Source organism: Oryx dammah, unplaced genomic scaffold (genome assembly GCF_014754425.2).
Source record: "Oryx dammah isolate SB20612 unplaced genomic scaffold, SCBI_Odam_1.1 HiC_scaffold_5, whole genome shotgun sequence".
In the NCBI taxonomy this organism is placed as follows: domain Eukaryota; kingdom Metazoa; phylum Chordata; class Mammalia; order Artiodactyla; family Bovidae; genus Oryx; species Oryx dammah.
Window position 1 is genome coordinate 27,528,254 of NW_024070189.1, and position 72,089 is coordinate 27,600,342.

The following is a 72,089-nucleotide window of genomic DNA, read 5'->3' on the forward strand; positions in this document are numbered from 1 at the left end:
CGAAACAAAGCTGTTTATCCCTTCTAAATCTGCTTCTCTGAGATTATTTTTGTAAATAGTACAACTTGCCTTCTATTATTGAAACTTTCTAACCCCCTAAACTCCTCTTTGATTCACATGCTTCTCTTGCTCCTACCAATCCATAGTTGTTGTTTTTTACATCTGCAGTGCCTACCCCAGGCATATGAGTTCAAACTCAACAGGTGACTATACAATCCCCCACGTTGATTTCAGATTCAGTTTTATATAAGCCTCCTTCTGGAACCCCTGAAGTGCAACACAGGCATTCTCCCCCTCCAAAGACATGTACAGGAGAGTGAGTTATGGCAGAGAAGCTAGCATACTGTTTTCATATTTAGACCAAGAAAAACACACTGTAGACAAGATGAAAGATCTAATAAAAATGTGTTCTTATTCCTGATTCTAAAACTTTAACAGCTGGGCTTTCCCATGTGGAATAATGTTACATAAATAGCTCAGCCATGAAGCAGAGGGACTGAAGAAGTCCAAAGAAATGATAGATGATCTTAGACACTCTGAATCACACCCGGTGGAGTTACAAGGAAATAAGTGGTCTTTGGAAGGTACTGGTGAGCTAGCACTGGTACACCAGCAGACTTTACAGAACCTTAGTCATGTACCACTAATTCTACAGATGGTTTCTTTCTGCTTAAGCATATTAACACTGTCTTATTTCATAGGGACTTTTTCTTTCCATCCAAAAATGTTGTCTTTTAGTTCTAGACATCTAGAGAAACTGGCTCTCAGAAAATAAACTTGTTGAGATTTAAAACTGAAATGAACTGGATTCTTTTGCTTAATTTTTTTGAAAAGGGACACATATCCCTGTGAGTAGGAAATGGCAACCCACTCCAGTGTTCTTGCCTGGAGAATCCCATGGACAGAGAAGCCGGCCGGGCTACAGCCCATGGGGTCACAGAGTCAGACACGACTGAGTGACTGAGCATACATATCCCTGAGTATTTAATATTAATAAATAAATTTTTATTAAAAAATAAAATAATAAAGTGAAGTCACTCAGTCGTGTCCAACTCTTTGCGACCCCATGGACGGTAACCTATCAGGCTCCTCCATCCATGGGATTTTCCAGGCAAGAGTGCTGGAGTGGATTGCCATTTCCTTCTCCAGGGATCTTCCCGACCCAGGAATCGAACCCTGGTCTCCCGCATTGCAGGCAGATGCTTTACCATCTGAGCCACCAGGGAAGCCAGATTTAATATTCTCATTCACATAATCTAGGTATAGCTCATGTTACAAATCCTACTCCACTTCTTCCTTCCGCTGAGGTATATCATAGTTGCACTTGTAGCATAAATACCAAAAGGCATAATGAGAGATATGAGTGAGGTAATAGAACTTCAGTTTAAGAAAATGAACACAGTTCTTCACTTATATAGTGGGAAAATGGTGATAAGGGAGCCACCATCTGTATAATAGATACAGGACTCTGGGGAAAGTCTCATCTTTCTCAGATTGGAGTTTGATGATCTTTAAAAGCTTGACCAACTCTAAAAACTAATGACTAGCCTGTATTTATAGAACGGGTTGTTCTTCACTGGCTCCCACTTATATTTCTCAGCAGTTGGTTAAACAGAGACAGAGCTCTTAGAGAGTGAAGATTCATTTGATTTTTTCCAGGCATATTCTTGGAAACCCCACTGTGCTTGGAAGTTGTACTTTGTGAAATGTACACAGGAATTCACCTTGCCAGAAACTCTATGAGGGCTCACTTTGATCATTTTAAAGAGTTATGGGAGACAGAATGTGATTACAACAGTGGTTATTTCAGTAGAAAATATTCAGGAAGCATGTGCTTGTTACCTTTTTTTGTAGCCTAATCATGAGATTAACTTACTCTGAATATCAACAAGAATCAGCTCACCTATTAGCTACACCATGCAAAGGGAAATGTCCACATCAACTTGAAAGAAAAGGAGTAAAAAAATATAAAGAAAATAACTTTTAGGCCTTTAATTGCTAATCATTCCCCCCTACTCTGCCATCCAAATGTTTTTACTTGCAAAAATCCAAGGCAATATGCTAATAAGGTAGCCCCCCCTTACCCCTCATCATCCTAGAATAGTATGAGTCACTCTGGGAGATATTTCTAATTTCTGCTTTTGAAATTTCTGCCTTTTAAGAGAATCAGTTCAGTTCAGTTCAGTTCAGTCACTCAGTCATGTCCGACTCTGCGACCCCATGAATCGCAGCACGCCAGGCCTCCCTGTCCATCACCATCTCCCGGAGTTCACTCAGACTCACGTCCATCGAGTCCGTGATGCCATCTCATTCTCTGTTGTCCCCTTCTCCTCCTGCCCCCAATCTCTCCCAGCATCAGAGTCTTTTCCAATGAGTCAACTCTTCGCATGAGGTGGCCAAAGTACTGGAGCTTCAGCTTTAGCATCATTCCTTCCAAAGAAATCCCAGGGTTGATCTCCTTCAGAATGGACTGGTTGGATCTCCCTGCCGTCCAAGGGACTCTCAAGAGTCTTCTCCAACACCACAGTTCAAAAGCATCAATTCTTCGGCGCTCAGCCTTCTTCACAGTCCAACTCTCACATCCACGTCCTCTAAATGATAAGTCATCTGGTTGAGAGATGGTGCAATAAGGCCCTTCAATTTTTTTTCTCACTACAAAAGTTAAATCTGTGAATTACAGAAAACGTAAAAATACAAAACACAAAAAGAAAGAAAAAAGTTTCCAGTAATCCTAACAGTCTAAAAACAACTACCATTAACAATTCATATAAAGATAGTCATGTAAAGACATGCATGTAGAGGTAAAGCATACAATTTATTTTTACACACTAGGACAAAATACATGTTTTTGTACCCTCCTCATTTAACAATACATCATGGAAGATTCCTGAACAAGATAGCAGAGTAAAAGGATTTGGCCTAACCTCCTTTCATGAAAACACCAAAATCACAACTCCTGAACAACCATTGACAAAAAAGACTTGAACCTACCAAAAATGATAGTCTATACCCAAAGACAAAGAAAAAGCCAAAATGAGATGGGAAGAGGGGCGCTTTAGCAATATAAGCAAATTCCATACCCACTGAGTGGGTGACCCACACCTAGAAAATAATTGTATCACAGAGGTTCCCCAACATGAGTGAGAGCTCTGAGCCCCATGTCAGGTTTCCCAGCCTGAGGGTCTGGTATCTGGAGGAGGGATCCCCAAAGCATTTGACTTTGAAGGCAGTAGGGCTGAGTGAAAGAGCTCCATAAGACTGAGGGAAATAGCGACTCCACTCTTGGAGGGTGCACACAAGGATACATATGCACTGGGACCAAGTCCAAAGCAGAAATTCCACAGGAGCCTGGGCCAAACCTACCTACAAGGCTTGGGAGTGTTGCCTAGGGAAGCAGGGACAGGCTGTAGCTCGCCAGGGGTCTGTGAGGTGGGGGAACACTGGTGGCAGAGGCCTCAGAATATTGATTAGAGTAAGTGCTCCCAAAGGTCACAATTTTGGCATCAAGACCTGGTCCTACCCAACAGCTACAGGCTCCTGATGCTTCAGACCAAACAATCAGCAAAATAGGAATACAGCCCCATCCATCATCAGACAGACTGTCTGAAACTATACTGATTGTACAGCCACCTCTACACATACTATCTGATAGTCTTTCCCACCTGAAGGACAAGACCTAACCCCCATCAGTGAGCAGGCATCAGTCCCTCCCACCAGGAAGTCTGAACAAACTCCGGGACAAAACTCGCCCACCCAGGGGCAGGCACAGAAACAAGAGGAGATACCATCCTGCAGTCAGCAGAAAGGAGACCAGAAACAGAAAATGAGACAGAATAAGATGGCAGAAGAATACATTTGAGATGAAGGAACAAGATCAAAATCCCCAAGAACAACTAAATGAAGTAGAGGCAGGTACGCTACCTGAAAAAATAATTTAGAGTAATGATAGTGAAGATGACTCAAGGTCTTGGAAAAAGAATGGAGGCACAGATTTAAAAGACACAAGAGTTATTTAATAAAAAAAGATTTAACAGACAAACAGAGATGAACAATAGAATAACTAAAATGAAAAATACACTAGAAGGAATGGGAAAGCTCACTAGTAAAGGCATGTAGGAAATCATTCACACATGAATGATATCTAAACCAGCAATTGAGAAGCTAGGAAAGTACAAATGCAGGATATTGGAAATGCATTTGAAATTAAGAGGCCAACAACTTAACACAACCTTGTACACATAGAGACTGGTATATCAAAGCATAATGGGAATCACAAGCCAAAAAGCTACAATAGATACTCACACAAAACAGAAAAGGCAATCCAAACACAATAGATACACACACCAAAAAAAGGCAATCCAAACACGACACGAAAATTCGTCATCAATGCACAAGAGAAGAGAACAGAAGAGGGAGGGTAGAAACAAACATTTAAAAATCCACATAATTAACAAAATAGAAATTGCTTCCCTGGTGGCTCAGAGGTTACAGCGTCTGCCTCCAACACAGGAGACCCGGGTTTAATCCTTGGGTCAGGAAGATCCCCTGGAGAAGGAAATGGTAACCCACTCCAGTATTCTTGCCTGGAGAATCCCATGGATGGAGAAGCCTGGTAGGCTACAGTCCACGGGGTTGCAAAGAGTAGGACACGACTGAGCGACTTCACTCACTCATTCAGTTAACAAAATGGCATTCCAGTTGAGCTATTGCAAATCCTAAAAGATGAAGCTGTGAACGGGCTGCATGCAGTATGCCAGCAAATTGGAAAACAGCAGTGGCCACATGACTGGAAAAGGTCTGTTTTCATTCCAATCCCAAAGAAAGGCAACGACAAAGGCTCTTCAAATTACTGCACAATTTGCACTCATCTCACACACTAGCAAAGTAATGCTCAAAATTCTCCAAGCCAGACTTCAACAGTACATGAACCATGAACTTCCAGCTGTTCAAACTGGATTTAGAAAAGGCAGAGGAACCAGAGATCAAATTGCCCACATCCGATGGATCATAGAAGAAAGCAAGAGATTTCCAGAAAAACATGTACTTCTGCTTAATTGACTACACCAAAGCCTTTGATGGTGTGGATCACAATAAACTGTGGAAAATTCTTAAAGAGATGGGAATACCAGACCACCCTATCTGCCTCCTGAGAAATCTGTATGCAGGTCAAGAAGTAACAGTTAGAACTGGACATGGAACAACAGACTGGTTCCAAATTGGGAAAGGTTACATCAAGGCTGTACATTGTCATCCTGCTTATTTAACTTACATGCAGAATACATTATGAGAAATGCCTGGCTGGATGAAGCACAAGCTGGAATCAAGATTGCCGGGAGAAATATCAGTAACCTCAGATAAGCAGATGACACCACCCTTATGGCAAAAAGCAAAGAATAACTAAAGAGCCTCTTGAAAGTGAAAGAGAGTAACAAAATTGGCTTAAAATTCAAAATTCAGAAAACTAAGATCATGGCATCTGGTCACATCACTTCATGGCAAATAGATGGGTAAACAATGGAAACAGTGACAGACTTATATTTCTTGGGCTTCAAAATCACTGCAGATGGTGACTGCAGCCATGAAATTAAAAGATGCTTGCTCTTTGGAAGAAAAATTATGACCAACCTAGATGGCATCAAAAGCAGAGACATTACTTTGCCAACAGAGGTCCGTCTAGTCAAGGCCATGATTTTTCCAGTAGTCATGTACGGACGTGAGAGTTGAACTATAAAAAAAAGCTGAGCACTGAAGAATTGATGCTTTTTCACTGTGTTGTTGGAGAAGACTCTTGAGAATCCCTTGGACTGCAAGGAGATCCAACCAGTCCATCCGAAAGGAAATCAGTCCTGAATATTCATTGGAAGGACTGGTACTGAAGCTGCAACTCCAATACTTTGGCCACCTGATGTGAAGAACTGACTCATTTGAAAAGACCCTGATGATGGGAAAGATTGAAAGCGGGAGGAGAAGTTGATGACAGAGGATGAGATGGTTGGATGGCATCACCGACTCAATGGACATAAGAGTTTGAGTAAACTCAGGGAGTTGGTGATGGACAGGGAGGCCTGGTGTGCTGCAGTCTGTGGGATCGCAAAGAGTCGAACACAACTGAGTGACTGAACTGAACTGAACTGAACAAAATGGCAATAAGAACATACATTTTAATAATTACCATAAATGTAACTGAATTAAATGCTCAAACCAAAAGACATAGACAGGCTGAATAGATACACAACAAAACCTGTATATATGCCCTCTACAATAGACCCACTTCAGATCTGTGGACACACACAGACTAAAAATGAGCAGATGGAAAAAGACATCCCAGGCAAATAGAAATCAAAAGAAAGCTGGAGGAGAAATACTCATATCAGAAAACATAGACTTTAAAATAAAGACTGTTACAGAGAAAGAAGGATACTACATAATGATCAAGGGATCAACCCAAGAAAATATATGCCCCCAACATAGGAGAACCACATATATAAGGCAAATGCTACCAACCATAAAAGGAGAAATCTACAGCAACACAATAGTAGGGGACTTTAACATCCCACTTTCACCAGTGGACAGATCATACAGACAGAAAATCAATGAGGAAACACAGATCTTAAATGACACATTAGGCCAGATGAACATAATTGATATTTTTTAAACACTCTATCTGGAAGCAGCAGAATACACATTTTTTTTTCATCCTCCAGGATAGATCACATGCTGGGCCCCTAAGCAAACCTTGGTAAATTTAAGAAAATTAAAATCATAACTAGCATCTTTTCCAACCACAACACTATGATATTAGAAGTAAATTATAAGAAAAGAAAACTATAAAAAACACAAACGTGGAGGCTAAACAATATTTATTAGATAACCAGTTATCACTAGAGAAATCAAAGAGAAAAGCAAAATATACCTAGAGACAAACGACAATAAAAACATCATGACCCCAAACTTGTGGGATACAGCAAAAGCCATTCTAAGAGGGAAGTTTATAGCAATACAATCTTACCTGAGGAAACAAGAAAAATCTCAACTAAACATCCTAACTTACACTTAAAGCAACTAGAGAAAGAAGAACAAAACCAAAGTCAGTAGAAGGAAAACGATTATAAAGATCAGGGAAGACATAAAAGAAGTAGAAAAAAAACAATAGCAAAATATTACAAGCCAATATCACTGATGAACACTGATGAAACTACAAGCTAGTTCTTAGAAAAGATAAAATTGACAAAATTCTAGCCATACTCATCAACAAAAAAGAGGGAGAGCATTCAAATCAATAAAATTAGAAATGAAACATATATACACATATACACAATGGAGTATTACTCAGCCATCAAAAAGAATACATTTGAATCAGTTCTAATGAGGTGGATGAAACTGGAACTGATTATACAGAGTGAAGTAAGCCAGAAAGAAAAACACCAACACAGTATACTAACACATATATATGGAATTTAGAAAGATGTTAACGATAACCCTGTATGCAAGACAGCAAAAGAGACGCAGATGTACAGAACAGACTTTTTGACTCTGTGGGAGAGGGAGAGGGTGGGATGATTTGGGAGAATGGCATTGAAACATGTATAATATCATATAAGAAATGAATCACCAGTCTAGGTTCGATGCAGGATACAGGATGCTTGGGGCTGGTGCACTGGGACGACCCAGAGGGATGGTATAGGGAGGGAGGTGGGAGGGGGGTTCAGGAGTGGGAACTTACATACACCCGTGGCGGATTCATGTTGATGTATGGTAAAACCAATACAGTATTGTAAAGTAAAAAAAAAAAAAAAAGAAAGAAAGAAATGAAAAAAGTTACAACCAACACCACAGAAATACAAAGGGTTATAAGAGACTACTAAAAGCAACTATATGCCAATAAAATGAACAACCTAGAAGAAATAGAAAAATTCTTAGAAAGGTACAACCTTCTAAGACTGAACCAGGAAGAAACATAATAAGAAATATGAACAGACCAATCACATGTACTGAAATTGAAACAGTAATTTAAAAACTCCCCAAAAGTGAAAGTGTAGGACCAGATAGCTTCATAGTTCAATTCTATCAAACATTTAGAGAAAAGATAAAACCTATCTTTCTGAAACTCTTCCAAAATTTTGCAGAAGAACAAACACTCCCAAGTTTATTCCATGAGGCATCACTCTAATACCAAAATCAGACAAAAGATACCACACACACACACACACAAAAAAATACAGGCCAATATCACTGATGAACATGGACACAAAGTCTCCACAAAAAAACTGGCAAACCAAATATAGCAATATACTAAAAGGATTGTACCCCATGATCAAGTGGGATTTATCCCAAGGATCCAAGGATTCATCAATATTTGCAAATCAATCATTGTGATACACCACAATAATAAACTGAAGAATAAAAGCCATGTGATTATCTCAATAGATACAGCTTTTAATTTTATTAAAAGCTTTTAATAACATTCAACATCCTTTTATGAAAAACTCTTCAGAAAGTGGGCATAGGGAAACTTATCTCAATATAGTAAAGACCATATATGGCAAACTCACATCTAACATCATTCACAGCTAACATCATTCACATGGCAAACTCATAGCTAACATCATTCACAGCAGTGAAAAGCTGAAAGCATTTCATCTAGTATCAGGAATAGGACAAAGATATGATTGTATCGATTTGCCAAATATTTACAGTAAATTCATATACTAATTTGATAAAGATTTCATATTTATAACACTGTGATTTCAAGGTATATACCTCCATTTATGCAAGTCCATCTTAGAAACCCTCAATCAAATTCTATGCTTTCTTTTAACTAGGTGTAGTACCTTCCATGTTTATTTTTAGAATAAAATTTAATAATAAATAAAATTTATTATTTCTAATAATAATTAGAAATGGAAAAAAAAAGAGTGGACTCTTTCCACTCTTGCCACTTTGTTCAACATAATTTGGAAGTCCTAGCCATAGGAATCAGAGAAGAAATAAAATCCAAATTAGAAAAGAAGTAAGCTGTCTCTGCAGATGACATGATACTATACACAGAAAATCCTAAAAAAGCTACCAGAAAACTACTAGAGATCATTAATAAATTCGGTAAAGTTGCAGGATACAAAATTAATACATAGAAATCTCTTGCATTCCTATACACTAACAACAAAAGATCAGAAAGAGAAATTAAGGAAACAATTCCATTTACCATCACATCAAAAAGAGTAAGATAGCTAGGAATAAACATACCTGCTGCTGCTAAGTCACTTCATTCGTGTCCGACTCTGTGCGACCCCACAGATGGCAGCCCACCAGGCTCCCCCGTCCCTGGGATTCTCCAGGCAAGAACACTGGAGTGGGTTGCCATTGCCTTCTCCAATGCTTGAAAGTGAAAAGTGAAAGTGAAGTCGCTCAGTCGTGTCCGACTCTTAGCAACCTCATGGACTGCAGCCTACCTGGCTCCTCTGTCCATGGGATTTTCCAGGCAAGAGTACTGGAGTAGGGTGCCATTGCCTTCTCCGAAACATACCTAAGGAGACAAAATATATAAGGTAGTGGTTTAGTTGATAAGTTGTGTCTTACTCTTGCGACCCCATGTACTATAGCCCACCAGGCTCTCTGTCCATGGGAGTCTCCAGGCAAGAATCCTGGAGTGCATTGCCATTTCCTTCTCCAGGGGATCTTCCCGACCCAGAGACCAAACCTGTGTCTCCTGCATTGCAGGTGGATTCTTTACCACTGAGTCCTAGGCAAGCCAACAAATAAATGATACCATTCATTAGTGGAATCTAATTTTAAAAGACAACAGAAATGAACTTATTTACAAAACAGAAATAGATGTATAGATGTCAAAACAACTTATGGTTATCAAAGAGAAAATGTTGGGGGGAGGAATAAATCAGGAGTTTAGGATTAACATTCACACACTACATAAGATAGATAACAAACAAGGACCCACTGTATAGCACAGGGAGCTCTATTCAATTTTCTGTGATAGCGTATATAAGAAAGGAATCTGAAAAAGAATGAATACATGTATATGTATGGTTCAGTCACTCTGCTATACACCTGAAACTAACACAATTCTGTGGGTCAACTATACTTCAATAAAATTTTAAAAAGAAACTAAAAATAGAACTACTGTGTGATCCAGTAATTCCACTCCTGGGCATATATCCAAAGGAAATGATAATTCAAAAATATACATGCACCAATGTTCACTGCAGCACTATTTACAATAGCCAAGACAGGGAAGCAATCTAAATGTCCACTGATGGAGAAATGGATTTAAAAAATGTTATACTTCTATATGATGGAATATTACTCAGTCATAAAAGCAATGAAGTAATACCATTTGCAGCAACAGGGATGGACTTAGAGATGATGATACTAAGTGAAGTAAGTCAGAGAGAGACAAATATCATACAATGTCATTTACATGTGGAATCTAAAAAAATGATACAAATGAATTTATTTACAAAACAAAAATAGACTTACAGACTTGGAAAGCAAATTTATGGTTACCAAAAGGGAAAGGTTGGGGGAGAGATAAATTAGGAGTTTGGGATTAATATACACATACTACTGTATTTAAAAGAGATAAACAACAAGGATCTACTGTATAGCACAGGGAACTCTACTCAATATTCTGTAACACCCTATATGGGAAAAGAATCTAAAAAGGAATAAATATACATATATGAACAATTGAATTGCTTTACTGCACACCTGAAACTAATATAACATTGTAAATCAACTATGAAATACAATGAAAATTAAATTTAAAAATTTTTTAATTGTAATAATAATTAAATAAAAACTGAAAAAATAATACATCCTGAACATCTCTACACAAATTATAGATTTTTGCTATTATGCCATTTTAAATAATTGGAGAGTATTCTGCTATATGGTATAACAATTTATATATAATTTATATAGCCTATAGATTGTTACTGGATAATTATATTGTTTCTACTTTGGAAATAACATATTTATAAAGGGACAGCATGGCACAAATCACATCACTGTCCTCTAAGATTAATTTATATTGCACAGATACGTAAGTTAAGTGCATATTCTTTTTCACTTAGGTCTCCATGAACAGGTAGGTATCCTTTTCAAAATAAGAGACACAGGCTTCCTGGGTGGCTCAGTAATTAAGAATACAACTGTCAGTGCAGAAGACATGGGTTTGATCCCTGATCCAAGAATATCTCACATGCCATGGAGCAACGAAGCCTGGGCACAACTCTAGAGCCTGGGAGCCACAACTACTGAAACCCACATGCTGCAACTGCTGAAGCCCACCCACATGCCCTAGAGCCCATGCTCTGCAACAAGAGAAGCACCGAAATAAGAAGCCCAAGTACTGAAGCTAGAAAGTAGCTCCTGCTTGTCACAACTAGAGAAAAGCCCACACAGCAACAAAGACTCAGCATAGCTGAAAATAAATAATAAATAAAAATTTTAGAAAGAGTGAGAGGCACGTGTACACAAAAGAATTGACTGCTCACTTCTGATTATTTCAAAGGCACTTGGAAATATCACCCCACTTCACGTCTAACTGAAAGTCACACCCTTAAAAAGCTTAACATTCATATTTTATCCATTGGCAACAAAGTCAGGCACAATGCATTTTAAATCACTCCCTCCCCCAAGACCATGTCTTCAGTGAAGTACCTGTGTGCGTTAGACGTGGAAATCAGCCACTGAAGCACCGTGTTTGGATCCAGTTCCATCAAACTTTGCAGGACACCAGATAAAATAGAGATGTTTCTCCACATTGGGCAAAAGGAATTAGGCATCTGGGAAGTGAGAGAGACAGAATAATATCAGAACAGGAACCTGGGAAATGAGCCGAAGCTGGGGAGCGCTGTAGATCTTCAGGCTAAGCAAAGCACCCCCAGAAGCAACCGCCCTCTAGCCTACTGATGCCTCTGCTTCTACAGTTTTTCACTGACGCAAGGTGCAGTGGGTCTGTAGGTCCATTTTAATAATGGAACCTGTGAGGGATCCATTTACAGGAAATTTTGATAACATTCATTTATTTGTTTATTCTACAAAATGGAATATTTATGCACCCTTTAAATGTATATTGAAGTCAGTTTTTGGCATGAAAAGATGCATGTAATACATTAAGTGATGAAATCACGTTACAAAACACTTTATAGAATCCAGTCCCTTAATGTAAAAAAATCCTCCGGATGTATACGGGCACGCATACACACACACACTTATAGGAAAAGACTATAAAAATATATACCAACATGCAAAGAATGACTTTTCTAGGGGGTAAGAATAACAGTGGTTTTTCTTCCCTTTTATTTTTTAAATCTGCATTTTTATGGTAAACATAATGATAAAATAAACAGCAACAAATGTACAGTTGAATTTCATGCTCTACTTTTTTTCTTCATGCTTATGTTTTCAGACCATCAGACTCCTTTTTCAGCTTGCTTTATTGATTTTTTTCCCTCTCTTTGTTTCATTCCCATGAGAATATAAAAGGTCTTTGTCATTTTATCTCTAAATCTATTGCTCTAATCTTCCGTTTTTCCCACTTTATCCCACACTCGTTTTCTCAAACTAGATGTTTCATATGAATTTAATGTACTTCAGGATAGGCACTCCTTATTTGCCTCTCTAAATCCAGAATGTGAACAGTATTTAGTAAACTTTCATCTATCATGTAAATTCTAAATTCTTTGAAGAAGCACAAATGGACTGAATTTAGCCCCTAATGCCCCAACTTCAAGCATTTTCAACCATCAGGAAAAGTAAATCATTTAAATTTACAACTGACAAGAAACAGACTTGGTTATCTTGAACATATATGCATTAAGACTAGTCTGCCAAGGGTTTTGTGTAAAGGCAAAAGATAATAAACTTAAAATGTATATACTAGTCAATGAAGGTTTTACATATACAACACAGTGAGTGTGATCCAAGTTACAAAAATAAGTGCCTTACACTGAATGTAAAATTAATGCTAAGTAAATGAGTTTTTTTTTTTTTTTGAGCAATGAAACTTGATTCTTTTCTATCTTAAATGAAATAAAATATATCTCTCCTCAATAACATGGCACAAAGATGTCAACTTTATAAAATATCCTGATTCTCTGGTTAATGCAATAAGGGCAAACATCTCCATTCACATTACATCCCTAATACAATACTTAGGGAATTTAGTATTTATTACACCATTCAATCATGTATACTTTGAAGCTTTTGAAAAAATGAAACACTTGACAAGTCTTAGTAAGAAAATCTGAGCATGAATGATTTTCTAGCAGTTATGTGCAGCTTCAGACATTTAAAACTTTTTTTTCATAAATTCTGTTAATTACTGAAGCCAGGTTAATGAATGCCATTTGAAGAAACTTATTATATAGAAGTTGTGGCTAATGACTGAAGTCTTCTTTCTGACCCAATGATTTCTTCTACCTTGCTCTCTAGGAATTCTGAACATATCAAAAAAGTATCTAAATATTAACAATTAGATAAGGAATAGAAGTGTTAGTGAGACATAGCTGATTAGTTTTAGGGTTGTTGATGAACATAATTTACTGACTGAAATACTTTGGTCAATCTTTTTGAAAGATAACCTACTCACTAACCCCATTACTCACACACTCAATGTGAAAGTAGGAATCACTGAAAGTTGGTCAGAAACATAAAGTAAAAATCCCACCTCACACTACACAGAAATTCTCCACACCCTGCCATCAGAACTATAGACCCATGAACTCATGTTCCTACTTCTTCCACTACTGGCCTCTTTCACCCTCTGCTTTTCCAAATCCTCCACTTTTCAGTGAAATATAAGGGCAAAAAAATCAGACAAAGTTGCAAACAACACATACTGACCCAGACCAAACTAAACAGAAAACAAATCACTGGAAGGATATTAGTTAGCTCATAGAATAATCCAGAAGACCAGCAAACCAGGGAAGGAAATCAAACAAGAACAGAGGGAAGCTAGGTAGCCAAAATCTCAGCCAAGTTAATACCCCGGCTGCACACTGAGCTTTGTCATCAGCACCCCATCACTTGTTCCTGAGTGCAGTCTCTCTGTGAATGAAATAAATTCTTCACTGTCACTGTCCCTGTGCATCATGGGCTACAACGTCCCAAGACTGAGTGTATTGGTCAACTGTTGTCACACAGGAGCTGCATAACACTAAAATTCAGTGGCTTTGGTTCAGTTCAGTCACTCAGTTGTGGCCGACTCTTCACAACACTATGGACCACAGCATGCCAGGTCTCCCTGTCCATCACCAACTCCCAGAGGCTACTCAAACTCATCTCCATTGAGTTGGTGATGCCATCCAACCATCTCATCCTCCATCATCCCCTTCTCCTCCTGCCTTCAATCTTTCCCAGCATCACGGTCTTTGCAAATGAGTCAGTTCTTTGCATCATGTGGTCAAAGTATTGGAGTTCCAGCTTCAACATCAGTCCTTCCAATGAACAACCAGGACTGGCCTCCTTTAGGATGGACTGGTTGGATCTCCTTGCAGTCCAAGGGACTCTCAAGAGTCTTCTCCAACAACGCAGTGAAAAACCATCATTTCTTTGGCACTCAGCTTTCTTTATAGTCCAACTCTCACATCCACACATGACCACTGGAAAAACCATAGCCTTGACAAGATGGACATTTGTTGGTAAAGTAACATCTCTGCTTCTGAATATGCTGTCTAGGTTGGTCATAACTTTCCTTCCAAGGAGTAAGCGTCTTTTAATTTCATGGCTAAAGTCACCATCTGCAGTGATTTTGGAGCCCCAAAAAGTAAAGTCAGCCACTGTTTCCACTGTTTCCCCATCTATTTGCCATAAAGTGATAGGACCAGATGCAATGATCTTCATTTTCTGAATATTGAGCTTTAAGCCAACTTTTTCACTCTCCTCTTTCACTTTCATCAAGATGCTCTTTAGTTCTTCACTTTCTGCCACAAGGGTGGTATCATCTGCATATCTGAGGTTATTGATATTTCTCCTAGCAATCTTGATTCTTGCTTGTGCTTCCTCCAGCCCAGCGTTTCTCATGATGTACTCTGCATATAAGTTAAATAAGCAGGGTGATAATATACAACCTTGATGTACTTATTTTTCTATTTGGAACCAATCTGTTGTTCCATGTCCAGTTCTAAATGTTGCTTCCTGACCTGCATACAGATTTCTCAAGAGGCAGGTCAGTGGCTTAATATAATATTTTACTTTTGTTCATTTGTGGGTAAGTTGGGGGTTAGCTGATTTAAGCTATACTTGGCTCCAAACCTGAACTTGGGTTCAATTTAAACTCATTTCCTCTCATTTTTCTTGCATCTGTTGACTGCTTGACATGCTTTCTCATGATGATGGTAGAAATTCAAGATGGCAAGTCAAGTTGTGTACGTAGTTTTTGAATTTCCACAGAGCAAATCTACTAACATTCCATTGGCAAATCCAAGTCACATGGCAAACCCAAAGTCAAGGAGACAATGAAAAACATTTCTCCTCTAAAGAGCAGAGCTGTGAAGTCACATAGCAAAAGTCACAGATACAGGGTAGGATAAAGAATTGGGTCTAATATTTCAATTTATTCCAGTGACAATTACTACTGGTCAAGTTTAGGCCTTCTGATAATGCTCTGGCTGCCATGGGGGTAAGGAGAGAAAGTACCTGGTCCTTTCTATTTATGTAGGAGTGAAAGGACCCTATCAGAAAAGGCTCAAATGCTAAGCATGCACCAGAGCAACAAATATCTATCAAAAGTATCCAATCATTATGCTTTCCCATTCCCTTCAGTGGCATTTCACTAGATATTAAAAAACAAAAGGTGGGGGGTGCATACCTGGAAAGTAGAGATTAAATCAGAGTATTAATTTGGAGACTAGGGCTACATAGTAGGAAAAGAGGAGAAAACATCATTTTCTTGGGAATAATAACAATGACATGATTATACCTGCCCTAGCTTTATACAGAACCTGGAACCAGCATGCTGTTCTTCTTTCATCCTCACACCCCAAGGGATTTACCAGAAGTAAATATACGTGAAATGGAAAGAAAGGAACACCCTCATTTATGAAGATGTTCAATCCTGTGCCACATACATCCCAGGAACAAGAGTTAAAGTCCTTAAAAAAAAAAAAAAAATAGGGAAATCTGCTGCCAAAGTGCTGTTAGTCTGATGGAATTTGACGAGAAATAGGTTTCTTCCCTCCAGGTATTTGAAATCTGGTTTGGAGAGACAATGAGGCTTGGAGTGAGTGGAGCTGAAGGGCATTAATGGCAGTGTTCTGGTGAGATACTTATGAGAACCCTCAAAACCTTTCTAGTAACTTTCCTACTCTATTATTTTAATTTATTGGCTGAAATTAGCTAAGTTTTGTTTCTATTGTTTGAAACTAAAATAACTATTCCAACACACCCCTTTTAGGGGGCAGATTGGGGTTCAAGGACATGTAAGTTACCCAGAGACTCACAATTGCATAGTATTATTTTATACCCACTAAAGAATCCAGGAAGAGCTTATTGTCAAGTGCCCGTTCTAATAACGTCCTTCAGAGTAGGTGGTTGGTTAAATGCTTCCCATCTCTTAACCAGAACAGGGACAACTAGAAGCAACAGCTAGGTGATCCTTTTCAACAGTGCAAAACATAAGACATGACTGAAGTAGTATCTACTCTACTCATAATTCTAGTCATAATTATGCTACTTACTTCCCAAGCACTTGTATATATTTGAGTCTTTAATAAGGAGAGAGTTCTTAGAAGATGCCTCAAGATATCCAGATGTTTCTAAATAAGTCATAGGTCATCTTTCTATAATGAAAAACAAATGTGAAAGGGAATCAAAGGATACTTATAATTCTCGCCAGCTTGCCTTGACAATCCTTCCATTCCCTCAAACAGCCTTTTGACATAAAGGACTGCAAGAAACAATCTGATTCTGCCACACCAAGGGTTCATTCAATTAGTGGTAATTAAGATTATAGCAATGGTTTAATTACTTGTTCTTTTATCCCTTACTCTTGGGTATAATGCTTAATTGAAGTATATCCCATAAGAGAAAAGAGGAGGGGAAATTTTGATGAAGTTTTTCAATGGTTGCTTAAATCAAAGAATCTTACAAAGAACCTTAATCACAGTTAACAAGGAATCCTATTGATTCAGATGTGGCTTGGTCCAGAAGTAAGATCTAGAACGGTGAATAAGACTCTGATTGTTTATATATAGTTTTCTCAGCACTAACCTCCATATTGTTGCTTTTGCCTCACTCTAATTTCTTTCATAATAGCATTGATGGCTACAGCAGTTTCAGAATGTGCCTCCTTACCGTGTAGTCCAGCATTTCCTAGGTGATGCAGGGGTAAAGAAATCTGCCTGACAATGCAAGAGACACAGGTTCCAACCCCGGGTTGGGAAGATCCCCTGGAGGAGGAAAAGGTAACTCACGCCGGTATTCTTGCTTGCAGTATTCTTTTCATGGGATTGCTTGGAAAAACCCCATGGACAGAGGAGCCTGGCAGGTTATAGTCCATGAGATTGCAGAGTCAGATACAACTGAGTGACTGAGCATGCATGCAGTCCGCAGAGAAAGGATCTCTTCCTTAGCTCCTGACGAAGAGCAAGTAAACTCCTTTCCCCTATTCCCCCAGCAAAAATCCTTTCATGTTTCATTGGCCAGAATGTCATCCTAAACCAATGACTACGATCAGGAGAAATCAGATGCTCTGATTGGCCTAACCTACCCAAATCACTGGGCCATCACCAGTGGAGGAAATTAGGCATACACCATAAAGGAAATTAGTGTAAACTTGTTAGAAAACAGAGGGACATCAATGCTGGAGAGAAAACTTTCCTTTAAACATATTCAAGAATATGCTCTGAGAGGCTGTAGCTGCAGCAAATAAGCTAGAGAATAGGAGGAGCACTTTCTACCAGTGGCAGTAGTAAGCAGGCTCAATCACCAGTAATTCATCCAACCTCATGGGGAGACTCCATTTAGTAGTGAGTAAACTACCAGGCAGGGACTTCCCAGGTGGCACAGTGGTAAAGAATCTGCCTGCCAGTGCAGGAAAGGCAAGAGATGCAAGCTTGATCCATGGGTCTGCAAGATGCCCTGGAGGAGGTAATGGCAACCTATTCCAGTTTTTACCTGAGGAAATGCCGCGGACAGAGGAACCTGGCAAGTTACAGTCCATGGGGTTGCAGAGAGTCAGACGTTGACTTAGTGACTAAACAACAACAAACCACCAGGCTCAGGCTCAGCCAGGGAGGAAGGTAGAGGACTCTGCCTCAGACTGGGGGAGTGAAGGCATTTGGGTCTCTCTAGAGCAAGGATTGAAAACTATGACCCGCAGTCCAAAAATGTCCCCGAGTCTATTTCCATATGACCCACAAGAATGGTTATTAATTTTTAATCACTCATACAGTTTTTAAACAATGATGTTTCATAAAGTAAAAATTATATAAAATTCAGATATAGTCATCCCTTGTGTCCCTGGGGGACATTAGTTTCAGGACACCCTCCAGCCATGATACCAAAGTCCAAGGATGCTCAAGTTCCTTATGTAAAACGCAGGGTATCCACTGTGCTGAAATAAAATTTGACCAAAGCACAGCCACACTCATTTATCTACATATTGTCCAAGGGTGCGTTTGAAATATTTACTGTCTGGTGCTGTATAGAAAAAGTTTGCCAACCCTGATATAGAAGCATTGGTGCTTAAAGTATGATTCCTGACTAGCAGCAGCAGCACCATCTGGAAACTTGTTAGAAATGCTAAGTCTTGGGCTCACCCAGACTTTCTGAATCAGAGACGATGGGAATGGAGCCCAGCAATTTGTGTTTTTAAACCAGCCATCTAGGTGACTTTGATGCAGGCTAAAGTCTGAGAACCATTGGTATAGAAGGATGTGAAGATGAAAATGATCTCAAGTTGGAACCTAAAGAGACAGGCACTGTGGCTTGTTTTCTGAAACAAAAGCACAAGGCACAGAACTTAATAAAAATAACAGTGCTAATAATGGTAATGTTTATGGCAAACTTGAGTGTGTCAGACAGTTTGCTTTACATTCGCGATCTTATTAAAACCTCAGAAAAAGTCTGTGAAGTACGTACTATTATTATCCCCATTTTGTAGTTAAATATACGAAGGCTCCAGGAGATTGAGATGAGTTAAACAGTGTTAGTAAACTGTGGCGCTAGGCTGAAACTTAGATGGTTTGACACCAGGTCAGCCCTCTTCATGTCATGTACCTCTGAATTCTGTAAGCTAGATAAATGAAAGCGTTACCGAAAAAAGAAAGTGACGCACGAATACCATCAGTTTTGAAATCAGTGGTATACATTTATACAGAGTAAGAGGCACTTATAATTCCATTCTCTTCTTGCCAGGGAAACTAGTTTCAACAAAACCAGCCCCGTAGCCTTTCCTTGAATAAATTGAGAGGAAATTACCACCATTTGTGACTACCTATTAAAATATATTTCTCTGTCTTTATACATTTCACATAAATTTTGAAAAGTAAGATTTTCACTTCCTTTCATTTTCAGATGCCTGAGAGTCTGTCTTTTGCTTTACTATATAGATGGTAATGATTTTTGATTTTGTTGTTTTCCACATAATTGTCAGGACAGTTTATTTTGGTCTACTTTTACATGACATTACAAGTCTATTTTTTTTTTTTTTTTCTGATTGGTAAGGCTGAGCAGGAAGGAGAGAATACATGAAGTGCCGGAGGTGGGGAAGATGAGGATTAAACTAACACCAGGAAAAGAAGTAGAAAAACAAAACAAGAAAAGATTCTTGGTGCTGCAGGATGTCAAATCTAAGCAAAAGACACCTAATACCAGGGATTTGACCTTTTTATATTAGAAAAACAAAACCATGTTGAGATGTGAGAGACACTTGAAAGGTACAACTTGAATTTTGAACAATGTTTTCCATATGGTGCACATGTCACCCATAATCTTTACAGGTTTCCAGTTCACTCAGTGAAATTCACATTTCCAGTCTCAGTCCATCAAGACTAAAAATTATAGCTCAGCATACCTTTAAAACGCTTTGAAATTATGAAAAATGCACAAAATTTATTTATATTATATTTTATAGAGAGATCAAATAAGAACCAACAATTTCTGAAAAGTGAAGATTATCAGATTAATCTATGTGGCTATAATAAAGCAGTTGACCTAGGAGACCAAGATAGAGAACATATTGCTTTGTGTTGCAAAGTTTCTGATTCTGTTTATTAAATACCCTGAACTAACAACTATATGTGGAGAATGTCACACAATGATAGCTGACTGTATGCAAACTGATCAATTAATGGAAGAGCCTAGAACATGAGAAAAAATGCAGCCTTTTTATATAGCAAATACTTGCAAAGATGGAGAATGATTTTTACATTTCCTTGCTCATATATCTTTTACAAAAGCTGATAAAACCTAAGGATCCTCTTCCAAAAAGTATGCACAAACCTATAAACAATTAAGCTTAAACATTCAGGACGTGATAAACTCCAGGTTAACAATTTCCAAACCATATGGGTTTTGAGGGTTTCTTCTGATTAAAAAAATTCTAGGATGATATGATTTCATTTTTAAATCATATGAATTAATATCATTTAGGTAGAGCTAGTGGTTCATCTCGTAACTCACAGAATTATGGGGAATCCGAATATGGACGACCTTGGTGGAAAGCGATTGATATCCACTACCCTATGGACCTAACGTTGATGATTTTCAGGATATTTTGCTCTTTCAATTAATTGCAACTGTTTCTTAAACAAAAGACAGTTGATTAGAAGTAATTAACTAATTGATGTTGATTTTCATGTGCAATATTGGATTTCTGACTGTACCTTCAGAAGATGCATTTTATAATGTTCATTGGTCTTATCTGCAGTACACAGAGACTTGTAGCCCTTTACAGTTATCAAATTTAAACCCCTTTTATTCTGTGCCATAGAGAATACTTGGCTCATCAAATACACTTCATCTTAGTTGAGGGTAAAAGACAATAAATAAAGTGACAATGATTTCAGGGGGGATTTAGTTTATTTAGGAATGAATAGCATCCTGGCACTTACTGAGTGCTAATTGCCTTGCACTAGAACTACTCTGGTTTCTGAAGGTGTGTTTTTCGCTCTTGTTGTTGTTACTGCTTAGTCTTTGTTTTCTACATGATGAACTTTCCATCAGAAATATTCTGAAAGTAAAAAAAAAAAAAAAAGATAGTGGAAAAGTAGAGCCCATTGGGGAAGTAAATGGTGTAATTATATATGACACTGAAAGAAAAAAATATGAAGGCTTTCCTTCCTCCAATCCTGCTTCCTCCTAATGACTCTGATAACTGAAGTGTTAGGTTTTATTAAATAGAGCAGAATTGAGCTCTCAGGAGATGAAAGCAGCTATTGAGATTCATACCTACTGAAATAGAAGGAGTCTCCTCCCTTTTGTAGCTGGCAGATAGGACTGTAATGAGCACATTTTGTAGCTGGAGAGAAAGAAAAAGAAGATGAAAGGAAAATCTTTTGAAGACTAGGAAAAAAAGGGAAAATCCCACTAATATAGTGAAGCCCCTTAAATTGTTTTCTACGAGACAGAAAAGAAAATGCCATTTAAATGTTGGTTGTTGAAATTAGTCTGGCTTTGAGAAGATACATATTGTGTATGGGAATATTAAGAATATCTCCTCTAAGCTACTTTCATACAAGGAACAAAGGAATCATCCCTAATATGTGATTAACTGATGGTCCCCGTTCACCACAAATGTTGGCTTTTAAATACTTCAGGTGAGGGGGCTCTTTATTAATTGGCTTAAGTAACCCTTAGGACTTCTAAGAGATTAAGACTACAGAATGCTTCAAAGTTCTTTCTTTCTTGAAAAATTATGCATACAGATGTTAAAAATGTGGTGACTGCGATAACACTGTCATCTATTTTAAATCGTAGAATTAACCTATCATTAGTATTCAAAAACTTTTCTGCAACATGCCTAGATTAGCTCACTGTCGATTAAGCAAAGATTTTATTTTTCCTTGTACCTTAAAAAAAAAATGCTTAATTGTAATACAATTTGCTTTTAAACCCAAGAAAGGTTCTGTGACTTTAAATGCAAATTACCAAATGGTTCCTATGGCAAGTGAAAAGCAGGACTGCATCCATCATGCTGTTATTTAAAATGAATTTTAACCCCTTAGGCTGACAACAAACACAAATCCAGACTGCCACAAACAGAAGCCATGGGGTCTGTTGGAATAAGGGCTGCCATTTCGAATAAAAACAGACGGCCTCAATAAAGCCACAGCAAACAGAACTTGCTGTTGAAATATCAGATCTGATTTAGATGAGATTGAGGGTGAAAAACTAGGGAAGATATGAATGAGATTTTCTACTGGGCAGTGGTAATTCAAGGAGCCTTTCACACACTGCTGAGGCGACCAAGGTTTTATAAACCCTACCTCCCCCCCACACACTCCAGTCCATTGATTATCTTATGTTTGGAATGAATGATGCCCTTTTGGCTCCAGGCAAGCACCTTGGGATCTTGGGATCTGACAGGAAATGGTGGATTGTTTATTTATTTTTTTAATTAGAAAACCAATGGAGCTCCAGAATCCATGTAAACAAAACTGGATCTTATGTTAGAAACATGCCCACCACCCCCGCCTCCCATGTCTTGCTTATTAGAATGTGTTTATTTAGAACTTTCTTATTTTTTTTTTACTGGCTATACAATTATTTAAGTAAATCATTCTCTGTATCCTCTTAATTACAGGCTAATGGCTCAATTCTTCAGCCCTGTTAATGGTGCAGGCTGGTTCATATTGGTGGCTTGTCCAGGGGGCTGGGTGTCTGTGCTGACCCCAGCCATCAGCTGTCCTGCTTTCTCTGAAATGTGGCTGGGTGCCCAGGGAATGAACTAGCTACTGCCTGGTAGAGAAGAGAATCAAAGACTGGCACTTGGCAGGGACCCCCACTCTTGCAGCTGCCGAGTGCTAAATTATTACTGATGTGCTTCTGCAGCCGCCCACAGCAGGGCTGGCAGAGCTGAGCACAGAGCCCCCTCCTCTGGACCTCAACACAGGACTTGGGTTTCAGAGCTGGAGACACGGGGGCACACTGCGCTGGCTCTGCCTGAGGCAGAGCAGTGAGCATGTCGGTCCTGCACAGATGCAGAGATGCGCAGCACATGTCTCCTGCTCTTAATGTGCATCCGAACACGTCTAGACTCCCACCGCGAGCCTCGAGTGATTGCTTCACAAGCTTGGTATGCTTTGCACACGTGTCTGAGTCCATCAGATCGAACTTGCATGGCCAAGTGACACCGTTCAGACAGAGCTTTCCTGCCTCTGAGGTCTCTGCTGGAGACAATGAAAGGGTAGAAGCATCTTTCCTTCCTTCTGCTTCAAGAAAAGAATTGGGATCGATCCACCTGAATTTCACTAATGGACTGTTTTTAACCAGGCGTTTAAGTGTCTGTTGTCTCCCAGCTCACTAGTTAGGTGTCTCTACGGAGGTTAATATTTGTAAAAGAGGCAGGGATGGACAGAGCCCCAGTTCAGGACCCCCTGCATGATGGTAATGTTGCAGATTTCTGGGGCTTTCTGTGCATCTGTTTTCTCATCTGTCTCCTGCTTATGTAGCTACATAGATTTTTTTTTTTCTTTTTTGCCACACCACGCAGCATGCGAGATCTTAGTTTCTTAGTTCCCCAAGGATCGAACCCACGTCCCCTGCAGTAGAAGCACACAGTTTTAACCACTAGACCGCTGGTGAGTTCTTGTAGATACATAGATTAGTAGTCCCCGTTATCACCTACAATTTCAGGATGAATCTCCTGCAAGGCCAGTATAGATGTCATTCCTTGAAGAGTCAGGTTATACATTGTAATATAAATTATATTTTTATGATGTTCCCTTCCACATCTCATACTCAGTTCTACCCATCAGAGTAAGGCACACTCTTCACTGAAACCCCCTTTCCCAAGGCTTTTGCACAAAAAGACAGGGCTTTGTCTCCTTTTGGATAATTTGCTTCTAAGAGCTACTCAAAGCAGAGGGTGATCATATTTATTGGCAACTGATTTATCTTACTTAAAGTGCTAAACTTTAATTAAAATTAGAAATTTTATAATCAGACACACCTATCTTGCTATGTAAAACTGAAGCATTTTGCGTGGCTTTTATTTTTTTTCAATATAACTCATTCAAGAAAGTATAATTTAAAAGCCAAAATTTTGAACAAAATAAAAAAAGCACACACATTTGCTTTCCATACCAAGTGAAGCCCATTCTTCACTCATCTTTCAGAGGAAATTTACATTTAGCAAACTGAGCTGGCTCGTGTTAATTGTTCACCCTTGTTGTCTGATAGCTTCTACAGTCTAAACAACCAACATGTTAACATTTCATTTTCAACTAGCTACTTTGCTATAATGTGGGTGCTGCTGCTGCTGCTGCTAAGTCACTTCAGTCGTGTCCGAATCTGTGCGACCCCATAGACGGCAGCCTACCAGGCTCCCCCGTCTCTGGGATTCTCCAGGCAAGAATACTGGAGTGGGTTGCCATTTCTCTCTCCAATGCATGAAAGTGAAGTCGCTCAGTCGTGTCCGACCCTCATCGACCCCATGGACTGCAGCCCACCAGGTTCCTCCATCCATGGAATTTTCCAGGCAAGAGTACTGGAGTGGGGTGCCATTGCCTTACTACTGCCTTAAAATATATGTATTTTAAATGTTGCAAATAGATTTTGAAAGAAGCTAATCTCCACTTCAGAGGTAAATGCATAAAAGAGTTGGTATAAATACTCTATACAGTGGCACATATTTCATTATACATTTTAATTTTCTCACAGACAAAGCCTTCAAGAAGTGTGTATCCAGCATTCCTTTTTACAAGTGATCTTCAAGCTAATAATGGAGAAAAATTAAGAAATCTTCTTATCTCTGTAGGTGGTTTTCCTTAGCAGCAAAAATGATCTCAGAGAAATTTCTTAGTGTAGTACGATTCCACATAGCTGAGAAAAGTAGAGAAGCAAAAACCAAAGGAGAAAAGGAAAAATATACCCAATAGAATTCGGAGTTCCAGAGAATAACAAGGAGAGGTAAGAAACCCTTAAGTGAACAATGCAAAGAAACAGAGGGAAACAATAGAATGGGAAAAACTAGTTTAGTTCACTCATTCAATCATGTGCAACTCTTTGCAATCCAATGGACTGCAGCATGCCAGGCTTTCCTGTCCATCACCAACTCCTGGAGCTTACTCAAACTCATGTCTATCGAGTGAGTGATACCATCAAACCATCTCATCCTCTGTCATCCCCTTCTCCTCCAGCCTTCAATCTTTCCCAGCATCAGGGTCTTTTCAAATGAGTCAGTTCTTAGCATCAGGTGGCAAAAGTATTGGAGCTTCAGCTTCAGCATCAGTCCTTCTAATGAATATTCAGGACTGATTTCCTTTAGGATGGACTGGTTGTATCTCCTTGCAGTCCAAGGGACTCTCAAGAGTCTTCTTCAACACCACAGTTCAAAAGCATCAATTCTTCAGTGCTCAGCTTTCTTTATAGTCCAACTCTCACATCCATCCATGACTACTGGAAAAACCATAGCTTTGACTAGAAGGACCTTTGTTGGCAAAGTAATATCTCTGCTTTTTAGCATGCTGTCTAGACTTGTCATAGCTTCTCTTCCAAGGAGCAAGTGTTGCTTAATTTAATGACGGTGACTATCTGCAGTGATTTTGGAGAGCCCCCAAAAAAGTCTCTGTTTCCACTGTTTTGCCATATATTTGCCACGAAGTGATGGGACTGGATGCCATGATCTTCGTTTTCTGAATGTTGAGCTTTAAGCCAACTTTTTCACTCTCCTCTTTCACTTTCATCAAGAGGCTCTTTAGTTCTTCTTCGCTTTCTGCCATAAGGGTGGTGCCATCTGCATATGTGAGGTTACTGATATTTCTCCTGGCAGTCTGGATTCCAGCTTGTGCTTCATCCAGCCTGGCATTTCACATGACATATTCTGCATAAAATTTAATAAGCAGGGTGACAATATACAGCCTTGATGTGATCCCTTCCCAATTTGGAACCAGTCTATTGTTATATGTCCAGTTCTAACTGTTGCTTCTTGATCAGCATACAGATTTCTCAGGAGGCAGGTCAGTATTCCTACCAGATGGTCTGGTATTCCCATCTCTTTAAGAATTTTCCACAGTTTGTTGTCATCCACACGTTCAAAGGCTTTGACGTAGCCAATAAAGCAGAAGTACCTGTTTTTCTAGAGTTCTCTTGCTTTTTCGATGATCCAGTGGATGTTAGCAATTTGATCTCTGGTTTCTCTGCCTTTTCTAAATCCAGCTTGAACATCTGGAAGTTCATGGTTCACCTACTGTTGAAGCCTGGCGTGGAGAATTTTGAGCATTACTTTACTAGCATGTGAGATGTGTGCAATTGTGCGGTAGTTTGAGCATTCTTTGGCATTGCCTTTCTTTGGGATTGGAATGAAAATTGACATTTTCCCAGTCCTGTGGCCACTGCTGAGTTTTCCAAATTTCCTGGCACATTGCGTGCAGCACTTTCACAGCATCATCTTAAAGAATTTGAAATAGCTCAACTGGAATTCCATCACCTCCACTAGCTTTGTTCATGGTGATCCTTTCTATGGGCCACTTGACTTCACATTCTAAGATGTCTGGCTCTAGGTGAGTGATCGATCAACCATCGTGGTTATCTGGGTCATGAAGATTTTTTTTGTATAGTTCTTCTGTGTATTCTTGCCACCTCTTTTTAATATCTTCTGCTCCTCTTTGTTCCTTACCATTTCTGTCCTTTATTTTGCCCATCTTTGCATGAAATAGTCCCTTGGTATCTTTAGTTTTCTTGAAGAGATCTCGAGTCTTTCCCATTCTATTGTTTTCCTCTATTTCTTCGCATTGATCACTGAGGAAGGTTTTCTTATCTCTCCTTGATATTCTTTGGAACTCTGCATTCAGATGGATATATCTTTCCTTTTCTCCTTTGCCTTTAGCTTCTCTTCTTTTCTCAGCTATTTGTAAGGCCTCCTCAGGCAACCATTTTGCCTTTTTGCATTTCTTTTTCTTGGAGGTGATCTTGATCACTGCCTCCTGTATAATGTCACAAATCTCTATCCATAGTTCTTCAGGCACTCTATCAGATCTAATCCCTTGAATCTATTTGTCACTTCCACTGTATTAGCATAAGGAATTTAATTTAGGTCATACCTGAATGGTCTAGTGGTTTTCCCTACTTTCGTCAATTTAAGTCTGACTTTTTGCAATAAGGAGTTCATGATCTGAGCCACAGAAAGACTAGAGATCTCTTGAAGAAAATTGAAAATACCAAGGGAACATTTCATGCAGATAGGTGCGATAAAACACAGAAACAGAAAGGACCTAACAGAAGAAGAAGAGATTAAGAAGAGGTGTCAAGAATATACAGAAGAACTGAACAAAACAGGTTTTAAAGACCCATATAACCACGATGGTTGATCAGTCACCTACAGCCAGACATCCTGGAGTGTGAAGTCAAGTGGGCCTTAGGAAGCATCACTATGAACAAAGCTAGTGGAGTTGATGGAATTCCATCCAAGCTATTTCAAATCATAAAAGATGAAACTATTAAAGTGCTGTACTCAATATGCCAGCAAATCTGGAAAACAGCAATGGCATAGGACTGGAAAATGTCAGTTTTCATTCCAATCCCAAAGAAGGGCAATGTCAAAGAATGTTCAAACTACCAGATAGTTGTGCTCATTTCACGTACTAGCAGGTGCTTCCCGAGTGGTGCTAGTGGTAAAAAACCTGCATGCCAGTGCAGGAGATGAGGGTTCCATCCCTGGTTTGGGAAGATCCCCTGGAGGAGGGTATGGCAACCCACTCCAGTATTCTTGCCTGGAGAATCCCATGGATAGAGGAGTTTGGTGGGTTACAGTCCATAGGGTCACAAAGAGTCAGACATGACTGAAGTGACTTAGCATGCACGCATGGACATACTAACAAGGTAATGCTCAAAATCCTTCAAGCTATCGATTCTTCAACAGTACGTGAACCAAGAAATTCCAGATGTACAAGTTTAATTTAGAAAAGGCAGAGGAATCAGAGATCAAATTGCCAACATCTGTTGGATCATAGAAAAGCAAGGGAATTCCAGAAAAACATCTACTTCTGCTTCATTGATTATGCTAAAGCCTTCGACTGTGTGTATCATAACCAACTGTGGAAAATTATTAAAGAGATGGGAATACCTGCCTCCTGAGAAACCTATATGCAGGTCAAGAAGCAACAGTTAGAACAATGGACTGGTTCCAAATTGGGAAAGGAGTTCATCAAGGCTGTATATTGTCACTCTGCTTATTTAACTTATATGCAGAGTACATTGTGCAAAATGCTGGGCTAGATGAAGCACAAACTGGAATCAAGATTTCTGGGAGAAATATCAACAGCCTCAGATATGCAGATGATACCACCCTGATGTCAGAAAGTAAAGAGGAACTAAAGAGCCTCTAGATGAAGGTAAAGTGCCCTTCTCATCACATGCTATGCATATGACTTATAACTGTGATACTAACCTTGACCACTTTGTTCAGATGGTATTTGTCAAATTTCTACACTCTAAAGCTACTCTTTTTTTCACCTTTTCCATACAGCACTCTTGGGCAGGAAGTTAATTCCGATGTGCAATCCAAACTAACAGAGTAGGGAGTTATATTCCATTTCCTTGAGGACAGAATATCTACATAAATTATGTGGAATTCTTTTTGGATGAACAATTTGTCTTTTTATCCAATTTATTTATTTTAACCAATCCTATTTTCGTATAGCCATTTGCAGTCATGAATATTTATTTTATAGTTTGGGTTATTATAAATACAACTGTATTTACTTTGTTGCTCAAATCATTTCAGCTTTGGCTGGGCCATTGGGAGAGTTTTCAGTTGGCTCCTGTATTTCTTTGACATTCTCCATCATTGTGGCCTTTTTAGGGTCTTTTTGTTTTGTTGTTCTGATTTTTTTTTTTTTTTTTTTTGAGAGCTTCCTTACTTTCTGGCACTGTAAGATGCTCCAGGGTCATTTTATATATTTCTTGCTCTAGTCCTAGAATTAGATGTTCCTCCAAGGAGTGCTGGTTTCTTTTATTGCAGAATGGTAAAACACAAAACAGCAAGATCTGAATGCTAGGTGTTTAACATTTTACGAAGCCCTGTTGTTAATTTATAATCAGTTTTTCCTGAAAAAAATGAGCAACTTTCCTGAACACTTTCCAGGTGACACATTTACACGTGGTAAAATCTGAAGAACATCTGGGATTTTTAGCCTGGCATTCCTGTCAATGGCAATCCAGGCGTACAATAGAAAATGTACTGAAGCTAGGCAAAGAACACTTTTTATAACCGTTTTTTGTTTATGTGATGTGAGTCAGATATGAAAGACAGCAACTGACTTGAATGTAATGTTATTTGTTACATTATAAACAATGGATGGCATCACCAGCTCATGAATTTGAGCAAACTCTGGGAGATGGTGAAAGACAGGGAAGCCTGGTGTGCTGCAGTGCACGGGGTCACAGAGTATTGTTACTTATATTATATCACAGTTTCCAAAAGTCACGTTGGTAAAACAGAAAGGAAAATGTGTCAGTCCCCTGCCCTACCTGCCTGCCTCAGAACCCTAAAATCATGAAAAAATTTCTTCTAAAAACTTTAAAAATGATTTTTTTAAGGTAAAGTTGGACTAGGCCAAGAGGATATTTTACTAAAACATTCCACTGGAGTCTTGGAGGAGAAAAGGGAGGTACTTCTTCCAGCTATGGGAGCACTAATGCAAACCAGTTTGGTATTTGGTTGATTCTAGTTTAATACAGCAGTGACCTCATTCTAGCCCCGCCCTATGCTGGGTTGGTAATTCTGCTCCCTTCATTTTGGCCATTCCAGTGTTTTCCACGTCTGCCCTCCCCACTCCATCCTTCTTTTTATACCTGGGGCGTATCTTCAGCCTTCATATGCACCTTGCTCCCACTTATACTTAACTCTCCCCTTAACTCTTCAGTTTTTGGTCAGTTCTTGAGACCATGATTTAAGCCTATACTATTTCAGACTCTTATTGAGCTTTTGAAACACAACCTAAGAAATGATGAATTACTCAACTACATGTGGTATATTAAACCTACATTTAGGAGTTCTATAATCTTGCCAAAGATTTTAAGAAAACTGTAACCTATGTTCTCATTTTTTCCTCTCTCCTGAGACAATATATTTGAATTAACATATATCTCTTCTCATTTTCCCTCTTCTTTTTCTCATCATAGTATCATTTAATCCAAGATTGCACCCAAACCAAGGATGTTTATACAAAATCCCTGAGAGGGGATTGTTTACCACCTACACAAACATCGTCATTGCTTGGAACTCATTTCTTTGTGAAGTTTGCTGTTTCATTTTTGGACAGATCAGTTTATGGAAAACTGTCCTTCATACTGAACTGAAATGTATCTTATCATCTGTACCCATCATTCCTAGACTCAAATGAGGCACTATATGTAGAAACTTTTTAAGAAAGCAAAACCCTGAATAAATAAAAAGGATATTAATATCAATTCTACTGTGTAGTGTTCGAAACTTTGACAACGATTAATGTCTTATCCAAGCCATGGGAACAGGTGAATGTGAAGATATGGCAAAGAATGCTCTGCACAGGTTTCTGTAAAGCTCCCTCCAATTTCACACTAATCCATTACTCACTGTTTTTGAAACTGTTCTATTTCCGCAATAAAAGACAAAGGCCAAGCTAAGCCAAGAGCTAGAAAATAGAAACAAAGTCAAAACAAGACCAAAACGAACAAAACAGAACAGAACCCAAGACTGAAGCCGATCAGAGGCCAGAAAAAGTAGGAGGCAGTTGATATGACTGAATCATCCCTGCTGGCTAGGACACTTTGGTCTCTGAGATCAGTGGAGGCAGTGATTTCTCTGCTCGCTGCTTCAGAAATATTTCTGCTTCTGTCCTCATGGTCAGAGAGATCTTCAGAATATTTGACAAATAAGCAGCAACACTGGTTTGGGAAAGAGTCCCAGTTGAAGGCTTGAGAAGATTCCCAAATTTACTCTCCGCAGGTCATTTTGAAAGCTGTCCTTAAGGCTTGGTTGGGTGTGCTCTGCTTGCAAGCTGAGCTATGGATGAGCTATCCGGCCAGCAGTCTTGGATTTGGGAGTAAAGAGAGGGCAAGAACAGAGCAGGGCAAGGCACAACTCCATGTCTGCTGGCGTCCACGAGACACATTTGGCAAGCACTCCCAAATCCGAACTTTCACAGAGCGTCAGAAATCACTGGAAGCCATGGGGTATGTCAAAGACTGTAAAAAGATTACCTTGATCCGAATAACACAGAATCCTCTGATACACACGAGATGGCCTATGAGGGAATTTCAGGCTCATAAAACTTCCCAGGCACTTCTCACAGAGAGTGAGAAATTGGTTCAATATATAACATAAATGACTAAATATGAGGAACTTCTAGATCCTTTGGAATTGAAATTAGTAGTATATATCATTTAGAACATAAACTCAGAGTTCATGATAAAGTCTAGAAAATGGCACATGACTTTCTACCATGATAATTAGACCCTTATATTCAGAGATCTTATTTATTTTTACAAAGACAAAATCTCAATGTTTTCTTAATCTCATCATGATCTTTCCATAAATGTTAGCTTTGATAGCAATTTCCTAAACTAGCTGGAAAATTTCTAAGATATTTATTGTACACACTACTGTTCAATGGAATGAATATAAATATATAAAATGCTCTTGGCCAAAACAAAAGATCATGTTGATAAATTTTCTTTAAAGATTAATAATACAATAAATAGTAAAACCTCACTTGGAATATTTAGCCAATGTGAGGAATTAAATCTTACATTGTGCCCTCCTCCTCAAACTGGAATATAATACAACAAGCCAAATTCCAAGTGGAAGCATATTAGTCATTCTTTTATTTTTTTTCCAACCTTATATAAGTATAATTGACAAATTGAAATTGTCACTGTATATTTAAGTTATACAGTGTGCTATTTTGATAAATGTATACATTGTAAAATGATTACCATAATCAATCAAGCTAATTAACATACCTATTATCTCATACTATTTTTTTCCTCCCCCTTTTGTGAGAAAGATTAAGTCTACTCTTTTAGCTAATTTTAAGTGTACTATACAGTATTATTAACAATAGTTTCCATGCTGTACATTCAGTCTGCAGAGTGTATTCATCCTAAATAACTAAAGCTTTGTATCCTTTCATCATTTCCTCATTTTTCCCCATCCTCCATCCTCTGGTAACTACCAAACTACTCTCTGCTTCAGAGAGGTTGGTTTTATACAATTCCACATATAAGTGAGATTATGCAGTATTTATTTTTCTGTATCTGTCTTATTTCACTTAGCATAATATCCACCAGGTTTATCTATATTATTGCAAACAGTAAGGATTTTCTTCCTTTTAAGAGTATATGGTATGTCTAGTTTGTGGAAGATTTTTATCCTAAAAGGGTGTTGAATCTTATCATCTTATCAAATGCTTTTCTGCATCTGTTGAGTGAATCATACAATTTTTTACTTAGGCATTATTGAATGCTAACTAAATGATACCATTTAGTACACAGAAAAATCGACTCTGTGTACAATTCAGAATAAAAATTAGGATTAGCCCTTCATTTGACCACAATACTGAAGTGGCATTCTGTATATCATGTCCCAAGTCCATTTTAACTATCTCTATTTTGTGTTTTAAACAACAGAATATAGCATGCTTAGTGATACTCTTCTTAGAGGAATTAAAACAAAGTCCTAGAATCAGCTTTATCTCTACCTGTTACTGCTGCCCAAGCATTGTAGTATGGATTTTGTCCAAGAAGATGAACTCCCTCTTTTCTCATAATACAGAGCATAATAGGCACTCACCATTTAACTAGCTACTTAAAAATACTTTCCATGGAAGATGATGTAAAGAAAAACCTTTCATCATATCCACCTACTTGCAGCCTCACTTTTCTTTTTCTTTCAAATAAACCTCCCAAGAAGCTTGCCCTGAACCGCCAAAAACTCCTGAAGTACATTCATTGACTCCTGAAGACAGAATTGGAGGGCAGACCTTAAAGGTCACGTAGTTCAGCCACCCCCACAAACACTCTCACTTCCGAGCTTCTTCTGGGTTATGTCACCTCCCTTAGTTCCCAATGGAATGAGACATTTAAATTACAACAACTCATTCAGAAACACAAAGCAGCTGCTGATTTGACTTGGCCTCAGCATTTGTGTTTGAGAGAGGGTCCTGGTTGTCTGGTTCACTCCCCAAAATTATTATAGATGATTCAGTTGGGTCACATGACACGGGGTTTAAAAAATAACAACCCTCTTATTGACACATGACCTAGAACTAAGACAGAGGACTTTAGTTCTTGTGATGAAATATTTGGCTCTGTGGAAATGTCACTAGCTTTGTTTCTTTTCACGTGGGAAGCCAATTTATATTTTCATGTTAGGCTGATTTTCAACTGTGTCATCCTTGTGGTATCTCAATAAATTGGACCACTCAAAAGGTGCTTTCTGCTCAGCAAAAATAAGCTACAAAATCTATTTCAAAGAAGAGACTGTAAGAGCCATTGTCTCCCCTTTCCATGCCCTCCCCGGCTGTGGGCTTGGTGACCTGGGGCTTTTACCTGGTGGTCTGATGAGTCATGGCATTAAAAAAAAAATGATGATAACAAGGATGTTTGGGTGGTGAGATGGAGAGGCAATTAAAAACCTGCTGGGTGGGCTTTTTCCTGTAGGGCCTGGATGCTGATTTGGATGATGTTAGTGGATTCTCTTTGTAGTGCCTACGACTATTCTAGAAAATGGAGTAGGAAAAGAATGTGAAGCCAGACCCATCAGAACAGACTGTCCAGATTCTTAGTCTCCGTGGATTTTACCCTCCTTGAAAGATCTCCAAAAAAGTTACTTAAAAAAAAAAAAAAATCGGTGATAAAGTTGACTTGGAAGAACAATCTGAACACAGGCAAGCCTGACCACAGAGGGAAGTGTGTCTGGTGGTGGGCTGCCATGTAACTCCCTATCTTGTGTCTTAAACCAGTTCCTTCTGCGTTCTCTCTCCACTGTGTGCAACCTCCAAGAGCCAGCTAGACCAGAGACTTTGGAATCCTCTCCCATCCCCCTTCCTCATCCATTCACACATGGTAAGTTCTCAAGTATTTATTGTCATTTCCTTGCCAATGGCTACCACACAAGTTGAGGGCCTCATCGCATCACCACAGGGACCGGCAGTGGTCTTTGAACTCTGTCCATTCTCTTCGCCTCATCCTATGTCCCCAGAATGATTTTTCCAAAATTCAAGTCCAAATACATCCATGCTTAAAAACCTTCAATGGCTCATCTCATTAGGATCCAATTCATGGGATGAATGAATTGGAACCTAATGAAGCATGGAAGGCAGATTTACAAGCCAACATGACCTATATTTGGGAGGCATATAGCTTAAGAGTGTGGATTCTAGAGTGTGAGTGGGAGCCTGACTGGTCCCTTTACCATATGTGTGATCTTCAGGAAGTAGTGAGCCTCTCTGAATTTCAGTTACTTCATTTGTAAAATAGGGAAAGTAACAGGATCTACCTCATGAATTGTTGTGAGGATTAAACTGTTGTTGTTGTTTAGCTTTTAAGTCATGTCTGACTCTTCTGAGACCCCATGGGTTGTAGCCCACCAGGCTCCTCTGTCCATATGATTTCCCCGGCAAGAATATTGATATGGGTTGCCATTTCCTTCTCCAGGGGGTCTTCCTGACCCGGGATCAAACTCACATCTTCTGCTTGGCAGGCAGATTCTTTACCAGTGAGCCACCTGGGAAGTTGGAGGATTAAATTAGATAAAGCAAAACACACTTGACATGATGCCTGACAGCTAATTACTGCTCAGTGCTCAAAAAGTTTCACTACTTTGTTGTTTTTACCTTTCTAGCTCTAGTATTTGCTTTTTCTCAAACATTCTTAGCCATATTCAACTTTTGTCTGTCCCCAGAGGATATTTTGATTTTCCACCATTTTTCAGGTCCTGCCCAGGAGGAAGAGGAAGACTTGATAGAAAAATGCTTAAAGGAGCTATGGATCCTTGAAAGTTACTAGACTTTGGGTTGAATGAGTGTGGTGTAATCCATAGTTGTTTCCCTACAATTATGCTGAGATATAAACTGTTGCTAGGATCAAAGTGGAAGACAGTCTCCTTTATCGAGCGGATCGGGTGGAGGCCAAGTTATAGTAGCAGATGAGTCATACAAAGCTGGTGAAAACTGGTGTTTCAGGAAGACAAGTTTAGTAAAAATGGGCACGCAGTGGGGAAATTCTGTGGAACACCATCCTATAATGCCAGTAAGGGGCAGATTCTTAAAAGTGCCACATCAGGTTGGGCAACTTTGCCTGGACTGACCTTCTTTGCTGATTTCTTCACATTTTAATGGTTATTTCAACTGTCCCTTGCCTATTTCCCTTCCCTAACTCCTGCAGTGTTATGTACCTACTCTTGGAAGCTCTCTAATTCATGGCTTCTACTAGAGCACATACCACGGTACATTAGTCATCTCTAGCCTATTATATGTCTTCCTTGTTAGGCTTTGACTCTGTCAGTCATATTCAGATACATGGTAGTATCAATCAAGGGACTGTTTGCTAAATGACAATATGCAAAGCAAATTTCTTTCTAATATATGTTTTTGACGTGGCTGAATTTTTTTTCTGCTCTTCTGATTTCTCTCAGGTACACAGTACTTTAAAAGGAAGAAAAATTTATAAGACCTTTGACTGACAACCTACAAAAGCATAAGCTGAGTCAGGATACCAACACTTAAATGCAAGGATAATGGAAAATAACATCTGACTGGGATAAATGGATCACATATAGTAGAGTAGAAACAAATTAGGTTGATCCACAGAAAAGCAAATAAGGGTTCTTGGAAGAATATAGGAAATGTAGAACTGGTAGTTCTGGCTGACCCGAGTGTAAAATGCTTCATTAACTTTGCTGGTAAATTCTTTTCCTGGCAATCTTGTTCTCTGGGTCTGCTATTTACCAACTGTGTGGTCTTGAGGAACTTAGACTCTGAGTCTCAAATTTCTCATATATAAAATGGAGCAAGAATGCTATTCTACCTACTTTATCAGTTTCGGCTTTCAAAAAAGGGAATATGTGATAGCGTAGCTTTAGTTTGGTCATAGCATTGCCATGAATAAGTGAGGGTAAAAAAGAAATGCTGATTTGTGGTTTCTTGTCATGTTTTAACTAATGCAACATTTTGGAACCTACAATTAAGCTTGAACTCATCATTGAGGTAATGCTTTGTGTTTTCACCTTAAAAATTAATGATTACCTAAAATATTGAGTGAATGCTTTCCTTATCAAAATTCTGAAACTGTTCTAGTGCATTAGTCCAAGTCAGTAATGTAATTATCCAGGCCTTTGTAGTTTGTTTTTTAAGATTAGAATTCATCTTATGAGTAGTTTGCTAGAATTCATATCACACACAAAGTAGAACATTTTAAGATAAAATAAGTGTTTGAACTAAATGAATTTGTTTATACTCTTAACTTCTTGGTACCTGACATTGTAAAATTGTAGTTTAATTGACAATGTGATGTTAATATGCTTTATGTGGCTTTATAGGAATTTGATTTATATTATAACTGCAATTATAAACAGTAACAAGCCAGATAACAGAGAGCTTTTGGGACTAGCTTTTTAAGTAAATAAGAACTGGTCACTCATTGGGTGTAATCTGATACATGTAGTAATGTTAACTTTCATATAACTGGATTTAAATAGCTTTTGCCTATACTTGCTTCACTTAATATTAGTGATTGAGAAATATTTCCTGGCTAAGTAATTGATATATGAATGATATTTACTAGATTTGTAGAGGGTATTTGAAATATCTTAAACTCTTTGTTTACTATCTCATTTATACTTTTCATTTTTTCATAACCAGGTAGATAAATTTGTTAAATATGGTAAACTTTCCTTTTCACTTCTAATGAAATCATACTTGGGAAGAATCTATTTAAAGTCATTTGTGAAAAGGAGTGTGAATAGTTGGTTCTATAAATAAAGCTTTTACATATTTTGAAATAGGATATGATACCATCAAAAATCAGAAGAACTGTCTGGAAATGCAAGGAATTTTAAACAAGCAGTTACTTGTTTTACAAAGTTCATTCAAATATGTATCCACCTTCCTTCATCCCAGGCAATTTTCTGCAGATCTCTTCCAACTAATATTAAGTTGTAAGTGCTGAGCTAAAGGAATTTATTTATGCTGTCATCTTAGGGTACCTGATGTTATAAACCTGGAAATCTAATTGGAAATATGATATCAATATGCTATCTTTAGGAATTTGATTATATGACTTATTTTATGAAGCAAGAACTAATAAAATTGCTAGTTATTTTAATCAAGAACCATTTGAATGCTTATAAATTAAAGATATTTAGATGTCAAGGCAATAAAGCCTGCGAAATGAAATGGACCAGATAACTATTTAAAAGAATTCCCATCTGTCAAGTTGCATAAATAACACAGCCTAGAAGTGAGGATTAATTTTCTCTCAGATAACATGTTATCTTGTTTTAATGTGATTAAAAATCCCCACTGGGTCTGATGCTAATCTCTCCTCCAAAGGCGTGGATCTTATCAAGTTTGGAGCTATTCTGGAAATAAGAGAGTACTCTACAGAAGAACTCTCTCAAGAGCCAGTATCAGTTTTTATAATCTGTTTCTGGGCTAATGAGAGAGTGGTTGAGTTTACACAGATTATCACTTGCGGCTGTCTCATCAACTTGACATTGAACAGGAAGAGAACTCAAAGCTCAAGGAGGCTCAGACAAGGTCAGACAGGTAGAAACTGGGAGACCATGTTTTTAGTGGTTTACCTTAGATGCTTTAGGTGATTGGTTTTTTTAAAATCTTCTCATCTCCTGATGTCCCTAAAACTTCCTTCTCTAGCTTAGAGGCTTACATTATATAAAGAGTCTTTGCTTTTAAAAACTCAATATGTTATTCATTCAAAAAAACATTTGTTGAGTATCTGTTACGGGCCAGTTACTGTGCTGAAGGGGCTGAGGATGTAACTTTAAGGACCAGGAGGTGCTTTTCCTTCTGAGGCTCACATGGTGGTGAAGTGAGCATTAACTTGACAGGGCACAAAGGCAGGGAAGACCTTGAAAGTGTCCTTCCTCCTTAAATGCTTTTTGTCACTGCAGCCTTCTGTTATGATGCTGCCTATGTTTATGTCCTCCTGTTGCTTTATATTTGAATGAATATCCATCTATCCATTCATTATTCTTTCAACGAATGTCATTTGAGTGACTCCATCATCTTTCTAACAATTGAGTGATAGTCTTGCCCTCAGGCATCTTATGGTCTAGTGAGGGAGATAATATATACATGATGATGTCATGCCATTCAGAGTTACGGGCGCTCAGATAAAGGGGGGATGATTTCCAGTTGATAGGGTCAAGCAAGGCTTCATGGATGAAGAGCTTGTAAAGGGAGCCTTATGATTTGTGAGATTATGAACATATGGCAAAAACAGAAAAGTAGCTCAGGTAAAGGACAAGAGAACAAAGGCATAAAATTGAAAACCCGGAGAATCAACAAAGCAAGGGTAAGCATTCAGTTTGGACTTTTTCTCTCAGTTTTGATGGATTAGTTGGGAAGAGAAAATAAAGAAGAACATTAAAAGCAACAAATAGATACTTGTTGCCAAGGGCCACTGCAAAATCCTCACGTATTTGGAAGCTTCCTTTAATGAGACATACTTTGAAACTGTAGATGTTCTGCAACCACCCCCTCCATGGTGCTGGTCCTCTAAGTTCCAGTTCTCTTACACTACCTAGATATTTAGGAATGTACAGCATTAGACATGACAGCTATTGGGGCCAAATAATCAACAATAGTTGGAAACATGTAACTTGGAAAGACATGTCTTCATTTTGAAATTGAATTCCAGACAGAACTTCTGGGATTTCAGGTCTGGTTACAAAGGTTGAACTTCTACGAAGTTCAGCAAAGTTCACTTCTAGAGATCCTGGAGAGAATTAGGTGTAAATCAGAACCAGTCGAGGTGGCAGTCTGCGCACACACACATTCATTGGTACAGACAGACTTGCCCGAGTCTTCTGCAGCTTTAGATGGAAACCATGTGAAATGCCTTGACAAAGCACAGCTTTGGCTGGAAGCCTGGCCAGTTCAGAGCCTTCCATTTGAACCTGAACTTACTGCAGGGTCCATATCCTGCCCACAGAAAATAAGAAGCTTGAAGCAGTAGGTGGGCCCAAACTATTGATTGTCCTTACTGCCCTGACCTACATTCTGTAAAACTTATGACAATGTGATCACCTCACATTTCCATGTAAATTAGAACATGAAAGGGGAGGCTGAACCTGCTAGGGCTTCCATGATTGGATTTTTCCAGTTGGCATAATTTCTGTTCCTAGACAGAATTATGACAAAAAGAAAAGAATGGTAGGGAGCCAATATGGTCTTACTGTAACAGGATCTGTTTCACTGAAGGTCAGCAATTATGTTAGCATTTTGATCCACCTGTAAAATGCATACTTTTTGAATTTTGAATTGTTTGGTGAGTGGTATTTAACTTAAAAAAGAATCAGGGCTGTGCTTTCTAATGCCTTCAGTGCACTGTTCCTGGTTAAAGAAATCTAAAAACTTCAGCATTGCTTTATTGGGACTTTTCTCCTTTATACAAGTCAAAGGTGCAAATTTTAGACACAAAGGGATGCTGATGTTTCCTGTTAGAATGTGCTTGAATTACTGAGGTGATGTTTTGGTACGTTGTTTAAGAATATTAGACAGAAAGCTGTGTGCAGTATGGCTTAATGTATATTTATCATAGGAACTGAAAATACATCTGAGCTTCATATCTTCACTCCCTATACAATACAATAAAAAGTTACTGAGTCCTAAATGGTATGAAAAAATTTTAAAAAGGGCTCCATTGTCACATGAGTGAAATGTACAAATGAGGGCAATGTGTTTCAATGTTGTAAAGCAAGCTTGAAAGGTGGGCATCAAAATGAATCTATTTTTTAAAGTCCGCATTTCATATGGAGTGATAGTGTGCATTTTATTGCTTATTTGCAAGGTCTGGTACAAAGGAGTACAATCTCCCTCTCCCAGTAGGCTGTAGCCATCAAGTAATTTTCAGACATGTTGGCTCCAATAGGAAAGAGGAAAGCACCTGTGTACTAATAGATATTATTTCCATATTTAAGATGTCTATCACCATAACAACCAAGTTTACTTATTTTTTTCCAAGTGACTTGCCTTCTTAGTTTAAACTGTCAGGTTAAAATGAAAAAAGAAAAAAAAAGGACAAAAGACCACACTTCCTTTCAGCAAAAGGTGTAATCACTGATTTTTCTTGCAATGTTCCAGAAGAAAGTGGCACTGCTGAGTGATATGTGCGCCCCAGGGCTAGCGGCTGGAGGGCAAAAACCACTTTTTATCCATGATTGACAAATAATACATAATGAGAAGAGAGAGGCAATTCAAGTTTTAAATTTCACTCTCTCTGGCTGTCCGGGGCAGCTGGGCACTCTTGTTCTCACTTGGTAAGCTTTGAGGTGCTGCCAGGAAAGGGGACCTGAGTGACAATTGTTTTGCTCCTCCTACGATCCCCTAAAGCTCTATAAATATGTGTGGCTTGCTCTTTCAAAGAGGATCCAGCTGCTAACAATTCCCCCATTTCTCCCCGGAATGAAAATCTTGGGGGTCTGGAAATGTCTTGCATGCTTATAATGACCACAGTAGAGTAAGGCTAAGATTTTAAATCCTGACAAGTGGCCTTGCAAGCGGGGAGTCCATTGCTAACTGATGAGTAAGCAGTTGGAGGGAGAGGGGCCGAGTCCACAGAAAAGAAAAATCGAAGCAGATCTCTGTTGCTTTCATAAATATGAATAAGTATGAAGTAGTGTTGCAGATATTCAAAGGTTTTACATTTCACAAAATCAAGACATGCTTAATGTAATTAATCTAGGAAATGTGTAAAAGAAAAACCTGCAGATTAAATTAAAAAAAACTAGAGATAGCTGGTGTTAACATTTTTGATCTCTTTTAGATTTCTTTCTATGTCTCTATCTCTATATTTTGTCTGTCAGTTCTCATATCTGTATCTTTATCTCTCTGTAACTGTATCTACATACAATACATACTCTTATATGCTTGCATTCATCCATCAATCTAAGCAGCTATGTCACATGGCCTTCTTCCTAATACTTCACTTCCAACTAAAATTGTTCTCCACCACAACTACAAATGACAGTTCTATCCTTCCAAATGATAGATTCTTATCACACCTAAAATCATGGATTCATCCTCTTCTCTTCTTTCTCTCTCATACCACTTCTATTGCATCATCAATACCTGTCCATCTTAAGTATTTACTCAGAATCCAACCAGCTGTCATCTCCTCCTTCCTATCTCCCTGGTCCAGCATCATCATCTTTTACATGGATTATTGTGACAATCTCTGAACTGATATCTGTGCTTCTGCCGTGGTCTCCTTCATCTTCAACAGGATGGGTAGACTGAGCCTTGATAAACGCATTAGACCATTCATTCTTCTTCACTGAGATCTCTAATGGCTTCCCATCTCATTCAGAGTAAAGTCCAGAGTTTATACAATGGCTAAAATTACTCAGGGTCTCTCAATGGGATGATGTTGACATTGGAGGCAAGACAGTTTTCCAGCATACAAAACAACTCTACAGAGTGTCTCTGCTGCCCTTAAGTGTCAGTAGGGCCCCAGAGTCACTGTAACAACTAAAAATACGTCTCCTCCACATTTCCAAATGTGCCTGAGGGGGAACCCCTCTCCCCTCAACCTATGTTGGAGAGCCATTCTGGCTTCCCCACCCACAATCCTCACCCAAATCATCTCCACTATTTTCCCTGGCTTACTCTGTTGCAGCTTTGCTGCTTATGGGTAGACTAAGAGTCTGGTCTAACAGGGTGCCTTGCATTTGCTGCTGTATTAACACAAATGTCATCTCATTTGTGAGATGAGAGGGAGCCTTCTTGCTCAGCACTTGATATCCACTACATTATTTTTGTTCCTTGATATTTATCAGTATTAAACATACTACTGGCTTCTTGGTCATAATGGTCTAGCATTCTGCCTCACTAGAATGTAAACGTCATGAGGGCAGGGGCTTGGTCTATTGTGTTCTAAAAATCTCAATAGTTAGAGCTCTCCTGGCACACAGTAGGCACCCAATAAATAATGATCGTTAGAGGTTTAAAAAATAGATATTTTAATATATTGGGTGTTCAGAGAATTTACAAAGTCAATGTTTCTTAATATTTTTTATATCAGGAAACTCTCTGAAGATCTGGTGGAAGCTATGAATTCTCTCCCAGGGAAAGTGTATATTTGTGTGTATGCACGCACACTTGAACATTCTTTTCCCAGAGCATTCTTCAAGACAGGTAGAAAGCTGACAACAGAGTTGAGTAGGCCATTGACAGGTAAAGGGCTCTTCTCAAAAAAATTGAGGGACCAGCTTGAATCTGGAAACCAGGAAGGAGGCCCTGAAGCAAAGGCTTTTCCTACTCTGCTTATTTTTTACTGACTTGGAGGGAAGAATTGACTACATACACATCAAATTTGCAGAGATAGAAATAAAGAAGAGAGAGTTCTAGAATCAAATCCAACCTTGACAGGTTGGAATAATGGGCCAATATAAACATGGTGAGACTTAATAGGGATAGATATGAAGTCCAAATGTCCAATTGTGGAAGTACGCGATGGTAAAGATGAACTTTAACAGAAGTTGGGGGTTCCAATCGAGCAACCACGTGTGAGTCAACAGAGATTTGCAGCTGCCAAAATAACTAATTAAGCTTTAAGACTGCATAGATAAAGCTATAATAGTGAAATGATTCAATATCCTCTGTTATGCTCTGTTGGACATGATAATACCTGTAATGCTCTGGCCAGTTGGGGCTGCCAAGAATTTGGTGGAATATAATGAGAGAAGAAACAACCAGGGGATGAAGAGAGTCTTATTAACCAGAAGCCGTAGGTGTTTCACCTGAAGAACGGGAGGCTTTGAGGCAACATGATGAAGAAATTAAAAGTGTTAGTTGCTCCATTGTGTCTGACTCTTTGTGACCCCATGGACTAATAATAACTGCTGGCTAAGTCATGTCCGAATCTTTTTTTGAGACTCCATGGACTGTAGCCTGCCAGGCTCCTATGTGCATGGGATTTTCCAGGCAAGAATACTAGAGTGGGCTGCCATTTCCTTTTCCAGGAGATCTTCCTGACCCAGGGATGAAACACAGGTCTCCCCTATTGTGGGCAGCATCTTTACCATTTGAGTCATCAGGGAGGTCATGATTATCATCTTTAAATATAAAAAAAGTCTGTCAGGCGATTACCATTACCCCAGAGGGAAAATGAAGGACTACTGGGGGGAAAGTTACAATAAATCATTTTTTTCCTACATGCAAAAAAGAATTCTTTTGAAGTACAAATTGTGAAAATTTAAGTGGGGGCTTACCCTCATTGGAGAATTGAAGATTTAAAAAATCAATTTGGTAGGAATGTCATAAAAATAATAAAAGCATTGGATTGCCTTTCTTCAAATCCGCCCTTGCAATGGAATTCTGTCACCTGCATAGTATTCTACTCCCTGCTTATGGGCCACTAGTAGGTAGCTCCTCTAGCAGTGTCTCAGTGTGACATTCTGTAGTTCAAATGAGTTTTGTTTCTTTGTATAGAATTTTTCTCTATTTCCATTAATACACCCAAATGTAACAACTGACCTAACTGCTTTTTAAAAAAAATATTGAGAGGGTGAGATGATTTGAGAAAATAGCATTAAAACATATACATTACCATATGTAAAATAAATAGCCAGCAGGAGTTTGAGGTATGAAGCAGGGAACCCAAAGCTGGTGCTCTGTGACAACCTTGAGGGATAGTGTGGGGAGAAAGGTGGGGTTCAGGAGGGACAGGACACACGTAGGCCTATGGCCAATTCAGTTGATGTATGGCAGAGGCCATCACAATATTATAAAGTAATTATCCTCCAATTTCAATAAATAAATTTTTAACAAATTTATTTATTTGGCTGTGCCAGGTCTTACTTGCAGCATTCAAGATCTTTAGTTATGTCATGCAAACTCTTAGTTGCTGTGTATAGGGTCTAGTTCCCCAACCAGGGATCGAACTTGGGCCCTCAGCATTGGGAGAACAGAGTCTTAACCACTGGACCATCAGGAAAGTCCCCTGACTTAACCTCTAATTGAGGATTTCCTATATGAGGAGGGTAAGTTACTCTTTCAAAGATGGCTGAGAAAATAGCTTTCACCAGGCCATTCTTGAAACAGGTACAGAGCTCTCTGTAGAGTTAATGAGACTTAGGGACTCTTTTTTGAAGGAAAAAGGATCACCATTTCAAGTAGGAATTGAAAATGTGAATATATAGCATCCCACAGGTATCACAGATCAGTATAGCTCCCTCAGTGTAAGACAACCATGAATGGTGGGCTGTGGTACACCAGAGAGCCTGTACCATCATGAAAACGGGCAGGTTTTACTAAGTCTAGCCAATTGTGTCATGCGGTAGGACAGACTCTGTCTTGCTAGATTTTCCCATTTTTAAAAAAACTAGAAATTTAGTTTTTCACATGAGATGTTCTGCTTTTAATGCTGGAAAATAATTCAAATTAAAAATTAAACCCTCAAAAGCAATGACCCTGTGCTAACAACACGCACATCTTTCAGAGTGTCACAGATCATCAGTTCACAATCTCTACTGTAAAATCAGTTTCTGGGTTCTCTCCAAAGTCTGCTTCATCTTACAATGCACCCCTGCTGTTCCAGAATATCAGTTATCAAACTGAATTCAACAAATGTTTCTGAGGCTCTAATAAGTGAAAATAGTTTCCTAGATATTTGGGAAAATGAACATGGAGAGCCATGATCTTTCTTCTCAATGTTTACAGTTTTTAGTTAGTTTAAGACAAACATCACGTTAATTATAATTTAATACTAACATGTAGTTTTGTGAGTGATACAATAAAGTATGGAGAAGAGAATAGTTGAGAACTGGGGGAATTCAGGAAAGGTGCCTTAAGGAGGACCACTTGTGGTCAACCGTGGAAGATTTTCATAAGTGACAAATGAAGTGGGGAGACATTCTAAAGGACCAGAAAGAAAACAGGGAAAGGTACAGTGATAGTTGAGTGAGGGATATTTGAGGAACCCGTGTTTAAGTACCAGTTTCCCTGGAGCAAAGGATAGATGTTAGGGATTTGCATGAGAAAACTTCTCAGGAAGGTTGGAAATCAATGGTAGGCTAAAGGGTTTTGATTTAATTTAATATACTGTATGTAAGAAACTGTATGATATTATAGAAAGAGGCATGTATTCCAGGGCCAAGTCTCAGCAGTATGACCAGTTACCTGTGTAGCCCTGAATAAATTTTTAAAATTCACTGCCTGCCATATTATTACTTGTCAATGAGGCATCAGTTCAGTTCAGTTCAGTCGTTCAGTAGCTCAGTCGTGTCTGACTCTTTGCGACCCCATGAATCACAGCACGCCAGGGCTCCCTGTCCATCACCAACTCCTGGAGTTCACTCAGACTCGCATCCATCAAGTCAGTGATGCCATCCAGCCATCTCATCCTCTGTCGCCTCCTCTCCTCCTGCCCCCAACCCCTCCCAGCATCAGAGTCTTTTCCAATGAGTCAACTCTTCGCATGAGGTGGCCAAAGTACTGGAATTTCAGCTTTAGTATCATTCCTTCCAAAGAAATCTCAGGGTTGAACATAACCTATTTCAAAATGTGGTGTGAAACATAAATTATACCAGGAAATCAGTTCTTGTGAACCTTGGGAACTCATTATTAGTGGTGGGCATGCACTGAAGGTTTGTGACTAGGGGCCGAGTATGATAAGAGCTGTGCCTTGGGGAACTGGCTGGCAATGATGCTTTGAGTGCATTGTGGGACAGGCAAAAAAGCCACTAAAAAGTTAATTCATTTGCAATAAATATATTTTCAAATACACAATAATACATGTATAGCCTTCAAAGAGAAGTCAAGGGTTGGGTAGGGAGATGCAAAGGAAGTTTCTTTGAATGTTTCCTAACTACCCAACTATCTTTCCCTGAGGCAATCACAATGGCCAGTTTTTATGTTTTCTCCCAGAGATTAACCACATGTTTATAAACATGCATGTATAAGCTGTTCCAGGGTTGGAACTATTTCCACTGCAGTGTAGGAAAACCTCTGTTCTGACAGGGTGTGAGACTGCATTCCATTTCAGACTGACAGGGCAAGACCAGACTGCCAAGTGTGTGGAATGTGGAGAAGTACCCCTGGGAGGTCACTTGGGGGGGGCGCGGGGCTGTGGGATTTCCAGGTCACCAGGATGTCTCTTGTCATCTCCTTAGGGTCGGCTGATCTAGGATTGAAAAGCATTAACCTTTTAGCTATTAAGAACACTTCTATGCTTTTGAGTTTAATCTAAAGGTCTGAAAGATGTTGGGTGGTCTCCCATGATTCATTTCAAGTCTTTTGGAATTTGAAGATGCAGCTGAGGATGAGACAGAGAGGAGATGAGAGTTCAGTTATTTTATATTGAAAAAAAAAACCTGAAAAATTGTTTTGTAAAACTCTTCAGTGTCTTTGTTAATCTCTGTAACCCAACTCCACTGAATTTGTCCAATTTTGTCTTCACGTTCAATGTTGTTCAAACTTTGGATTTAGTATGGGCAGTTTCTTTTAAGGGCCTTAAAATGTACCATGGACACTCCAGAGACTATGCCCTCACTGGTTTTGGTCCTCCTTCTTAAGATACCTCTCTCCATCCTCCATTTAGAAGGACCACTAAGTCTTCAAAATGCTCATTGAGTTTGTCTTATTCCATGAAGGCAGAGTACCTTAGTAGCTAAGCAATCACATGGTAGGATTTGACTATATGGGTTCATTTCCCAGTTCTGCTTTTTACTAACTTTTCAACGTGGGCAAGTTAATCTCTCTAAGCTTCAGTTCATTTGTCTGTAAAATATTGATGCTAATGATTGCAATGTATAGGGTTGTAGTGGGATTAAATGGTAAGCTATTAAACACATTTGGTATATGGTGAATATTCTGAGAGATGTTAGTATGATGTTAGTAAAGCTTCTGTAGTTTTGGTATGATTTTCTTCATCTAGTCTTTTCTATATCACTATGCCCTGATGCACAATTTAGTAATTAATTAAATGCTATATTTTCTTGGCTATTGCTTCTTATATTTTAGATTGACGTCTTCAAATAGGTTTTAAGCTCTTTGAGGGCAGGAACTATGTATTTTAATTCTTTCTGGATATACTATCCATTTTATAAATACTTAAATAATCAGTTAATATAAAGTATTTTTCAAAGTTAAATTAGTTTTAGAGAAGAGCACAATTTTTCCTTTGGAAAGAGATCTGTAATTGTTTTAAGAACAAATATAAGGCATGAGTAAAAAGAAATTCTAAAATTAAAAATATACATTTTGTACTTTGATGCAGTCAACACTCCAAAACAGTATTTCCAGAAAATCTTTGTTTTCTTCTTGGTTTTATTAGACCTCTGAAAATCTTTATTTTTCATTTAAAAAATTCATGGTAAATATTAAGTCATATATAAATCTCTTTGTAAATAAAACCTCATTTCCAAGGAAGTATTTTTTATTACTGGGTTCTGAACAGGTCACTGGTTAAAATTAATCTTGGACCATAGTAGTATCTGGCATTATATGAATCTTAATACCATCCCATTGTTGGGTGCCTATCCCAAAGCTAAGTGCTTTCCATGAGAAAACTTGTTTTTCCTCTTTAATGCTAGCTTGCATGAAATCTTCTGGTTTACATTTTTAAGAGGCGATATGCATCCTTATATGAGCATGAAACATATTTGCAGAGGCCTCCTTTCCTTTACTTGGACTTATCCCAGTCATCCATTAAAGTTTAATCTTGTCCATGCCTTGTGACATGGTTGCTTGCCAGCAGTATAAGAATTTCATAGCTCAAGCCAATTTATTTAATACTTAAAACATTTGTAGTTTTCTTCCAAGTGTATATCAGAAGGAATATTTATGTTTCAGGATCTTAACTATCTCAGTTAATACCTCTTAAAAAAAAAACGAATGGGTAGATGTTGGAAGAGGCTTCCCTGGTGGCTCAGATGGTAAAGAGTCTGCCTGTGATAGGTAGAAGACACTGATGGTTGCCTATGTAGAAGTACACGTTCTCCACTTATTTCTTCCCAAGAGAATCCCAATTTTCTGTATTCATTACCCTTTTATTATGCAGCCAAGAACCTCAGGGGCAGTTTATACTGCATGGCCATAATTCCATTACTCTACTACCTCAAACACTGGTATACAAATGAGCATGCAACTCAATTTTAATCAAACACATTTGAAGGGAGATTAGGAAAGAAGTTCCCTCTCTTTTATGGAAGAGTTCTGAAAGCTATTTTTTTCTTCTCTAGGCTGTGGTCATTTGTTGTTGTGGGGCTTGTATCTTCTGATGCTATTCTGCTCCGTCCTGAGGATCATGTTATGTAGGGAGTGGGACACAGCTGAGAGTGAAAGTGAAAATTTGCTCAGTTGTGTCTGATTCTTTGCGACTCCATGGACTGAATTCTCCAGGCCAGAATACTGGAGTGGGCAGTCTTTCCCTTCTCTAGGGGATCTTCCCAACCCAGGGATTGAACCCAGGTGTCCCACATTGCAGGCAGATTCTTTACCAGCTGAACCACCAGGGAGGTGGAACCCAACCAGAACCACTGGACAAAGCCTCCTCCAAGGTTCATCGTAACCCTTGAACTTCCAGCTATGAAAACCAGTATTTTCCTTAATGTATAATCCATTTTGAACCTGTATTCCTTGTTGCTGCTGCTGCTGCTAAGTTGCTTCAGTCGTGTCCGACTCTGTGCGACCCCGTAGATGGCAGCCCACCAGGCTCCCCCATCCCTGGGATTCTCCAGGCAAGAACACTGGAGTGGGTTGCCATTTCCTTCTCCAATGCATGAAAGTGAAAAGAGAAAGTGAAGTCACTCAGTCGTGTCCAACTTTTAGCGACCCCATGGACTGTAGCCTACCAGGCTCCTCTGTCCATGGGATTTTCCAGGCAAGAGTACTGGAGTGGGGTGCCATTGCCTTCTCCAATTCCTTGTTACTGAGAACATGGTAAATGATACAGAAATACTCTGGATTTATGTACACAAGTATATTAATACAATCACCACCACCTAATATTCTTACAAAGATCTTGAGGTCTCTTTGAATTAATCCCTTGAAATTATACTTGAGATTCTTACCATCACATTATTGCTACCGTTTTTCAACCTATGTTTTTGGAATGACAACAAAATTAAAAAGAGCAAGGGAAAAACAGGGTATTCATTGTTAAATATGATTATTCTACCAAACCTGATCCATATTTAGTTGTTAGGATACATTTAAGGAAATGAATCTGATCCATAAATGAAATGGAATCCTCTAGCCTCGAGGAATCAATATCAAATTGGGCTATCTGATTTTAGAAATACTTATAAATTCAGGTTGACTGAAATTTGAAAGCCAATGTTGATTCCCATTCCTTTTCAATAATGTTAAGTTTTTTTTCACAAAGCAATGCTTTCCAACCCCATCTATAATTATGGTGATACTCTATTTGTTCATCAGGAAAATCTATACTGGAATTCAGTAAAGCCTTTTAGTAAAATTTCAGTTTATTTATTATGAGATAAAAAACCTAGAGATAAAAGAAATGGTCACATAGGTCTGTAAGACATACTACTTTTTCAGTTCAAAGAAATTCTTCATATACATCTACATTCAAGAACCTTTGCAATAATTCCAAGGTGTCTAAGAGGTAAAATGTAAGTGCCTAGGGGAGGGCTGTCTGTGTGTGGTCAGCATTTGTGCACAATGAAATCTATATGGGTTTTCACTTTCCTCCAAAAGTATGTATATATATAAATACATATATATATAATTGGGAAAAGAGAAATCAGCATAAAGTGAAGTGCTAGTATCAATGATTTATGCAACACTTATTGTGGCCAAGACTTTTACATTTGTTATTGTATTTAAGTTTCATAACAATCTTTGTTTTACAGATGAGGAACTTAAGGCTTGGAGAAACTAACTTGTGAAGCTTCCTTGAGATGGTAATGGAGGAATGGGAATGTAAAGTTAGGTCTAGGTGTCTCTGGAGCCCATGCCCTTAATTGTGATGTCATGTTTCCTGAGAGTTCCAAGTTAGGGTGGAGACAGGAATTCAGAGCTTCTCAATTTCAGACTGGTTTGCACTTGTCTTATCTGGCTATTCAAAGTGAATGTAGCTTCAGAATTAGAGAATTTGATTGTGTAAACATTGCAAACCAGTAGCAGAGTAGAGATGCTTGGATTCTTAATCCACTCTGCCATTTACTGGCCATATCAGCTTGCACATTTATCTTCTCTGAGCCCCTACTTTTATTTCTTTAGGATGGAAAGAATACAGATTTCACTGTCTCTGTCATGGGTTTTGAGGAGTCAGTCCAATTGTATTTACTATAAAGTTTAGAAAAGCATGCATTATCATTATCTCACAAATTTCTCATTCCTTCTTACTATGTTTCCACATCCAGAAACACTAAATATAATAATGGAAGACATCTATTATTGTTATTATTGTTGTTATTAATTAGGGAGGGAGTAAGAAAAAGGCAAAATGTTCTTGGGTTTATGCTGATTTTGGAAAACTTGATAATCGAGTACTGGAATAAGACTTTGGACCAGACTTTGACAGAATGGCCAAGAGCTGTACCACCAGGAAAAACACTATTTTAAAAAAGGAAAACATTCTATTTCAATTTTCTTCTTTGTAAGATGTTGAGCAGAATTTAAAAGATGGCTTTTCACCTCCCCCCTGCAAAAGAAAAATAAATCAGACTCATGTAGCATATGCATTAGACACTTTTAATCTCTTTCTACATTTGAATGAAAAAAGGACATATTTTTATAATGTATAATTGCTTGAAATGGAAAGATTATGGACAAACTTACATGTAAAACAACTGAAAAAGTAGAGAGTAAAAACCATATTTAAAAACATCTACAAGAATGAATGTTAGAGAGGGTGTGGAGAAAAGGGAATTCTCCAACACTGTTGGTGGAAATGTAAACTGGTATAGACACTATGGAGAACAGTATGGAGGTAAATTTAGAGACTAACAGTAAAGCTAGCATATGATCCAGCAATCTTACTCTTGGGCATGTAACTGGAGAAACCGTAATTCAAAAGGATACATGCACCCCAGTGTTCACTGTAGCACTATTAACAATAGCCTGACTGACTGTCTTCACTTTCACTTTTCATTTTCATGCATTGGAGAAGGCAATGGCAACCCTCTCCAGTGTTCTTGCCTGGAGAATCCCAGGGACGGGGGAGCCTGGTGGGCTGCCGTCTATGGGGTCGCACAGAGTCGGACACAACTGAAGCGACTTAGCAGCAGCAGCAGCAGCACTATTTACAATTTACGTGGAAGCTACCTAAATATCTATTGATAGGAGAATGAAGAAAGAAGATGTGGCACATATATACATGGAGTACTACTCAGTCATAAAGAAAGAATGCCGTAATGCCGTTTGCAGCAACACGGATGGACGTAGAGATCGTCATACTGACTGAAGTCAGACAGAAAAAGACAAATATCATATGATATCATTTATGTGAAATCCAAAGAAATGGTACAAATGAAGCTATTTACAAGACAGAAATTGAGTTACAGATGAAGGAAACAAACCCATGGTTACCAACAGGGAAAGAGAGAAGAGGGATAAATTGGGAGACTGAAATTGACATATACACACTACTTTATATAGAATAAAATAGATATAGATAGAATAGGTAACTAATAAGAACTTATTGAATAGCACAGGGAACTCTATATTCAATACTGTGTAATGACTTGTAAGGAAATAGAATCTAAAAAAGAGTGGATATATGTATAACGGACTCATCTTGCTATACAGCACAAACTAACACAACATTGTAAATCAACTATACACCGTTTAAAAATTAATTTAAAAATTATGCTAATAAAAAAATCATATTTAAAAAATCAATTGGAAACATCCATTAATAAAAATATCCTGTCAAAGCAATGAGTTTCAGATCTAATAAATTCCTTACCACACAGATATTCCAAGCGCAGTGTTAATATGTTTCTTTTTTTAATGCTGATGTTTCACTCAGGTTGATTTTTCTTGAATTGAGTGCAGTTAAAACCTAGCTTTCCAATGCCAACCAATTAGGGATACAGTTTGTTGGATTTTCATCATGCAGAAAGATAATATGAAATAGAAAAAGCTCTAAGGTAGACATGTTCTAGGCTCTGGTACTTATAGGCTCTACAAAAGTAACTGTAACACATTGTATTTGAAGATTTCAGTTTCAACATCTGTTAAATGGAAATAATATGCGCTTCTTTACTTTAAGCTTACTATAAATGTAAAATAAACTCCATAGTGCTTGGTAAACTGTAAACACCAGTTTAGAATTCTATTAATATCTTTCCCAATGTTTCTGTGCATATCTATAATTATTCTTTTAATAATAATGATTATTGTTGAAGTTCTAGAAAACAAAAATTCTAGCTGTTCTTTTATGATGGTATTCTGAATGGGGTATATACTAATGCTCAAAAAATAATGAACTCAAATAGTTATTTGCTTTCTCAGTTTTTATTTGGGAATCTGTATACCATAAATTGTTTGAAAAACTGCTTTTAAAGCAGTCTATGAGCCCTTTATACTGTTTGGCTCTTGTGATTTAGAGGAATCCCTTGGTAAATCCTTTGAATGTGAATTATTATAATGCTATTATCTAAAATTTATATTAATTCTAATATTTTTAATGTATATTCAGGGATGGTCTATATACTTTTTTTAAAAAAAGACTCATAACTACTTCGAGCATTAAAATATTTCTATTATTTTTCAAAAACAAGACAAAAATCAAATTAATAAACCTTTTTCTTTTCACCATTCTGGCAGGCTACTTATGTGAACTGAAATACGGATAAGGAAGCATATCTGGTTCTAATTTCTGAACTCAACACCAGATGTTTTCAAGGTTCACTTTTTTTTAAAAATTAACTTTCATGAAGCCATCTCAGCCTAAGGGGTGGGGGTGGGAGGGAAATCACTGAAGATTGAAAATTTGAATTTATATTTTACTATTAAACCATACTTAAGAGGAACATCTCTAGTGAATCATCCAAATGACCAAAGAGACCCTTTCAGTATAAATATATTATATACACTGTTCATATACTGTCAAATCTTTTAAAATAGGTTGTGCAGTTTTTCTGAAATAGAAACACCATGTTCCTTATAAAGGCCCTCACACACTGCAGGAGGAGCGAGAGAAGACCTTGGGAAAAGTTTACATCCCAGGAGCCTTGTAAGAAAGTCAGTTTTCTGATCCTTATTTGCTCTTCCCAGGCGGCACGGTGGTAAAGAATCTGCCTCCAGTATAGGAGATGCAGAAGATGTGGGTTCTACCCCTGGGTCGGGAAGGTCTCCTGGAGTAGGAAATGGCAACGCACTCCGGTATTCTTTGCCTGGAAAATTCCATAGAGGAGCCTAGTGGGACTACAGTCCTTGGGGTCCAAAGAATCGGACACAACTGAACCTGCACACACTTTGCTCTACAAATTTGTGCCGCGGGGTCACGTGAGTCATGTGTTAACTGCTGAGTATGGGAAAGCTCTAGCCACTTATGAAATTAAAACATATTTACCTTTTAAACAATCATTTCCAAGTTGTTGCCCAAAGGTCATTTTCAGGCTCTTTGTAGTCAGAAAGAAATGTAATTTTTGACAACTTCAGATAAGCTATTAACCAAATAGGATAACCAAATGTTGAAATGACTATAGTTATTAATACCTGGGCTTCCCTAGTGGCTCAGACAGTAAAGAATCTGCCCGCAACACAGGAGATAGAGGTTCAATCCCTGGGTCGGGAAGATCCCCCGAGAAGGAAATGGCAACCCACTCCAGTATTCTTGCCCGGCAAATCCCATGGACAGAGGAGCCTGGTGGGCTACAGTCATGGGGCCACAAAGAGTGAGACACAACTAAGCGACCAACAGTTTCACTTTCACCTGTAGTTACTTATATGTGTTGCTTTTTCCTTAAGTACTATGGATATGTATATTTATCTGTTTTTATTAATATTGCATTTAGTGAGTTTTCCCTTCTTTGAATATACTAAAGGGAGATTAGAAATGCGAATGGGGTTGTGTCTAAACTAAAAGAGCATCTACTAACAGTAATTCAGCAAATAAGTATTGAGGGCACTCTGGAAATGGAGATCTAAGATGCATATGTATAAAGCCGAATCTGTAAATAAAGAGAAATAAGCATGAGAAAACTGCAGTCAGGTATCATAAGAACTCAGAGTACTGGTAGACTTTCATTCAGTCTTCATTTATTCAGCAATGTTTATTGGTCACCTGCTGTATTCTGGGCTTCAGAGATACCAGGGGGAAAGTTGGGGGACAGCTACAGGCCTTTCTTCATGGAGCTTACATTTACAGTTGTCCAGGAGACATTCTCACCCAGATACATATCAAAAACAATGCATGTAAAATCGAGCTAATTATTTCTACCCTGAAGCCAGCTTTTCCTTCTGGTATCCTCATTTCTGTTAATGGCACTTCTATTCCTTCAGTTCCTAGGGCCTCAAACATCAAATTGTTATGCCTTTTACTTTGCCTCTCATAATGGTACTGTTTGCTTTCCAAATACCTTGCCATCTTTTCTTTTCTATCCCCCCTCTTCCCTTTTACTCCTCACTATCCTTAACCTGGCATATTGCAAAGTCTCCTATCAGATTTCACTTGTCTTCATTATTTTTCCTCTCTCATTTATGTGGATAAAGCTGCTAAATAATTCTTCCTAAAGAAGAATACTAATCACATCACTGCCTTGTTCAGGAGCCCTCAATGTCCCCCTAATCTTTGTCTAATTAAGCAAAATCTCCCAGTCTGTTATTTATAACTACCATAATAGCCCCAATCCCACTAACCAATGAATATAAATAATATTTATGTCCAAATTATAATGGTGCTGAGCTACCCCCTGCAGACAATGTTCCTTAACCTTCTGGTTCTGATTACCTAACTGCGCTTAGAATTTAAAAAAAAAAAAAGAGGAAGAAAAAAAAGCTGTTTTCAGCTGTGTACTGGGTTTTCCTGAAGATTGTTGTCTTCCTTTATATTCCAATAACAATGGCACAGGCCCTCTTCTGCCTCTCTGATTATGTACTCTTTTGTCAATTTTCCATCCTAGATGGTGAGAATCTAAAGAATGGAACTGACAAGGCAGGGCCCTCCTCTGTGGGTGGAGGACATAAAAAAGTAAGATTCCTCTTGAGCCAGTCAGTGGATGGGAAAGGCTGGCAATAGTCATATGTTAATAATTTTGGTCCCAATCACACCCATTTGCCAGCTGTAGTCAACACTTGGCATCTTCCAACTTCTTCCTTTCTGCTTTCCTCTTGTCAACGCCTGCTGCATAAAAAACTCATTGAAGGAGCCTGACTACTGCTTCATCATGAGAACATCCACACTGGTGCCAAGAGCTGGCTCCCAAGGCTGACTCTTGTACCTCACTCTCCAGATGAATGGGTCCATGGGCTCTCCGCCCCCAACACATCTGATTTCTTGTCTCTGTGACTTCCCTCTTTCTGTATGATACCTCTTCATTTCTGCTTGTTGTAGTCCTGTCACTTAAGTTCCATATCGCCTGCCAGCTACTCTCTGAAGCTTTTTCCAATTTCTTTAACATCAGGACAACCTTACTCTATGCCAAAGAAGCATTCCCAACTACCTGGAATAATCTGCATAAGTCAAGATAAATTTCCCCATATAAATAAAAAAGAGTGACAAGCACGTCTATTTATCAGCTAGCCTGTGGGGGCTGCAACATGGTAACAGCATAAAGAGAATTCATAATTTACTTTATCCTCATACTTTGAAAATATGTAATTCCTGATAAATGTTAAACATTTTGAGAGATGTACATTATTTTGAAATCTTTGCATAAAAGGACACTTGACATTAATGAATCTATCTTCAGGGCAGCAGTGGAGATGCAGATATAGAGAACACGTTTGGACACAGTGAGGGAGGGAAAAGGTGGAATGATTTGAGAGGGTAAACATATGCATTACCATATGTAAAACAGGTAGCTGCTGGGAATTTGCTGTATAACACAGGGAACTCAAAGCCAGTGCTTTGTAACAACCTAGAGGGGTGGGATGGGGAAGGAGGTGGGAGGGAGATTTAAGAGAGGGGGGACATATGTAGACCCATGGTTGATTCATGCTGATGTAGGCAGAAACCATTACAATATTGTATAGTAATCATCCTCCAATTAAAAATAAAATAGTTTTAAAAAAAGATACCTGAAATGCCTCTATTTGTCCATAACTATCTCAGCTAAAATCCAACTAAAGAATATTCAGGATTATAGATAGACATAAAAGGTAAGTCTGTATAATATCAGAATATTCAATTTTAAAAAAAGGTTCATATGAATCTAGGGCAAACAGCAGTGAGCACTGTCCTTCAGGAGATAATTTTCTATAGATGAGACTAATCTCACAGTATGGTGTTTTAAAAGGTCTAGAAAAAACTGTATGCAACCATACTCCATTTGAAGCCTATTTTCCCCTTGAGGTATTAATAAAATTTGACTCAAAGTTCCTAAAATTTAACGCTTAGCTCCTCTTTCTTTGTCTATTTCACTTCTCTGTTAAAATGTGTAGCCCCAGCTGCCCTCCTATCATCTGTTTTAAAAACTAAGTTAAAAAGTGAATAAATTTACTGATTGATCTATGTGAAGTGAAGCAGGTTGAAGTTCTGCACCTTTATGGGAGATATTAGGGGGATGGGGTCTCACTGTGTAGTAGCAGCCTTTTGTCAGCACTTTTTTTTTTCCTCCTCTCCTCCCATTTTCCTTTAATTTCCGCTCCTGTCCATTCTTTTCTGTTATAACCAGGAAATTCTTCCACTCTGTCCAGCAGAACAGTTTGAAGAACAGCCTACTTGTATCTTTAACCCAAGTGTTTATGAAATTTTTTTCTGAAGCATGTCAGTGCCTTCCCTGCAAAGAATTCTGGTCAACACATTTTTTCTCCCATATTTTCTTTTACTAAGACACTAGAAATCAGAACTTCGATCACACTGATGGATGGAATGAACATACATTATATGTGATAACATAAAGACAGAGTCATTTTATTTTGGGGATTTGTTGCAGGAATAGATTGTGTCTATTGGGCTTGATTGTGTGATGCCTAATCTAGTATCAGCAAATGAAGGTTTTGTTTTTTCCTTTATAATTTAAGTTTTAAATTGAGGTAGGTTGTGAAGATAACCCTGGAGGAGGATATGGAAACCCTTTCCAGTATTCTTTCCTGGGAAATCCCATGGACATAGGAGCTTAGCGGGCTACAGTCGATAGGGTCACAAAGAATTGGACATGACTTGAGACTTAGCTTAAATGCATAGTTAATTTATAAGGTATGTTTGTTTCAAGGGTACAACAAAGTGACTTAGTTATACATATCCATGTATCTATCCTTTTTCAGATTCTTTTCCATTATAGGTTATTGCAAGATATTGAGTATAGCACAGGGAACTATACTCAATATCTTGTAATAGTAGGTCCTTATTGCTTACCTATCTTATACAGAGTAATGTGTATATTAGTCCCAAATTCCTAATTTAGCTCCCCCTGCCCTATCCCCTTTGGTTGTTTTCTATGTCTGTGAGTCTATTTCAGTTTTATAAATAAGTTCATCTGCATGCTACTAGTAGAAGTTAACAATAACTTAGATATCAGACAATCACAGCATTACTTCTGTGAATGTGGCTCACACTCTGGAGATGGTGCACTGCAATGACCAGGTAAGTCTGTTTCATAGGATACATTTTAAAACACGAGGGAAATACATGGTAAACATTTTCAGAAGAGTGAGCGAATAATTCAAAAGTACTTAGATCACCTCCCTAGGTTGATATAAAAATATTATTTATCACTATTTTCTTAGTAAAACTGTAGGGAAACAGATCTATTGGCAAGTTCTTCCCCTGAAAGGAAAGGTGTTAGGTGTCCAATATGCCAGAGAATTTCAAAGACTCCCATATATACTGCCAACACTTTGAGGGGAAATGGCTCTAAAATGATATCCAATTACTGTTTAATAAGGTTTTCTAATTACATTTCAGAATTGGAAAAGAAAATTCTTCTGAGTCTAAAGTTTATGTCATTCTTTAAAAATCAAGAAAAGTGAGGCATTATAGAGAAAAAAAAAAACTAAAAAGGGGTCTCCATAGATTTCAAGAAATTTAAAATTTCTGTCTTTATTGAATGTTTATCTTTAAGAATTTACCAAGAAAGAACACACCAAGTTTATTAGTGGTGCCATAGAAAGAAGACACTGTATTAACTTTGAAGGCATGAAATAAATAAAATAATGGCAGTTTTCTACTTTGAACAAATGACTTGTTTTCTTTGTGGCAAGAGTAAGTTCATGAATAGAAAAATAAATCTGATGTAAACAGTAAGAAGCCTTTTGAAGTGATTATTTTTGGAGCGCTTATTGATCCAAATGCTATCTACTTACTGAGGCTATCCTACCGAATATCTCTAAATACTCCATTCTTCCTCAGGAGTCTTGTAGCTGAGGCTTTCTGAGGCTCTCTGTCTGTGGGAAGACTTGGGTTGGTGATGTTTACCAAGACATTTTTCTTAGTTTACACATTTGTTTTGACTTGAAAAACCTACAGTTTGGGATTTAGCCCTGAGCTTATAGGCTGAACAGCTCTGTTTACTTCTGTCTCATTCTTAGTGTTTGCACCTAACTTCTGCTTTAAGAACAAGGAAACGGCTTTCACAGAGAAGCAGAGATTCAAAGAGCATGGAGATATATAATAAATTGCAACAGATTAAAGTCAGGAGATCAAGAAGACTGTTCTCCTAATTTCCTCATGGACTGCCTTCACACTATTTTCTTAGCTTTGTTGAAATCGCCATGGCATCTATAATTTTTATTCACCAAAGTGAAATGAACATATTATTGTGATTTCTGAGACCTCTAGTTCCTTTCCTTAAGATGAATTAGGCTGTACATTTCCTAATATTTATATTGCATTGATCCTTTCAGAAGGGCAAACTTGTATTTACTTAATCAAACAACCTGGCTTCCCAGGTAGTTCAAGCGGTAAAGAACCTGCCTGCCAAAGCAGGAGGTGCATTTGATCCCTGGGTCAGGAAGATCTCCTGCAGGAGGAAATGGCAACCCACCTCAGTATTCTTGCCTGAAAAATACAATGAACAAAGGAGCCTGGCAGGCTACAGTCCATGGGGTCGCAAAGAGTAGGACACAACTGAGCCACTGAACAGGCACACAATTAGATAACCTAAAATATTATCAATCACTGTGTTTTCCTTAGAGAGTCAAAATGTGAGTGGCTTTTATTAATTTAAAAATTGCCAAATGAAAACAACCAAATACACCATCTGTACACATTTATGGGCATGTAGGCATGTATGTTTAAACAGATGCATTTGATTTTAGCAGCGCCTATGTTATTGTTTATCTTTGCAAGAAACAGAATTCACTGGGAGCAACTGAGTGTCTGCATGCTGTGCCCTTTTGTAAGGCAATTATTAATCTGTGTGAGAATGTAGCAGATTCTAGGTTTGCCTTTACTTCTTAATGAAGAGGTCTGTTTAAAGAGTAATTTTAACTTTCTGGTAAACAGTTCTTCACACCTATGCCCCTTCTTTAAAATTGCACCCATTAACTACAAAATGGAAAATTTCATTCCAGGCCAAGGTGTGAGACATATCTGGTGTAAGTGGTTGAGCTTTATGGCAAGTTTCCTGTAATTATATAAGGAACTAGTCTAAAGATTCTCTGAAAGAATCACTAAACATCACATCAGTGATAGTTTTAGAGGACAAGCACAGGTACCTGCTGGTCGATACCTGTCTTGTAAGGTGCAGAGGAGGGGGAGAAAGGGGTCGATGTCAAACAGACCAGGGTTGGAACCTGGCTTTACACCTTCGGCATGTGACTGTGTCCTGACAGCTCCTTTCCCTTAATAACTGCTTTCAAGATGAAAAATAGTACACAAAAAGTGTCTAACAAAAGGTACTTCGCATATGGTATATATGATTGCTTTATAGGTTCAAAGATTACATCTTTCAAAGGTTTTATAGGTTCAAAGCCACTCAGGAGCTGATAACACTGTGTTAGAGGGAAAAGACTGGAAGAACTCACTACACAGAGTTGGACTATAGTTCTCAGCCTGCATTTATTTATGGTCATTTTGTAGCTAGTGATCCTGTGACTATTAGAATTTCATTCTTAATACAGACCTTTATCAGGGAAAACAAATAGAGCCATCTTTAACAACTGGTACCCCTTTTTCCCTAGGATACTAGACAAGTTACAATTCTCAACATTTGCTAACATTTTGAAAAGAAAGAAAGATGCTAGACATTAATTATTCATAGTTACAAAATAGACTTCTCCTTGATGGAAAAGTTTTTAAAAAATGAATTAGAAGGGGGAGGAAATGAACAGCAGAAAGGAAACTGTATTTTGGCAAGCTCTGAAACATGGAAACATTATTCTTTCATGGTTTTCCATGAATTTGAATCTCTTGACAGTTTCTCAATTATAGCTTGTAACTGTGGGCTTCAAAGCAATTCTGCAGTTCAGTTTACCTCAGCCAGTCGGTCAATAATGTTTATTGAATTCCCATGGAGGGCATACTGAATGAGGCCCCATTTCCTCAGCATGGATGCCGTGGTCCAGAGAGTCTGTCATTTACCCAGGCAGACCTGCTAATGGTCTCTCACTTTGAATTCAGAGACCTCTTCCCATCTGCCACCCTACACAGTTCTCTTCCTGCCTGTTCCAGAGGAAAACCCTTTAGGCCGGAAGCATTCCTAGATTAATTCCAGACCCTAATTTCATACCAACTCCTCCCCAACACCGCCCAAATTTATTTTATAAATATGTGTATTGTCTCTATAAGTTTAAGGCTTAGAATCACAGGGTATCCGAGTTCAAAGGGGTTTTTAAGGTTTAATCCAATTTTCATCTTATTTTTTTCAGATTAAAATAAGTCAAAACTAAAACCCAGGAAAGGAAAATTACTTGTCTTTGTATAGCAAAATGGCAGGAGGCTTTGGAGTCTGAAAAATCAAACCCAGGGCTAGTTCCCGGCTCTGCAAATTGCTAGTTAGCTATTAGTACGTGAGTAGGTCACTGAATCTGTCTGTGCCTTAGTGCATTTTGATCTGTAAAGTGGGGGGTTGATGATGATTGTAGCATTATTGACATTTTTAGAAATGAATGGAAAATGCCTGGCAAATTGGAGCTGGTCAGTAAATGATGGCTGTTCTTCTCCACCGTCACAACTGATATAAACGGCAAACCAGAACAGAACCCAGAACCTCCAAACTCAGTGCTTGCTCCTTCCTAACCAGTTGCTTCTTTCCAGAGGAGTACCACCCCCTGAAGGATTTAGTAAAAGCTGTGTTGCAGTGATGGTTGTCTCCCAGACAGATTAGAATTTTCTTGAGACAGCAGGTAGGAGGGATTTTGTTATTATTTCTGCCCTGGGAGAAAGATTCCATCAGTAAAGTAGCAACAAAAAGTTCTCTTTTAATGAAAATGATTAACACTCCTTTAGTTAGGCAATATGTTCCCACCCATCTCTAAATCTGGCCTCACACAGACCAGGTCATACAGATGGGGATCAGAAACCTAAGAAAACAGCAACAAATTGGTTTGGTGAGTGGATGTGGTTGAAATCTTTCATCTGGTTTGTCTCAACTTGTTGTGGAAGTTATACGAGTTCTGAATAAAGTTGAAAATCCAAGGAAACTGTTACGAGTATTAAGCCACAGGTATCAAAGCTTGGAGGATCTGATGAAAAATGAACCAGTATAAACCCAAACATAAGGATATTACACACCTCCTTTCCAGAAAGTCAATTTCTGACAGGAAGAGACTCTTAACTTGCTGTAGGAGAGGAATATGCAGCCTTGCTAATTAGTTATCACCTCTGTGTTTATTTTTCAATGAACCAGTGGGCTGGAATGATTAAAGCAAATGTGGCTCAGAAACTCAGGCAGGAAGGAGTGAGCTGGGACTAAAAGCCAATGCTAACTGTGCCCACATTGACTGTCCCAGGGGAACCCAACCTTGCCTTGAATAAAGGTTTCTGAGGCAAAAGTACTTACAAACCTGCCAATTTGGCCCTCCAAGTATTTGGGATAATTGCTTGAAAATGGTACTTCCAGATGGAAAGCTGGGGAAGGGTGAGTCAATCAGTATAAAAGTGATATACATTGCCTATTTCCTTTGTAGAGCGTCTTAGTCATAAAGGCAATGATATTCCACAGTGCCTTGCTTTAGCTTGTTTGAGAAGTAAGCCATTGGCCACCAGAGCAAATATCTGAGATACAGTATATAATTTACTTTGCCTCAGTCAGACCAGTGGCTGAAATTTTCAGTGGGCAAGATCGTGCAGAACGAAGAAGGAGCTATTCTAAGTTCCAGAGGAAATGAAAACTTTGTTTTCTTGATTTGTAGCTGTTCTTCAGTTATCTTCAAAAGACATACCTTTGTGAAATACTTTAGACTGAGTAAACCAACAAGGTTTTTTTGTTTTTATTTTTCTGATTTTGTGATTTAACAAAGAAATGACGGTCCTCTTAAAAACTCTAGTGAAACTGTGTTTGGAATCTGCTTTGTCAGAGGCTATTTTTCAAAAGCTATTATGTGTTCTCAAAAGCTGTTAAATGGTTATCAAACTGCACTTTCTCAGGCCCTATTAAAAAAAAATCTGAGTTGCTTTAGAAATTTAGAAAAGGAAGATCTAAACTAAAATTTTAATTGTCCTATTTAATTATAATAGACGTTTATAATTCATGTGCAAGATGTGTCCACATATGGCAGGTCACTTTAAAATAGATCTGTTTAATTACAACTACCTGTGAACAAACCATCACACGGACAACTTAAAGCTCTTCTGTTTAGTTCAAAGGTATAAACATTCAAGAGAAGAAAATAAGCTTGGCCTTAAAAAATCTCTAGCTGAAAAATGTGCTGAACTAGTAACTGGGTAATCTTAAATCATTCTATATAAAATAATATATCATTACCAATTTACACATAACATTTCAGTTGAAAGCAAGGTGTAAATTGGGAGAAGAGTTACTAGTGATTCTTGAGAAGAAAAGGGCCTTGGAGAAATATTAGTTGCATTCTCTTCTTCACTTGCCATGAGACAAGGACATTATAAGGAGAAAATTCTCCTTGGACAAAGAAAATACAACAGTTTTGATTTTTTGGGTGAACTAGGCAAAGTGCTTACCAAAGAAATCAAAATTTGCAATTAAAGGCTTCTGGTGACTGAAGCAATGTCTTTCGTGCCAAGCAGGGCAGCACCAAACTGCCATGAGTTGACATCAACTGGCCAGAGTTGCTATTAAAATTCTTTTGAAGATAAAACACGTACAGTGCATGTTGAAAACAGGTTTATTTTCAGGTTGCAAATATAAAAATGGAAATAAATAGTATTAGATAAATAATAATGATTGTTATTAAAGCACAATTGCAGGTATGCTGGGAAATGGAGGACTATGTAAGGATCAGAATGGTCCCAAATGCTCTATCAAATTACTCAGCTATGGAGTTATAGACTTGGAATAGAAAATAGGTTCATTGTTTCCTAGGTGATTTGCAATAGCACTTCAACTGTGCTCTTAAAATATTACTAACATTTCTAAATGTTTAAGATGGTAGGTTGACAACATGGACTAGCTATGTTGAAAACTTACTCTTCTAGGTAATAGTTTGTTCTAGAAAATAAACTATTCTAGAAATTTTAAATGAAAGGAATTTAGTACAGGGGATTGGTTACCACACATTCAAAATGCAGAGAAGGGAAAGAGGAGATGATGAGAGAAATAAAAGGCATACATTAGCAGGAAGCCACTATTTATAAGCTCTGGGAACAAAGCTCAGAGGTTAGAACATACAGCTATTGGTTTAGCCTTCATCTGGGATCCTAAAACATAGGGGTAAGTGGGTGTTGAAGCCACAGAGAAAGCAGAGCTATTGTAAAGATGCCAAAAGAAACAGCGAGAAGAAGGAAAAGTACCCTGGCTTCCCCCTCTTCCAATCTTAGCAAAATGACACAGAAGCAAACAAGGGCACCTAGGAACCATAGTTTCCTGCAGTATGAAGCAGAGAGGTGGAAAGAGAGCCAACTGACATTCAACCTTCCTTCACGGAACCTCTCAAACTACCCATTCAACATGCATAAACATATAATTGCTCATAGCAGTATTACATAAAACTCACAAGACTGAAACCGATGATGGACCCATGAATGCTGGAAAGCAGATGACCTCAAGTCGAATAGAGAAGTTGTGGGCCAGAGTGTGTGCAGGGGAACACTAGCGGTGAGCCACAGAGTTAGAGGAAGCCAAGCATGGGGTCGCAAAGAGTCGGACACGACTGAGTGACTTCACTTTCACTTTCTTTTCAAGCATAGCTGGGACATGGGATAGGATCACGGGGGCAGAAATAAATGTTGAGCTCTGTTCATGTTCCTACCTTGGACCCCAAAACCTAAACAGGAAGTCTGCCTCCAATTAGAAACAATGAAAATGGGCAGGGAAGCCTGGTTAAAAGAGGGATCACCTGAGATTATGAAAACAGCCACTGCCGAGGGGCATATCTTGCCCCGCCCCCTTTCTCACTGAAAACAGTGTGGCATGCAAGCTGCGGCAGCAGTATTTATATTCTCACAAAGACACTACATGAATAGCTGTGTCAAGACAATCCAATGACTCCCAATGGTAAAGATGAACGTACCATCCAAAAGTCTCATACTCTTCAGGAAAGCCAACAGCATAAAGGGAGGCAGTATCCTCAGTACCAAAGGAAACCCTGTTAGCAGGGCAGCCAGAGAGAATGCTAAAATATATAACAAGAATATTATAAATCAGGAAGGAAGGATATGATGTACACAAAATTAGTACAGGTAGTTTTGAAACAAAGAAGACAGAGATAAACCCAGATGCATTGTTATTTACAATGAATAGCAAGGAGGAAGAATGGATAAGAGGTTTACTGGAAAATCCCATGGATGGAAGAGCCTGGTGCGCTACAGTCCATGGGGTTGCAAAGAGCCGGACACTACTGAGCGACTTCACTTTCTTTACTTTGTTTAGAACTGTAAGTTTAGTCCATATTTTAAAATAACTATTCACCTGTTCCCTGGTGGCTCAGCTGGAAAGAATCTGCCTGCAATGTGGGAGACCTGGGTTCAATCCCTGGGTTGGGACGATCCCCTGGAGAAGGGAAAGGCCACCCACTCCAGTATTCTGGCCTGGAGAACTCCATGGACTGTAGAGTCCATGGGGTCACAAAGAGTCGGTCACGACTGAGCGACTTTCACTTCACTTCACATTCACCTATTAAAACCCAAAACTTTCCATTTAAATCATGGCTTTTGTGAGAAAAACTAAAAGCATTTCTACAGTTGGCTTTAGGAACCAAGTTGAGCAGCCAAACAGGAAACACAACTAGGATTCTGGTCCAAGCAACAATAATATGAAACCCTTTAAAATTAGATTCTCTCATCTCTATGCATAATAACAATTGAATGCCACTCTTACGAACAGTCACTTTTTTTCTTTTTTCTTTTGCAGGTTCTGCTTTCTATGCTTTGCTTCTCTGTGACCTCTCTGAGAAGTGTGTGAAGGGTGGGGTGGGAGAAGGGATGATGAGCATCAAAGTCAGATCTGTAGATGAAAGCCCCATCTCGCCATAAGTTTTAACCCAAACTCCCTAATATGTCATGGGAGCTCATACCTCAGCAGGATAGATTTCTGGTTATCAGAAAAGCCTTAAAAGTTGATGCATATAAGATCCACAGAGATGTCTTAGTAGCCTTGCTAGGAGCACTAATATGATTTCTCCTTATCCTAATAGCCTAGAAGCTAATCTCTCTTATTCACTTTCAACCTGGCAGGCACCATTATAACTCCAATGACGAGAGCAGAACTTACTGTACTTCATCAATCTTAAGATGCATGTTTTTATCATCCTTGAAATCACAAGGCATCTTAAAGTGATGACGTGTCAGTTTAACTTTTTTTTCCCTCTGCTGCTGCTGCTGCTGCTACTGCTAAGTCGCTTCAGTCGTGTCTGACTCTGTACGATCCCATAGATGGTAGCCTACCCTGTCCCTGGGATTCTCCAGGCAAGAACACTGGAGTGCGTTGCCATTTCCTTCTCCGATGCATGAAAGTGAAAAGTGAAAGTGAAGTCGCTCAGTCGTGTCCGACCCTTAGCGACCCCATGGACTGCAGCCCACCAGGCTCCTCCGTCTATGGGAGTTTCCAGGCAAGAGTGTTGGAGTGGGTTGCCATTTCCTTCTCCACTCAGTGGTACATAAATAATGGTGCTTCTGAGTCAATGGTGTCTTAGAGTCAATGAAATTTGCCCCTTTTTGCCCACTTATTTTCACCAACATGGAAGTTGTGACTATTTATCATGTTAGGTATTGTAGTCATCATCCATTGTTCACAGAATAAATGTGTTTGTATGCTGAAGTATTTTTGTTTCTTCTTACAGTAAGACATTTCTAAACATGTATTGCATATAATGCTATAGTGTTACACTTCCTAAATTTGTCCGACTAGCAGAATCACCAGAGGAGCTATTAAAACAATACAGATATCTGAACTCTCCTGAGTTTCTGGTTCTAGATGCAGCTGAGAATCTGCAATTTTAGAAATCTCCCAGACTGATTCTGGTGATTAGAGAGATTTTGAGAGCCACACCACAGAAGAGGAGGAAAAAGAGGAGCGTCTATCTGTGCTATAGAAGTACATGAAAAATAATTTTAATATATAAATATCACTGTCTTAAAGTAGGGAAAGAAGAGTCCACCCCAAATCATATTCTTTCGTACTTAAAATTTCTCTTGTTTTATAAAAAACAATCTATATTGTATCTTCAGTGGAAAATTTTTAGCATTAAAAAGTCAACTTTATGATCCAAAATGTATTAAAAATTAATTTTCAGTGATTGTCAAAGTTCAAACAGAGTTTAAACCACAGAAAATTATATTAATTTCCACTGAGACTTGAAAATCAATTCATTCAGTGCCCTTTTTATGTTACTTCCATGGTTTATGGCACACTGGTTACACCAGACATTACAGAATTATACTAGCCTCCCGAAATACTGGGTTGTATTTATTCAATTCTGGTAGGCCTCACTGCACACTAGGAGGCATAATTTAATGGCAAGAACCAGGAATCACAGGAGACCTGTCATTAACTGTGTGACCTTAGGCAGGTCATTTAATTCCTTTTGGCTCCAATTTCCCAATCTGTAAAATAATTAAGCAAGATTACTGTGCTGTGCTTGTTACAACCTCACCAGAGCCATGACAGGCTCAGAGAGGTGCACTAGGCCAAAAATAATCCTTGAATCATGCTTCTGGGGCTTCAGAGAGATGATAACTCTGGCCAATCAGAGGGATGATAAGTGGCCAATCAGTAAATACCAGGAAACCCCTGCAGCCAATCAACCCTTGCCAACTCCCTGTCTTTGTTCTAAACTTATAAATACTGCTGAAAATCTGGGCTCGGGGCTCTTGTTCTACTCCACTGTCTGGATGTGACAGGAGCCCTGGCTCGAGCTAGCAATAAACCCCTTTATGCTTTTGCATTGCTGTGGATGTCTTATTCTCTCAGTTTTGGGGACTCGGACTCTGGGCAAAACAGTGCTAAGTTGCTTCAGTCTTGTCCGACTCTTTGTGACCCTATGGACTATAGCCTGCCAGGCTCCTCTGTCTGTGGGATTCTCCTGGAAAGAACACTGGAGTGAGTTGCCATGCCCACCTTCAGGGGATCTTCCCAACCCAGGGCTCAAACCTGCATCTCTAAAGTCTCCTGCATTGACCGTTAGGCTCTTTACCACTAGCACCACTTTGGAAGCCCTAAGCAAGATTAAATAACCTCTAAGTTTCCTTTCTGGCTTCCCAGGTGGCTCAGTGGTAAAAAATCTGCTTAACAGTGCAGGGGACGTGGGTTCGATCCCTGCTGGGTCAGGAAGATCCCCTGGAGAAGGAAATGGCAATCCACTCCAGTGTTCTTGCCTGGGAAATTCCATGGACAGAGGAGCCTGGCAGGCTATATAGTCCATGGGGTCGCAAAAAGTCGGATATGACTTAGCGACTAAACAACAACAAAGGTTCCTTTTGCACTAAGACTATATGGTTTTTGTGAACTGAATGGATGCAAAGCCATATTGTATTCACAGATTACTGACAGGAATATTTATATTATATTTATATCTTATTGGCAGGAACTAGTTTGCAATGTGAAATTAAGAGGCAACTTTGCTATGATGACCTTGAACTGTGATAATTCAGTTTACTAATAAACAGGCTTCAGGGGAAGAATTTCAAGTGAATAATTCACCAAAAAAGGAAACAACTAGGATATTAGAGAAGTCTAGAAACTAATTTAAATAAGGTTTTAAATCTTATGTTATTCCCAGGACAAAGTTAAACATAGAATGTATCCTTTAAAAGAAGCAATTTGAGAGAAACTTCTTGGTAAAGTAAAAGAAAAGGAAAATTTAAAAGAAATAGAAACAAGAGTCTGTCTATCAGTTTGGATGATGTCAGTTCTAAGTAACGAAAGTCAGACAAAATTTACTGGCATATATCATACAACTATTAGTTCATCTCTACTGAGTGGTTCTCAGTCATGGTTCGACCAAGAAACTGGCTGAAATTCCTATCAGTTCACCTGACTCTGTCTCACTTTATGCATTCAGTTTGTCTAGACTGGCCTCAATCATAATAACCAAACATTTGCAGCAATTCCAGGTTTCATTTGCATATACAACACTACCCAGAGACAGAGAAGGGCCTTCCTTCCCTTCACCATGTCATAAACACTTGAATTTCACCCTGGACCAAATTAAACCAGTCTCTGAGATCAAATGAGTGTCATGTCCTGATTGTAATCTAAACAACTGTTCCTTCCTCCGCCACCAGGAATTACATTAATAGATGAATTGATGTCACTCGGAGTGCACACCTAAAGCAGAAAGTGGGGTCAATTTTGTTCAAATCATATGCCTGCTGCACAATGGGAGATTAATCCCCAAAAGGAAAATCTTGTTGCTCTTAGGAAGGGGAAAGAGAAATGGATATCTGGTATGCCACCAACAAACCTTAACTTCCAAATTGAATGTGTATTACTATACCAAGCATGGAGAAAATTAAGTTCTAAGATTTTGTCCTTTAGATATAGAACAATAAGCACAGAAGTTTAAATATTAAATCACAAGTAGTCAAGGAAAGGCAGTGTAAATAAACTCAGTCTAATGTGTGACAAGAGCAAAATGGTTACAGGTTTGGGTCACAACAAACAGGTTCAAATCTCAGATGCAGCTGTGTGACCCTGTCCTCTCTCTACATCGTGGCCACAATAGTAGTATTTATGTCATAGAGATTTTATTTTGTGAGAATTGCATGAGATAATGTAGATAAAGTGACTCTCCAAGTTAGTTGTAGAAGTGTTTAGATATTAGCTTAAGTAACATATTGAAGAAAGCTCAAAAGACAGTCATCCTGAAAAAGCCCCAAATGAAGGTAAAAAAGAAGAGGTAATTCTCATTAGCAATTATGTCAGTGAAAAATATAAAAACTCAATGCAACAAAAACTAGAACTAATTATTGTGCTTAATCCAGAGAACTGATACGTCCTTGCAAAAATGACTCAAGAGTTCACAGCTGGAATGTTATGCTTTATTCAGCCCAAGTCACATAGTGCAGAAAAGATACTGCACGTAGTAAAGATCAACTGAGAAGGAAACTGAAGAATTGAGTAGTGTGGAAGAATAAAAAGAAAAATGAAACATTTGATTGTCAGGGAAAGCTTGTTAACTAGAAGAGCTGTAAATCTCATTAAGAAAGTGATGGAAGTTTCAATATTTGGGGAACTTAAAAATAAAATTGGATAAACTGAAAGTCTAATTCACATGGAAATAGCCATACATAAAATAATAATAAATGTGTGTTGGATAAATATGAAGTTCTATAAATTATTAGATGTTAATTAATTTTTCCAAAGTGGACTGAGTTCCTGCTAGATGCTGTTCAGGAACTTGCAATACTTCAGTGAACAAAAGTTTCTGTCTTCCTGGAGTTTATATCTACGAACTTTCTAAGTAAATAATTTTGTAATCTCAGAGTTCTCTTCTTTCAGAAATACAGATAGCTTGAGGGAATCTTGATTTCCTATAGGCCAGAAAATCACATTCTTTGTCTTAGTAACAATCTCCAGAGTTTAATGAAATAAATACAAATTATACAAAATATCAGCATTGAAAACAGATAAAAGTTGGTCAACTGTAAACACATATAATCATGATAATTTTCAGTTTTAAACATAATAATATTTCGTTTTAAAATTCTTACAGATTTATATACTCTTTGGTATTCATTGTTGATACAATGAGATGGAATGTTATTTCATTTGTGGTAGCATCTCTGCTCAAGGTCTCACTCCTGGGAATTCCCTGGTGGTCCAGTAGTTAGGACTCTGCACTCTACTGCAGGAAACTCAGTTTTGATTCCTGGTTCAGCAATGGAGATAGATCCACATGCTGTGCGTTTTGGTGAGGGGGCAGGGAACTCACACTCCTGCACTATAACTTTTATAAAGAAAAGGTACAATTACTACGTACCAAATGGGAGTATATAATGAAGCCTAACAGAAAATCCTTCCTCAGCGATCAGTGCAAAGAAATAGAGGAAAACAACAGGATGGGAAAGACTAGAGATCTCGTCAAGAAAATTAGAGATACCAAGGGAACATTTCATGCAAAGATGGGCTTGATAAAGGACAGAAATGGTATGGACCTAACAGAAGCAGAAGATATTAAGAAGAGGTGGCAAAAATACACGGAAGAACCGTACAAAAAAGATCTTCACGACCAAGATAATCATGATGGTGTGATCACTCACCTAGAGCCAGACATTCTGGAAGGTGAAGTCAAGTGGGCCTTAGAAAGCATCACTACGAACAAAGCTAGTGGAGGTGATGGAATCCAGTTGAGCTATTTCAAATCCTGGAAGATGATGCTGTGAAAGTGCTGCACTCAATATGCCAGCAAATTTGGAAAACTCAGCAGTGGCCAAAGGACTGGAAAAGGTCAGTTTTCATTCCAATCCCAAAGAGAGGCAATGCCAAAGAATGCTCAAACTACTGCACAATTGCACTCATCTCACATGCTAGTAAAGTAATGCTCAAAATTCTCCAAGCCAAATTTCAGCAGTACATGAATTATGAACTTCCAGATGGTCAAGCTGGTTTTAGAAAAGGCAGAGGAACCAGAGATCAAATTGCCAACATCCGCTGGATCATGGAAAAAGCAAGAGAGTTCCAGAAAAACATTTATTTCTGCTTTATTGACTATGCCAAAGCCTTTGACTGTGTGGATCACAATAAACTGAGGAAAATTCTGAAAGAAATGGGAATACCAGACCACCTGACCTGCCTCTTGAGAAACCTATATGCAGGTCAGGAAGTAACAGTTAGAACTGGACATGGAACAACAGACTGGTTCCAAATAGGAAAAGGAGTACGTCAAGGCTGTATATTGTCACCCTGCTTATTTAACTTCTATACAGAGTACATCATGAGAAATGCTGGGCTGAAAGAAGCACAAGCTGGAATCAAGATTGCCAGAAGAAATATCAATAACCTCAGATATGCAGATGACACCACCCTTATGGCAGAAAGTGAAAAGGAACTAAAAAGCCTCTTGATGAAAGTGAAAGTGGAGAGTGAAAAA

General features: G+C 38.5%; 1 protein-coding gene and 1 long non-coding RNA gene across 3 annotated transcripts in view; both read left to right on the forward strand.

Moving 5' to 3' along the window:
- TMEM167A (transmembrane protein 167A) overlaps window positions 1–808 on the forward strand; it is a 52,680-nt gene extending 51,872 nt beyond the window's left edge. For both annotated transcript variants that reach the window (XR_005720962.1, XR_005720963.1), the window contains one exon: window positions 1–808. This exon is cut by the window's left edge and continues 646 nt beyond it. The gene's annotated coding sequence lies outside the window, so the exon portion shown is untranslated.
- Window positions 809–33,862: 33,054 nt separating this feature from the next.
- Window positions 33,863–35,948, forward strand: LOC120863305. The gene is made up of 2 exons (XR_005720964.1): window positions 33,863–34,230; window positions 35,801–35,948. It is a non-coding gene; the product is annotated as an uncharacterized LOC120863305 (long non-coding RNA).
- Window positions 35,949–72,089: the final 36,141 nt, after the last annotated feature.